This window comes from Astyanax mexicanus, chromosome 4 (assembly GCF_023375975.1).
Source record: "Astyanax mexicanus isolate ESR-SI-001 chromosome 4, AstMex3_surface, whole genome shotgun sequence".
Classification (NCBI taxonomy): domain Eukaryota; kingdom Metazoa; phylum Chordata; class Actinopteri; order Characiformes; family Acestrorhamphidae; genus Astyanax; species Astyanax mexicanus.
Window position 1 is genome coordinate 44,601,260 of NC_064411.1, and position 52,381 is coordinate 44,653,640.

Sequence of the window (52,381 nt, forward strand, 5' to 3'; positions counted from 1 at the left end):
GTCAGCTCCAAGGACAATTTCAGTTTTGTATTTCAGTGAAAGTTATTCCTTTAATTGAATTTATATAAATAATGTATCTGGTAATATACAAAGGCTCTCAGTGTTGTTACACCTTTTTGTTATACTTAAAACCAAAGTGTAATTTTCAACAACTCGCCTCTATGTGATGTTTGACCACTTAGGAATTACACTGACATTACTTCTACAAGTCATGGGATAGTAGGTTTGAGTCTGATCATGAAGTGTTACCTCAATGTATTGGCCAGTAATTTATTATTGAAGGTTATTCATTCAAATTTATTGTGACTGGTGGTCTGCCTACAATTGTCTGTGCAACTCTGAGAAATATCTATATACAACTTTTAAAACGATTAAAGCTTTGGGATTTACATGTGCAAAATTAAGCCCTGCATACAGAAATATACTGATAACTTTCTGATGCTTTAAAAAATAAGAATCAAAGGAATCAAATTCCAAAAGATAAGCATTAGCATTTCAGAAGTACTGTCCGAGGTCAGCATACACACTAGAAAAACAGAGAAAAAAAATCACAGTTCTTCCAGTCTGCTTGTCTTACCAGGTTCCATGAGACACTGCAGTATCCCTTTATTCATCCAATAACATAAATTATACATTAATAAAACATCTATTTTATTAGAAATACTTGTTCAAATTACAAATTAGCACCCACAACTCCACAGAGGTTGGAGGACCATAATTTAATATAATTATATATTTAAGTTACATGATTTTGAGCATATCACTACATTATTTTGCCTTTCAAAAAATGCCAAGTGAGCAAATCAAATCTAAAACTTTTTTTTTTGTTCCCCCTCTGCATGTGATACATAGAGATCAGTAACATCTTTCAGTAAAAATGGTCTGTAAAAACAATATGAAATTTGAAAAGGAAAAAAATACAAGCTACAAAAAATGTAACTTTCAAAATAAATTCATGGTGATCACTTGATTATGACAGAAATGGACACCTGCTAAAACCACATACCTATCCTTTTGGTTTGAGGTAAATCTGTCTACCACAAACCAAAATATACAATTACAGTAGAGGAATCCTGCTTTAAGATATTTGGCCTCAGATGCATCAGTAGCACTTTACAATTAATTTACATTGTTTAACCATACTTATGTTAGAATGCCTCAACTAATTATTATTATGACACTAGTTAAGATATTAATTCCTACAAAATGTTAAAACTGATATCGCAATTCATCTTTATTTACAACATTCTTAAGCATTACAATTTCGAAATGTTAAATAATATTTAGCACTTAATTACCACTTAATGTTTATTTCAGTCGTAAGTACTGTTATTTTTTACAGAGTTACAGATGCATCAGTAGCTGGGTAGAACAATATGAATATGACTGCTGTCTAAATAAATTAAAAAGGCATTTTTTTTACGGCAGCCTCACGCTGACACAGGGTCCCAAGCAGTGATGTTAGTAACGCGTTACTCTAATCTGACTCTTTTTTCAGTAACGAGTAATCTAACGCGTTACTATTTCCAATGCAGTAATCAGATTAAAGTTACTTATCCAAGTCACCGTGCGTTACTCTCGCTCTCTCTCTCTCTCTCTCTCTCTCTCCACCTCACACACACACACACACACACACACCGCGTTCCCTTCCCCATCCCCCTCCGCTCTCCCCCAATCACACGCGTCTCGCTTTCTCCCCTGTCTCTCTCTCGCGCTCGGCGTGTTTTTAGTTTCCGCCCATTCTCGTTTTTCCGCCAGTTCTCGGGCTCCCTATCTCTTTATAAAGGCGGGTTTTCCCGGCCACGTCCCAATTCACTAGCCAGGGCAGCGGTCTGCACAGATCTGATTGGCAGAGGAGAGTGTTTGAAGATTTTACACCACACGTGATTGGTCTGTGAGTTTCCCATGCCGCAGAGTGCGTATACCGTAAAGACAAGAAAAGTTCTGACGCTTTAAATGAACAATGTCAAAATTAAATCCTTCTCAGTAGTTTATCGGTTTGGGTCCGCATTGGACAACGTCTGGGTCCGGACCCGGACCGCAGTCTGCATATATGTGATCCCTGGCCTCGACCATATACACGGTTTTGTTTTATCAAACCACTCCTTGCTGCCCTGCAGAGAACAACAGGTTCAATATTCAGTTTTACAGTGTTAAATATGTCAGGTCAAGAAAGACTTTCTTTATTTTATATTTTTTTTATAAAAACAAGTATTTATGTTAAGTGAAATCAAGAAAGACCATATTTTATTTTTTATAAAAAAAATTATTTATGTTAAGTTAATTCAAGAGAAATGGTCTTTTAATTTTATAAAAATAAATAGTTCAACTTTAAATGTCTAGAGATACATTGATGCTGTTAAAAATGCTTTTTCCAATAAAGGCAGTATTGGCAAAACTGGTTATAATTTTTATGTTAAGGCGGCGGGACGTGGTGTGTGCAGCTGCTTAAAGTAACTAATAAAGTAACTTGTAAAGTAACTTAGTTACTTTTAAAATCAAGTAATCCATAAAGTAACTAAGTTACTTTTTAAAGGAGTAATCAGTAATCGGATTACTTTTTCAAAGTAACTCTACCATCACTGGTCACAAGTGTGCTTACATCTTACAAAAAAAACACATACTGTTCATTCATAATAGAGCATGTTACATAGATAAGAAAATCAGATATTATATGACTGCATGTGTTTAGAATATATTATGTATATACATTGCCCTGCAAAAGTATTCGGCCCCCTTGAATTTTTTTTTACCTTTTGCCATATTTCAGGCTTTAAACATTAAGATATGAAATTGTAATTTTTTGATAAGAATCAACAACAAGTGGGACACAATCGTGAAGAGGAACAAAATTCATTGGATATTTTAAATGTTTTTTTTTTTTTTTAATAAAAAAAAAGTGGTGTGTGCAATATTATTCGGCGTTAATACTTTGTAGCTCCACCTTTTGGTGCAATTACAGCTGCAAGTTGCTTGGGGTATGTCTCTATCAGTCTTGCACATCGAGAGACTGAAATGAACATTCGCATATGACAGTCAGTCACCCCTAGTAGTGATATGAGGGACACTTTTCAAGGTCATTTTTCAGCAGGATAATGCCCACTCATTCACAGCAGGGTTTCCAAAGTATGTCTATGCAAGATTTTAACACTTCCTTGGCCTTCTTTTACTCTAATATTGTAAGCAATATCTTCCATATATTAGTGGCTAATGCTTATGCCGCTCCATCAGCGATAGCCGAAGTTAGCAGCAGGCTACAGGCCAAAAGAGCTAGTGCTTAGTGCAGTTAGCAGATAATGCTAATACTGCTCCAGTCTCGGTATTGGGAAAAACTTCACTGAAACTCCTGTATAATGCTGCACTTCAGCAGAGTGGCTTTACTGCGCCTTACAACCACTTAAAAATGATGAGTTTCTTTGATTTTATGATTTTAACAAATTAAAAACCTCTGGAATATAATCAAGAGGAAGATGGATGATCACAAGACATCAAACCAAGCTGAACTGCTTGGATTTTTGTACCAGGAGTGGCATAAAGTTATCCAAAAGCATTGTGTAAGACTGGTGGAGGAGAACATGGTTCCACCAAATATTGATTTTTGAACACTTAAAACTTTATGAGTATAAACTTTGTTTTCTTTGCATTATTTGAGAGCTTAAAACTCTGCATCTTTTTTGGTATTTCAGTGGTTTCTTATTTTCTGCAAATAAATGCTCTAAATTACAATATTTTTATTTGGAATTTGGGAGAAATGTTGTCCGTAGCTTATAGAATAAAATAAAATAAAATAGATTTTTTTTCCCCAGAGCTGTATATTATTATACATAAGACTAGTTTGGGATATCATATTGTCTAATTCAATAGCTTTATGAAATTAACGATAAAATCAGATGGATTAGCCTTGGGTCCTGTTTATAATACAGAAAGAAATATCATCATCATTTGCATTGTTATGCTTACAGTAATCTAGGAGATATATTACAATATGACTGCTATTCTTTCTCTGCTGTGTTTTCCCATGATTCCCGTGGTGGTTATGAATGTGAGGTGGCGTGTTCAGGCCCGCAGGTGGTGACAGTGGTGATCTCGCTCGTGTCGGGGAAAAAGGCCCGTGATCCCGGCCTCTCTCTCAGGAAGTGACGTACTCCTCTGGCCATCTGTCTACACATTAATCCCTGCAGCGCTTAGTGATATTACCGCCTGGCTTATCGCCATGGCAACAGGCCTTCAATCCCAACCCGCCACTATTCCCACGTGACTGGTGGGGGGGGTGGGAATACGGGGAGATGGAGAGGTGGGTTTGATGTGAGCGAGCACAAAAACACACACACACACACACACACACACACACATAATCATTCACCATTTTTCCTCCAGCCACTATGACTCTTGACTCTGGCTCAACAGCACAAATGAAGGGCAATGCAGTCATTCTGAGATCTGTATCAGTCTTAATCCTCAGCCGAGTCCATTAGTCCTGGACTCTTCATTATTACCCCGCTGATTGCTACTGGCTTCATGCCGTCAATCAGGATTAGTTAAACAAAGGTGTTTAAAATTGTACCTCATTATCAAGAAATAGTTGCATCCAGAAGGAAGTGTGGGATTGCAATTCTATTCAGAGGGTAGATTACTGAAGGTTATCAGAAAAAAATGACAAATGATTGCAAATTTAGAAGTACTGCAATGTGTAATTCATATTGTATAACACTACATAGAAGTTGTAGAGATTCCTAATGATGTCCTGCGATAATCCATCCGATGCAGCTTGGATATTGTAACAGTAGGGGGTGAAATTTTCAATTTGATGTGGCAAGTCCGATGCAAGTCCTGGAATGGCAGCAGTATGTGGATAAGCATCATCCTATTTAAATAGCACACCAGAGTGTGCGTTCAGAAAAGGTGTGTCAACTGGTTGCAGGAGCTTGTTATTGTAAAACTAAGCTGTGAAAGTGACTGTAATGAAGTCTAAATGTGATCTACACACTAAAGAACAGATGTACTATATAAGTACCTCTTGTACTCTTTTGGTACACTTTTAATAATTATACCCTCAAAGGTATAATATTGGTCTTTAGAAGTACAAAGTCTTTCCCAACAGAAGGAAGTACATATTTGTACCATTAAACCAGCCAAAAGGTATATTTGCTATTCTGTATGACTGTACTAATAAACTAATATAATAAAACATTATTTTCTTTTGAATGCCAGACAATTGTGGATCATCAAGTTCTTGACATATATTCAGTTGATGAAAATATTTATAATCTTTACTGGTAGAAAAACATGGGTACAAAAAAAAGACTTTAACGGAAAGGTACTCTATTGGACCTCAATATAAGATACAGCCCCAGCAACAAGATTTGTACTTTTTTAATGCCTTCTAGACCTTTGTTGCATAACAACAAAACATTTATCTTGGCCTTCACCAACAGATTCATTGATAGCCCTCTCTTTGGACCCTGTACAGACCTGTAGTTTAAGTATCAAGATTTTTTCTGGATAAGGCCAAGCCAAATAAAATGTATTTAAAAGTGTAAATGCACATAATATGCATTTAATACAGATTTAATACAGCCACTTGCAATAGTGCATTGAACACCTCCCAGAACAACAGCACAGGTCATTATCACTGGAAATAATGGGCACACAACAAGTGAATTAGCATATTTTAACCCAAATTACAAACATTGCATTACACCGGATATTCCAGATATTACTACTTGTCTATTAACTCATTGCATCTGTGCTACTGCTAAGAGAGGGAAAGTTGCAAGAGAGCTTTTCCTTATCATTGTCTCCTCTTGTTGGCTTGTTGGTGGCATGGTGGTGCCGCAGGTCATGTGAGTCACACAGTTTCAAGGGTGTGGGGTCACTCCAGCCACGGCTTGTGTGGAGCTTGGTGTGTTCTCTCTGTGCCTAGTGATTCTGGGAAGGCTAGAGACCCACTGTGACCATGGCCGGAAAGAAACAAAGAAAATAGATGGATGAAAACCCTTTTTCTGTTAATCTGCTTTGTGTCATCAATAATTAAAAAATTATCATACAAATAACGTTTGAATTAAATTCAATTTGATACAATTATTGGGGACAACTAGCTCTTCAAATCCCATGAAAAATGGTATTGTTTATGGACACATTCTCACCCTTTAGCAAACAAAGCTAAAATTCAACTTGCTTGTTAATTTTAATGGAAAAAAGCAATGTTCAATGTGGAGATCTGCACAAGTGCAGCAGCCCTAGTAATAGCCAAAATCATGTTTATTGAGCGTGAAAAATGGTATAACATTAACTATACAGTTTGCATTTTATCGTCTATTATTAGTAGTTCTGTTGCACAGTATGTAAAGATGTTTAAAGGCATACCCTAAAAATAAAAAAATGCAAAAACATACACACACACAAATCAGTCTGAGCTCATACAACATTCAAGGTGTTTAATTCAGTCATCATGTACAGTACACAAGTCAGAAACATACAGAAACCAAACCTTCAACAAAGATCAGTCAGATATATAAAAAAAATCAATCAGCAGAAACGAGTACATTAAGTTTGAAGAAACCTAGCAAAGACTATCAAAGACAAGTTGTGGTTCTTTCTGAGCTGAATAGGAAGAGTGAGTTCTGCAGACTCGAGGCTTGTTGGATCACTCAGCAAATCTGTCCCTGAATGTTCTTCTATGTGTGACAACAAGCCAAGCGGCGCTACATATTAATTAACCAGTGGAGCAGATGGTGCAAGTTTTGCTGCTGAAACTGAAAATGTTGGGGTTTTATTTCGGTCTGCTAAAGATAGAATCGAGCTTTTTTTAGTGGCACCCGTTCATGCTTGAATAGTCATTATGTGGAAGGCTCTACGAGAAGTGAGTTGTTTGAGGTGAATAGATTGAGGGCTGAATAGATCAAGGTCTGAACATTTGAGGTTTGTACAACTTCACAGGGATATAATGAATGAGGAGGCCAGTCACTGGTTGAAAATTATTGAAAAAAAAGCCATGGTCAATGTGGAGATCTGCACAAGTGCAGCAGCCCTGATAATAATCATGTTTATTGAGCAAAATGCTATAAACTATTTAGAATTTTTTGTCTGATTTTATCAGTTATTTATTTACAATTTTTTTTTTTAATGGAATTTGACCTTTTTTCCCATGCATTTTGTGACTGAATATAACAGCCTAATGGCATTGCACAGATGCCTTCTGACACAAAGTGGCAGTGAATCCTCTCAATAAAAAAAAAAAGGTAAACTAAATACAAATGGATTAAAATAATGTCAAATCCAATACATCCTTGTTTTCCTATCCCATCCTAACAGTTATAATAATTAGATGAAGTAATAACTTTGTGGGATCTATATCAATTGAAATAGCTGATATTACAAAATCATAGATTAAAGAGTTTAAAAGTCTTATGAATGGATCTAATCTGTAATAGGTCCTGGTACAAGCAGTGGACTTTAGTCAGGGTTGCTAGTTTACAACACGTTGTTTTTCCACTTGATATAAAGTACAATACAGTTTTCTTTTTAGAGGGCAGTTTAATGCCAGTGCAATAGTTTGCATATACAAAAAAAAAAAACACTGGATAGCTTCTAAAATATGGCTTTTAGACACAAGTTCATATCCTAGATTCTTCAATAAAATACTGTAAAGATGTTTAATGGAGTATTTTTGCTGCATCTGTGTGAATATAGATGCATTTAATGACTATTATATAACTGAAGTTGGAAGTTGCACTGCTGGGACTAACTTTAGCATAAGACTAGCTTTAGCATTTAGCATTAGCTAAGACTATGTACTTTTAACAGCTTGCTCTGGACCACAAAAGTGACAAATTGAGGTCTAAAAAAGGAAAAATCTGCCGCAGGATTTTGTTTGGACTGCTTGGATGACACTTTATTCCAACATGCATTTGTTTCTTTTGCATTTGTATCAGAATTTTCCATAATTTTTATCAAATGGTTTGTGGTTGTATTGTTTTCAAAGTGAATGCAGTCTGAAGTAGCAACTGCAAGTCGCAATAAAGTAGCTAACTAGCTAGCTTTCTAACTCAACACACCTTACAAAGAAGGTGACCAGCGTCTGTGGTTAAAGAAACAAAATTTAAAACATCCACCCAAACATACATACATCTGCTTTTACTATTTTGTGGAGGGGGGACTCTGTGAGTCTGTCAGGTAAAATGTTAGCATATAAGCTAACCAAACAACCTGACAGGCACTCAACATGTCCATTTCACTGGAGCTTTATAAATAAGCAATTTCTCTGAGTGCAGATGTTCTAGTGTTGGTTTTCTCTCTATAAAATGGTTAAAATTAGTATTTTTAACCACAGACAAAGCTGGAAGGAGGTGGAAATAAACAACACAACACAAAAGCTTAAGCAAAATCCTCATCTTCTTTCTCCAATAGTAGTCTAAAACTACAATCTAAACATATAATACAACTCATTTTCTCATGATTAACAAATCTGTCTCATCCCGGCAGTTGAAACAAATCCCGAGGGGTATTTTTTTTTTTTACTTTTTTTTACCTAAATGTGGCACTATTGCTTTAAAAGAAAAATACAAAAAAAAAGATTATTTCTGAATGTATATAGGTTTTGTTACACTAAAAAAGCTCTACTATCTTTTAATGAATTTCAGCAAGGCAATCCATTACTGGATCAGCAGAAGCCAAACAGAGATCACAGACCCAGTATGAACCCTGCATCAAAATATAAAAATCTGATTTGGATTAATTCAATAATTGTATGGTATTTATGAACTTCATATTTTAACTGTGTATGTACGTTTTTTTTTGGCCCACTTGAACACACTGCAATAGTAATGGCTCAGTTACTACTGTAGATTGCAAAGTGGTGTTATATTACCCTGCTTACGGAAAAGGAAAAAAAAAAAAAAAACATACCCTGACCCTGTTTTCTCTGTGCATAGAAAATATCATTATAATGCTGTTAATAATAAATATAGGCAGTATGATTTACTGAGTTTTACACCATTTGAAAACAACAGCTGTCATTTGCATTCCACAGATATTTCATAATTAATCAATCGTCCAAAAACGACTTGGAAAAATTCTTGCTAACATTAAGTTAATTCAGAGATGTGAGTTTTTTTTTATGATCACAACAGTGACGATGCAAAAGTTTGCAGATCCTGAGTCAACGGCTCATTTGTTGATGTTATTATAGTTCTTCTGGAAGAAAGAATGGGCTGGTTGTTCTTTCGCCTCCGCCAAATTATAAACCAGTGTTTATACAAGCTTTCAGGAGTTACTAGGAGACTGTTCACAGCAGCTAGAGTGGTCTAATGGGGCTAGTGTTGACCACTTCTCTTCTCAGGGTGAAAATAACATGAGAGCATGTTGATAAAAAAGGTTCTAAGATGTTTCTGGTAGATTAGCTTGCTGCTATTTTGATGATGGTGATCTGCAGCCAGTGTTTACACTGGGTTGAGAAATCTGAAGTATGGTCTTGGATCATTTTAAAAGAGCAGATTCTACTCAGAGCTGAAGAGCTGAAGAGATGAGCTCAGGTCAACTCAGTAAAAGTTTAGTAAATTATTCAAAAATGTCTGTTTTTGAGAGTTATTTTCGTGAGTTACTAGGAGATTATTTACAGCAGCTAGAGTGGTCTAATGGGGCTAGTGTTGACCGCTTCTCTTCTCAGGGTGAAAATAACATGAGAGCATGTTGATAAAAAAGGTTCTAAGATGTTTCTGGTAGATTAGCTTGCTGCTTTTTAGATGATGGTGATCTGCAGCCAGTGTTTACACAGGGTTGAGAAATCTGAAATATGGTCTTGGATCGTTTTAAAAGAGCAGATTCAACTCAGAGCTGAAGAGATGAGCTCAGGTCAACTCAGGTAATGTTTATAGTTAGTTGTGACTATTTTACTAGGAAACTGTTTACAGCAACTAGAGTGGTTTAATGCGGCTACTATCAACCATTACTGTATTCTAGGTGAAAAAAAGAGAGGGCATGTTGATAAAGGTTTTATAGAAGTTTCTGGTAGGTTAGCGTGTTGCTTTTTGATGCTGATCTGTTGATAGGTGGGCAGTATTTATATGGGTGGAAATCTGATCCTGAATCATTTTTACCCAGAGCTGAGAGTGTTATTGTGTTATTTTCATACGATACAAGTAAAAAAATGATTAAAAATTCTGAAATTTTGTGAGTTTATTTTGTGAGTTATTAATAGACTGTTCACAATAGCTAATGGATCAGTTTAAAAGAGCAATTTTACCCAAAGCTGAGTAGTTAACCTACAGGTCAGCAAAAGTACAGTAAATGATTAGAAAAGGATATGATTTCATAGTCTTTGCTTGGGTAAAAAAGACAATACTTCAAGTGGAGAGGTATAAAAGGGGCGGGCACTGTCGGGGTTGAATAGACTAGGACCTGGCAGGCACAGAGGGGGCGCATTAAGACACCGCAATGGCTCTTTTAAAGGGATTAATGCGTGGCATTGTAGTTAGTTTTGAGTTCATTTTGAGTGCTGATTAAACACTGTTGTTTCCGTATGTTTAAAAAATAAATAAATAAATAAATAAAGATTTCAAAAATCCATAATCAGTGTTCCTTGGCATTGGTTGAGGAGTACAAGACAAGCACAATAATATTTTCTGTTCACAAAACAGCAGTAACTCCTCTTCAAATATATGAAACTTGTTGCACAACATGAACATTACAAGGTTTACAACTCGTCAGTAACAACTTTCAATTTTATAAAATGTGGGTAGACTCCCAAATGGCTTTTTCAGCTTTTCACTAAGCTTTTCACTACAATTTGAGCATTAATTATAGAAACAGTAGAAACAAGATGACACGATTCGTCCAAATGTCAGATAAAAAAATAAAAAAATTACCTGAGACATTTTTGCATGTGCAGTAGACATAATATCTGGTCTGCTATTCTCTTTCTGAGTTCTCCACTGACAAAACAACCTTCAGAAATATATTTTCATATAAAACCAATCCTCACCTCAAGTGTGACAGATCAGACCAGTGGCAGTGGACAAGGTCAGATTATTGTCAATCGAGAACTCAGAGATGATGCCTACTCACACATATCAGTCATGTCTCCAAAAAGTTTAAAATAAAACAATATAAAAAACATATGCTTGTCAAAAGAACCTCATTTACTGTATTTTCCCTTACAAAATTTAGTGGCAGTGAAGGGCTGTATGCCTGGCGTAGAACCTTTGCACAAAATTTCCCCAAAATTTGCACACTCAAGAAAAGTAAATATAAAATTAAAAAAGAAAAACAGTAGTTCCTTGAGCAACATATAAAGTGGTGCATATATTCAGTAACAAATGCTAACGTAGCTACCACTGCACATTGTGCGTATTCAATTGTACAGATCATTTCAATTAATTTTAATTTCAAATATTCTGTTTTAAATTATTATCACACTTTTGGATAACTAAGAGGCTACGGGTGAACGGTTGCTGTCAAGTACCAACAAGGATCACGTATAAAGGTTTGTTTTGGGAAAAGCCTAGAATTTTCTTCCTTTGCCAGAATTTTTTTTTCTGAATTATACAAAAGTACAAAACATGCTTATTCCAACCACATACCGCAATGCATGCATGAATCCAAGCCTTTAAATGTCTTTGAAAACCCAGTTCACTTATGAACATGTGAAGTTGCATATTACAGTACTTTGGCAAGGGAGCTCTCATAGTTTTGCTCCACAGGCAAGTGACCCTATTTTCTAGAATTGGCAAATTCAGGTTCACAGAGTTAAAATCCACCCCAGGATTTTGTTCCAATTGTCTGGGCAGCTTTTCTAAACCTGACAACACTGCTGCTAAATACTATATAGACAAGACTGGGAAAATTTCAAAAAGCAGATTTTTCTGTCATATGTGTTTAAGAAAAAAACGTTTTTTTTTTTAGAAGTATTGCAGTGTTTAGTTGTTGTTGCAATACTGTATTGATTGGTGTAAAGATTGGTGTCAGACAGTGGTTCATTTTGTGTTGTGTTTAAACACCACCAATAAATGGCAGTGTTGGACTTCATTATTAGATCCCACTGTTCTGATTGGATAAAAAGATCATTTTTATTTTAGACAGATTTTACAAATACTGTATATTTTTTTACTGTGACAGTTTTCTTAAATTTGATTCAAACTTGCTCACAGTGTCACAATATATCGCGATATATTAAATAGTTCATGCCTATTAGCAGCCCTAATAAATTAATTTGCTTCATAATAAATGTATTTTGTTCATATGTACATTTTACAATGATTTTTAAAAGTTTAAGATAGCAATCCAATGCAATTGGAAAAAAAATCCTGGGGCAAATTTTTAGTTTATGGACCTGAATTTTAACCACCGCTACAGTTTTCTCAATGCAAATGCTCAGCACTGTACAAAGAAGCAACACACACAAATACAATCCACAGTGTAAAAGAAAAAACAAAAATAAAACCTTTTGCATAAATTGTGTTGAAAACACTGCGGAAATGTTACAGATTATAGGTGAGACTGGGGAGGAGAGTGGACCCTCACTTTGGCTACGTTCACACAGCAGGTAAAAAAGACCCAAATCTGATTCTTCTCTTTTTGGCCATATTTAAAATCCAAATATGTTATGTGTGATAGTGTGAAGATCAGATTCACATTCAAGGTGACTTTTTTAGTGCCACTTTGGGGCATTTTCTTATGTGATTCTGTAATCTGATACATAGGCTTATTAATATGCGCAATTTATTTTAGCGTATAGATCGTGTAAATATGAAATTAACGTGACTTTTACAGCAGTCCAACTCAATATTCACATTAGGCATTGCTCTTTTGCACATGTGCATCAGTTTAGGAGTGTGAATTGAGATCTGAATCAGATGCAGAGTTCACATTACAAATAATTAAAAATTGAGCTGTGTGAATGAAGCCAACAGGAAGGAAAAGGAATGCTAACTGCTTAGCCTTAGTATTTTTTTTTTTTAAGTTTTATACAATAACCGATTATGACTAAGGAAAGCTGAGGTAAATTCACCATCTCCTGATTAAAGCAAGTGGTTGGAGCTTGCCTAAAAACAGCCCAAAATAAAACAAAGACAGAACAAAAGTTTCAAAGGTGTTTAGAACACTTTGCTAATGCTAGCTGCTTGGTGCTAACCCTGAACCTGCTCTCTCTTTAAGGTCACAGCTTTAGCGCATTCCTCTGAGTTACATAACCCAAGGTAACTTCAGGTACAGAGCAGTAAGCTACACTAACTACTAACTGTGTTTTTTGAGCACTTTAGATCCAATTACTGTAAAAAGTGTTAATGAGCTTAGCTGTTTAGCTAACAGACTTATGACAAACCCTGTTTTTAAAGGATTCAACCATAACACTTCCTACCTGATGAATCTGAGGCAAATTTCACTGATGTACACTGATCAACCATCATTTTAAACACCACCTGCCTCTGAAGATGCCCTGTGTTGTGCTGCACCAAGGCACCAAGATGTGTTAGCAGCAAATCCTTTATGTCTTGGAAGTTGTAAAGTAAAGCCTCCATGAATATTAATGAGAACATTTTCACTGGTTGTTCTTTTTTGGACCATATTTGGTAGGTACTACTGAACACAGCTTATTGGGAATACTTTACATAATCTGCTGATGTTTTGGAGATGTTCTGACCCAGTCTTTTAGTCATGACATTTTGGTTTTGATGGTGCCATTGCATCTATGTCAAGGTTTTTAATGTTATGGCTGACTATGGCTGTTCCTCACTCTCCAAACTCTACAAGAATATTAGGGTCAATCCCATTTCACCCCTTGGCCCTACCCCTTGCCCCTATCCCTCTGTTTTGTGAGTGCACGCTAAGGGGTACGGGTCCCGATTCTCATTAGGCTTGAGGGGTAGGGGGAAGGGATAGGGCTTGTTTGTTTTTCATACAAAGTTTTTTGATCGTACACTTCAAACCGAGGGGTATGAGAATCAGTAGTAAGAAACTCACAAATGTAAATATTTCCCTTGTTTAAAGTGACAATTAGCACTATATTACCATAGTTTATTGTATAGTTTATTAGTTATTGTGCAGTTTATTGTGTTTTATGGCCAAATTCTTATAACAAGCATAAAAAAGGTCACTAGTTTGTCTCAGTAGCTAGCTAGCTAGCTAACTTTCCCGTTCCACCTAAAATGGTGCAACAGATAGCAGGGGATACAGCATTTAAGGCAGAACGGAAAAATAAAATAAAAGCTAGTCAAAGCTAACTTCACCTCCCCTTCACAGATAAATTAAGAAATGGACCATATTAAATTCATTTCTGCACCATCTAAAGTTAACTAGTTAACCAATTCTTAGGGGGAGTATTTTACCCCAGGTTACACTCGAAAACAAGGGGTAGGGGTAAGTGGTAGGGCCTATGGATGAAATGGGATTGGGCCTAACACTTCCATATCTTTGGCTCTAGCTAGCCTCGCCTCATTCTACCTTAGCAATTCAAATAATGGTGTGAGGCTGGAGCTGTGAGAGAGTTACGGCTTGACCACAGCTTGTGTCGTTCCAAACGTAAACAGTTCTCGTTCCTTGAAGGATTTTATGTACTAGGCATGCCAGAGAAAGAACACGTGTCTACGTATTTGAACGCCTCTCTTTCTCTCTCTCTCTCTGTCCATCTTTTTCTTGGCAGCGTTTTCTCCTGCTCTGTGGTTTGTCTGAGGGCCTGTCCACACTAGCTGCACTGGCTTGTCTCTGCACTCTTCCAGTGGTGTCTGTCAGAGTTCTGCACGTGGACATCGAGGTGGAGGAAGTGTGCAGGCTCAAGCACTTACGCTCAAGTGCAGCTAAGGCAGAGCTAATTGTGTCTGAATGGAACATTAACTCCAAGTGTGTGTCTGTGCGTCGAACAGGAGACCTTATTCCCTGCTTTTACATCTGGGGTGAAGCAGAGGGAGGCACAAGCGGGATTGACAACAGATTACACTGACTAAGACACAATGACACCAATACACCTTCTGTCAATGCACTCAACGAGAACACTGGGCCTCATTCACCAATATGTTCCTAAAAAGTTTATTGAGAAACATCAAAACTAAACAAATGCAAACTAATAATATAGCACTGATGGATGTTGATAAAGATTTACTAAAGCAACATTACGCAGCATTTTACCTTAAATAAAATAGCAGCTTTAAACCATGGTGGTAAACCAGGGATAATATTTCTCTATCATTGCCACTCCAGGTTCAAAATGCTGCTAAGTACTCTATGGAACAGCTGACACAATGCTGCAAAGCTTCTTTCATATTCAGTGACTATTCTGTATTTTGTCCCTCAGCTTGTCCAGAAATGCATGTGTAAAGTGTTCCCTTCTTGCCATGTTCACACTACACAATATTCAGTGTCCTCATATCACTGTACTCTTCACACTCTACACAACTTCTTGCCTTTTAGTGCATTATCTGTCTTGTATTTAGGAATCTATTAGTGGTTGTGATTTGCACACTACATCTCAAATTACACAGGATCAAAAATTACATAATTTTTCACCAGGAGAAAACCCTGGAGTCTGTTCTCCAGAATGATGTGTGGTTATGTGAACACACAAGAATTTGAGACTACAGATAGATCTAGACATATGTCAGGAGCTTGCAAGGCATCAATGATCACTTGATTAAACATGTGGATTTTTTTTTTTGAAAGTCAGTGACTGGAAAATTGGGGCTGGAATTGTGTAAAGTGAACCTGACATTATGGATGGCTCAACGTGCAAATCACATTTCCACATTTTCAGTATTGTACACTCTAACATAGGACTGCTCTAAGATTGGTGGGTGATTGAGGCCCTGTAAGCATTTCAGTGGTGCCCTATATTTTGATCTTTGTTTCCATAGTTAAAAAGGCTTAAAAATATGTTTCTTATAAAAGATTGAGGTTGTGTTTGTCAGAGTAACACATATGTTTGCCTCTTTCTCTCTACATTCTCCTTTTCCTGTAAAAGTCTTTTCATTACTGAGTTCCTCCCACTGCGAGTCCCCTCAGCCACTCCCAGTCTCTCTCCTTAACAAGGTGCAATGCGTTCATGCATACATATACATTTCCTATCGCCATCTTTTCTCTTCTCATAAAGGCATGCAGACAAACACAACAAACAAAAGAAAGCAAGCTAATTAAATCTGATCCACATGTGTTCAATTCCTTCTTTTGTTTCTGAAAAAAAAATAAGCCTCAGCAAACAACACGTGTCATCCGATCATCATATCATAGTGCTTTGTAAACATGCCTTCAAATACCTTGATATCGTTTCCTTTTTTTTCTCATAAAATCAGTGTGAATAGAAAGAAACACTTTGAAATAAACGATAGTTATTTGTAAATATGAATTCTCTGAATAAATAATATTCTCAAGCCTTTCCCCATTTCCCAATAAAGATAAATTAATCTACTTATATATAATGATTTAGTAACTAAATATGATATAGAATTGAAAAAAGAACAGTCATTTTTAAAACGATGGCACCAAGTCACAAAAAATAAATGTCAGAATAGTCTCATGAGTTTTTTTTTCTTTTAAAATCATATACTTATCCTTCTCGCTTATTTATCTTTCAACTATATATTTTTTGGACCTCCTCATGTTGGACCCACTCTATCTTTCTCTGTCTGACGTGCTTGCTTTCTCAGCAACACATGATGGAGGTGGAGGGTTGCTATGTTAAAAAAATGAGGACAGGATCTTGTGGAATGGCACTGTCAAGCTGAGGTGGAGTCCTGTGTGCCATCATAAGGCTTACAGTAGAAAGGGAGAAGAAAAAAGAAAGAGAAGAGAGAAGCAAGCATCCGTTAAATCGTGTGTCAAAGACGAGGTGCCTCTGGTGCTGTAGTGTTTAGATCCTTCCTTGTTGTTTTCTTCATTGTGATTCATTGACAGGAGACCAAGCATAAACAGTCATTTTCTTCTGGCACCAGTTCCATGACAGTGATTCATGGACAAAGTGGGGGAGGATGGCTGTTGTGATGCTCTTCGTCCCCCTCATCTCCCTCGTCTCTCTCTCTCTTAGGCGCGATTTCTTTAGCTTTTTCCAGTTAGTAGGAGCTCAAGATGTTAGAAGACAATCCAAGAACTTCTAGCATTGGTGTTGTTTGTTCTTGGACATCCGTCACCTTTTCCCGGCGGCTCTTCCGCTCCTCTGGCCCTCATCTCGGACTTGATCCTTTCCAGAACCAAGAATCCAGGAAAAAATTCTTCTCTTACTTCTTAAATCTCTTTCGCTCCCTCTTTGTCCTCTATCCTCATCCACCAACCCAAGATTTGACTCGCTTCCATCTTATTTATAACACTTGGCAGTCAGAGGGAGGGAGTGGCCTCTGGAAAATTGCTAGAGCCACTCCCTCTCCCTTACTTTAAACAAACATTCATACCAGGACTTTATCGGCCCCGCCCACATTCTTCATCACAGTCTTCAGAGACCGAATTCACCTTTCAAGGGTGAATAAAGGAGGATCAGACATAAGCCGACTCGCTAGACTGGGTCCTGCCCATGTTGGGTGGTTGCGATAGATGTGCCATATCCTTCTTGCGAATCTCGCAGATGGACTTCCGGCGTGCCTGCACGCCCCTGATGGCAGCTTTGATCTTCCTCCAGCCCAGGTGGTTGAGCTCTGCGAGGTTGAGCACCACGCAGATGCCGCTTACGGCGAACATGAACACTAAGAAGACCGTCTTCTCGGTGGGACGCGATACATAACACTCCACTTCTTTCAAGCAGGGGTAGCGATCGCACTCGAAGATGCCCGGAACACTAAAACCGTACAGGAAGTACTGCCCCGCGAGGAAGCCGATCTCCAGGGCGTTACGGAACACCACCTGGATTATGTAGAAGCGGGAGATACCCTCTTGCCTACGTACCTTGGAACTCTTGCTGTGGGTTAGGCCTCGTGGTGCATTGGGGATCTCTTTGATTTCCAGGCAGTCTGGCTCCTCCTTGCCCCCTCCGCCATCCGGGTGCTGCACCAGGATGCCGTTGATGTTGCGCAGCTTCCGAGTGCCCTCACGGGTGTAGTCCCTCTCCAGCATCGGGTACAGGAAGGAGTAACGGCGGTCGCGCTGCTTGGCCGATTGGTGGACAGAGTAGGTGATAAAGCACAGGCTGGGCGTGCACACCAGGATGATCTGGAAGACCCAGTAGCGGATGTGCGAGATGGGGAAGGCCTTGTCATAGCAGGCCTGGTTACAGCCTGGCTGGAGGGTGTTGCAGATGAACATGGTCTGCTCGTCTTCGTAGACTGTCTCGCCCACAATGGCAACGATCAGGATGCGGAAGATCACCACCACTGTCAGGAGGATTCTGGAGAAAGGCAAAGAAAGAGAAAAAGACAGAGTTATGAAAGCAAAAACAGTTTTTTGATAGACTACACAATTTTAGTCCTGATTCTTAGTGTAAGAACTCTGTACTAGTCTGGGCTAGCTGGCTCTAGCCTGCAGATCTTTTGCCAATAGCTGTCAACAGCTAGAGAGCAAATCTATATTTTTTGGGTAATACATCTATATCATTCACAGTTTTTTAGTGACACTGACATGATGGTGGTGCTGGTATTCTCTGTCTATTCTCAGAAGTATTGCCAATAGAATAGGACTCTCTGGATCAGAAAAAGATGATCATATTGCATCCATGACAAAAAAGCACCCCATCAGCATAGAGTTTTGGAGCAGCGGACCTGAAACTGCCTTCCAAAGTGTGGGCTGCATTATAGAAGGTTGTTTTAAGCTGAAGGACCCTTTATATACAGACAAGAAATGCAGCCGATGTTCAGATCAATTTAAAGGATGCAGCTGATGTATCCTTCACACTATCATCGTTATCTATGTCTTTTATTTTTGCTAATGTACAGTATCCTTAAGTTTGTTAAAGGTGCTTTGTAAACAAAACATTGTTTATTAGTAAAAATAATACAAAGAATAGTCCAAAAATAGCTTCTCTGTGGTGGTCTTGTGGGGTCCTATGCAGTGAACAACGGGATGAAAGGAGAATAATAATTTATGGAGTAAAAGAGAAAGAATACTGTCTTTAACTATAAACCTACAATGTGTCCTATATTATTAATTGGAACTGAAAGAATGGATAACAGATGTAGAAACAAGAAGGTGGCCATAACGCTATAGTTGATCCGTGTATCAAATAGATTTTATTAACCCGACGTCACATAGGTGTAAACTTCAAGCATGCTAATTAGCATTCTGAATTTTTTCCTCTGCAAACAAATCTTTTTTTCTCACTCCTTTTTCTACCACCATCTCCGCTCGTCTAATAGAGTGGTCCAATTTGAAAGCGAGAGCTGACGTAGCCACTAGCTCGGGCTCTAATTATAGCAGCTCCTTCCGTGCCATTAAACTCTGTTAACACGGTAACCTTGTCCGCTGATGTTTCACTCATTAGTTTGCTAAGCACATGATCGCAGTCCTACCACACTCTGATTTCTCCCTATAGCAACAGGCCATGACACACACCTGGATTGCTATGCTTGAATTGCTATTTCTGTGCAGATGCTAGATTGAAGGGTGATAGAGCCAGAGAGGGAGTGTGAGTGCATGTTTGATTTGATATTGGTCTTTGAACAAGCAGTGCAGAAAACGGCAAGGGAATGATGCATTACATGTCCAAATGTTTGTGGACGCCCTTTCTAATGAACGCATTCAGCTACTTGCTGACACAGATGTGCAAAAAAAATAAAAAATTCACTATGTAGAAAAGTACTGCCAATAGAATAGGACTCTCTGGATCAGAAAAAAGATGATCTTATTGTAACCATGCCAAAAAAGCAACCCATCAGCATTGAGTATTGGAGCAGTGAACCTGCTGCATTCCAAAGTGTGGGCTGCATCATAGAAGGCTGTTTCAAGCTAAATGACCCTTTATATACAGCTAAGAAATGCAGCCGATGTTCAGATTAATTTAAAGGACGCAGCTAATGTATCCTTCACATTATACTTCCTTGGATAATTTAAGGAGAAGGGGATGAGGTGGGCTGGTGGTTTAGTTGACTGAGTGACTCTATGTCTTTTATTTTTTGCTAATGTAAAGTATCCTTAAGTTTGTTAAAGGTGCTTTGTAAATTAAGCATAGTTTATTATTAAAAATAATATTGAACATTCATAGCAATGTTCAATTATCTAGTTTAAAGTCTTCCTCAAACAATTGGAGCTGTTTCTGCAGTAAACTGGTAGACAAACAAATATTTTTTTTTTCCAACAAATTCATGAACATTCAGCATTTTCTGGACTGCACACTACTCTAAATGAATAGTATTCATTAAAATAAAAAGGTTATTTAGACTAGCATTAAACCCTATCCAGAAGAAAAAAAAAATATTATATATGAAACAATTTTTTTGGTTTGGGACCAAAGGTTTGGGACTTTTGTCACCGTCTGATCTGATTTAATTTATTGCAGGCTGAGTAAAGGCATTCAGCTTGAAACCAAACGATGATGTTAACATTTTTGCTAGCGCTCGCTGTTCAGAACATTTTATTCATTTTTAAAGCGGAAAAAACACGGCCTTTCAGCATGCCACACAGGCCAGGGTCTTGCCTGAAGCGAGATACAGCTCTGAAGTTAAATCAGACACAGACACACACACACAGACACACACACACACACACACACACACAGACACACACACACAGTGGAGCACTTCCTATTGCACATATATGGCACTTCAACTACCATACTTAGCCATCTGTGCAATAGGCCACCTGTTCAAAGCACAGGCAGCATGGTCACCATGAGGGTTTTTACTAACACTGAAATAGAAATATAAGCATAAAATCCAGTTCTAGTTCCGGTTGGTATTTCCCACTACAGACTTTTTCAGTAGATATTACAGATAGAATTCCTATATAATTTTAAATTACAAAATCACATATGTACATAAATTGGAGAACTACATAACTAAACCTCCATAAATTGCATATTTATTTTTCGAACAATATAGTGTTCCAAGCATAATTGGAATAAAAATTGTTAGAAATTTATTGCAGCTGGACCCATCTAAAGTGTAATGAAACTTTGATTACTTAAAGCAAACATTTGAATAAAAGCACTGATATATACAATGCTGGCAGGGCCAATTGATAAACACCAGGGTTAAGTTCTTTTTATGCTCTATTCTTAAATGAATAAATAAATAAATAAATAAATAAACATTTCAGCATCACTTATCACTTTTGGTATCAGTTTACTCCGTTTAAAGATCTCCTTCCACTAAAATCCACTTTTTCTTGTTCTTTGTGAAATACAACAGGTCTCTCAGAGTTGTATATGCATGCTGCACATGACACTGTTCTTCAACAGTCTGCACTAGCTAGTAAAAAAAAATACTCAGAAAAACAAGTTGATAAAAAACATTTTAAAATTAATGAATAAAAAAAAACAATGGAATGAGACCTTTAATACCTTTTCACAATCTGTCTGTTTTCCAGCTGAACAATACAAGCTGAACAGGGCTAGGATAATGACGTTAACTGAGCTAACTTGAGGTAAAATATTATGTGGTGTGTTCAGGAATCGAACAGTGTCAAACTTTTGGACAAAACACAGTGAGTACATTTTGCAACCAGCTTTACATTACATCACAAATATTTTTATCCAAATGTTAAACCTATCTAATCTAATGTTAGCTAATTTAATATACCTTTCTCTCTTCTTTTCTCTCCCTGTCTTCCTAATTTCTCTGTCCCTTATTTTGTTGCTACATAGAGATAAGAAGACTGGTCTGGGCATTATGGCATGTCTTCACTTCTTCAACTGAAAAAAGTTCTCTCTTCAAAGTTTTTCTAATTGCTATTTCAGGACATTTAATACAATTCTGAAGCTGTGTCTGTAATAAATGTGCAGAGAAAAATAAATCTGTTGACATACAAGATAATAATAAGCTTTGATAAGCTCTCGCTAAGTAAACACAATATTACATTATGTTTACTGTAGGGTTGCAGCGGTAACCGGTTTCACGGTATACCATGGTTTTAAAATGCACGGTTATCATACCGTGTGTGTTTGCTTATTACCGGTAAAACGCAAGCCAGCGGAGAAACTCACCCGCGCATGCGCAACTCTGCTCCGCTTCAGCTGCTCAGCACACAGCGGTGAGAACAACAGAAAGTGCATCAGACTAAACAAATCTCCGTCCGCCTAAAAAAAGGCTAAAATCAGCAGTGTGGGACTATTTCAGAGACCCGCCGAACGCACCCGAGGATGGTTATCCGATTTATAATCAATGTGGCCGTAAAGTCACAGCTAAAGGTGGACATACGTCAAACCTGTTCTCCCATCTCCAAGAACACCACCCCGCCGTGCAGCGCAAAGTATGTGTTTAGTTTATAATTTTAATCTGAACATAAATAAAATCTCTTTGTAGTCGTGCACAACCCATGCGGTAAGCGCCCGCAAAAGCGCTGAGTTATCCGAAATTTGGGCACGCAGGTACAGGCGTGAAGTGCGTGCTACGACGGATTCACGTGTCCGTGTAAAGGTCCTGGCCGGACTGGATGTGAAAGACGCCATTCATTTACATGCGTTAATTTTCAAATTCTGACGTGCCTGTTTTTCATGTGTTAAAACCAGACTCAGAAATAAATCCCCTCTATCTGGTTATATACCAACTTGGCAGTAAAACGGACGTTTACAACAGTTGTTGATCAGACACTGACCCAGGCTCAGTTTATCAGATATTAAATCATTTAAACTTAAATAATTGTACTGAATAGTTTAAACACAGGATCTTTACTTCTTAGAGGACATGTAATGTGTGACACGTGTGTGTGTGTGTGTGTGTGTGTGTGTGTGTGTGTGTGTGTGTGTGTGTGTATATATATATATATATATAATTATATACACTCTTAATGACCTTAAGAGTAGTGGAAAAACCTGGTTTCCTTCACCTAATGGTGTACAGTTTATTTTTTTTAAGGAGACATTATCTATATAATTGTTCCAGGTTTCTACAATAAATAGTTAATTGAACAAAAAACCTTTGTTGTAATTTCTTTAAGGGTCAGTTTAATAATATATGTAACAAACTGTGATACCGTGATAACCGTGATACCGCGGTATTTTCTGAGACGGTTATCATACCGTGAAAATCTCATACCGTTGCAACCCTAGTTTACTGTTAGTTTATAATCTTAATATATAATAGTTTAATTCCCATTTCTCCACACATATTATTAAAACACTTAAAATTACAGAGTTAGAGTCAGAGTTTTTTAAATTCTTTAATGTTATTTTACCAATTAATCCGACTGAGAGACGTTAGCGCGCTCTGCGCCTGTGCGAAGTTGTCAGGCAGGATAAATATTTGATGCGTTTGGACAGCTCCCCTCTGCTTTTTCTAATCTAAATCGAAATGGATTTGTGAGCAGGGCTCGTGTTCCAGCTGTTGGGTCAAGGGGGCCGGGTATAATCCGCACCAAATCAGCCACAGTGCCCTGGCACCCCCCAGGCAGTGGCGGGAAAAAAAAACAGAAAGCCACCTGTAATCTGGATTCAATCCAAGCCCAAAAAAATGAAAATGCTTTTTGCCCTTGTGAGGACTCGAGGAATGCGGCTGATGCAATTCACGAGCGGTGCATGTTCTAATGGAAGCGCTGCGTGGTTTGTATAATATTAGAGAATACAAAAGCCATGGTGGGGGATGCTCTGCTGAGAGGGAGTAATATACATGTATATACACACACATGCACACAAACAAGCTCCACACAAATACACTCCAAAAACACACTCAATAAAAATACACTCCAAAAAACTAAAATAAAAAAAAAATAAAACAAAAAAAGCAGGAAGGGAGATTTTCTGTAAATTAAAACAAATGCCAATATGGAAAAAAAGGAATGAAAAAGAAGAAAATCTCATCAGAGAATGAATTATATAATGGCTTCCACATGCAAAACCCTCAACCTTTAATCTGTACTGGGGCCAATAGAGGGATTCTTGCATTAGTACTTTTTTTTAATGCCATCCAATAGCTTTAGATTATCCATGGCACCAACCCCCACCTACTCCTGCTCCTCTTCACAAGCACCACCCATCTCTGTCTCTTTCTCTTTCCATCTTTCTCTCTCTCTTTTCCCCCCTATAGCAGTGTAATAGAGTGTGCACCGAAAAGAGATTATTTAATGGTTTTTTTTTTCTCAGCCCCCTGAGAAAACATGTTTAACACTACATTAAATCTCCTGTCTGACTGTGCAATCTTCCTCCCCTCAGGACTAGTCAGTCTGCCAGACACAATCATAATATATATCTCACTTGTTTATAATTTCTCATGATTAATTTGTTGTTTGTTTTGGTACATGCTTTACTCAGAGGCTGATGACTTCTGGTGAATTCTTTGGACTATAATTCTGCTGCTCTTTACAGTAGATGAGCTGTGCTGAACTATCAAGAACTGTCAAGATGCATTATGAAGTATTATGAGGTGTTACTTCAAGGGACAGTTGGGAATATGCACATCTGTATAGGTTGTGGTATAGATGATATCTTGTCAGTGATTGTGAACACCAGCTTGGCCAGTGTGCTCATGGCAAGGCAATGTAAATTCTTGACGAGAGTTTGACCAATGACTGATAGCTTGTGCCAGAGAAATGAGGCATTCCATTTCCAAATCTGTGCAGGCATTTAACATTAGTTGATCATGTAGATCAGGTAGATTTTCCATGCCATGATTTGATTGGATGAGATTTATGCCAGATTCACCTGAATTCTGTTTGCATTGACAATTCTAGCCAGACACCGCTGGTCATGGAAATTGCCACCCACTGCTCTGCCACTTCTGTGATGTATTCTGGGTATACACAACACTGTTAATCCATGAATGGAACGAATGGAATTCAAAAATGGAATGTCCTATCCATCTGACATCCACTATCAGGCTTTGCACCAGCTCCAAAGATAATTCACAATACCTTTCCATAAGCATGCTGGCCAGTGTTCTGCTTCATTTACAAGAGAACATCCACTACTCAAACAGGTCACGTCTTAAGTAACACAGTAAAACACAGAAGAACACACTTTACACATGCATTTGTGAACAAGCTGAAAGATACAGAAGTGACAAAAGTAATATTACAGGACTTTACACTAATTCATGATTCATATTGTGCAGTGTTATGCAGCTCTGGTAAGCACTGTAGTGCTTGAACCAGCCTTCTTTTCATAGCTCCGGCATGCTTCTGAAGATAATATTTAATGTGCTACATAATGTTCCTTTAAAACAAATAAAGCAGATCTCTATGATATTGGTCTTAATGCACTTATGAGTTATTTTGCATACTGTTTTTATCCTTCAATTCTATGTCTGATACGATTTCATAAAAGATTATTTTCTGAGGTGGAGGAGGGGAGAGTGGAAGAGAGCGAGAGTGAAAAAGGCAGAAATAGGGGGAGAGAGAAAGCATTCCTTTTACCCATAACACCCTCACCCTCCTCCTCATGCCTCACTCTATCTCACTTGCACCCATCTTCCTGCGCCTGTTGCCACGGCAACAGCACAGGGGCAGAAAGAGAGAAAGAGAGAGAAAGAGAGAGAGCAGGAGAAGAAGGGAAGGAGGATGGAGCTGGTGGAGCTGTTAGTGTACGAGATAACGAGCGGCTTCATGAGACCTGCACCTTCTCCATGATAAGCTGCCTTCAGGAAAAATTCACACACCTGAGAACTGCAGATCTACAGGGTATTCATTTCAGTGAAAACACAATGAAAAATACATCAATTAAAAATAAATATAAAAAATACAGCGCTCCAACACCTCTGTGCAGCGGCCCATGAAATGAAATTCTGTTCAGTGAAATGCGCCACCACCTCCTCCTGAATGCAGAAGAGACTGAAGGAAAGCAGGGTATCTGCAGATCCTTACTTTGGCTTAAAAAGATCCTTACTTTGACTTTCGTTAATCGATATAAAAATGCCATATCTATAAAAAGAGACATGTCTACTCTAGCAGGCTCTAACAAAACTGAGAGACAAAACAGAACTTGTTGCTAACATTAGCTTAGACTGGTTTTAGAACTGATGGTTGAGCTGCCACATTTAAGGTGGAATTTAAGGTGGAAGTCAAAACTACTAATGCTAACTTGTTAGCTATAATAATGTATACCCAACTAATCCATTATTACATTTGTTGGCAAGTTGTTGTAGCCCTCATTTAATGTACAAATTGTTTATTTTGGTAATGATATCCTCACCAGCTAAAGAAGGTTCGTCTCTCCATCATTTCTCTCTCCCAGTGCAGTGCAGCTAGCGTTAGCTAGGTAACTAACTAGCAAACTAACTAGATAACTAGGGAGTTAATAAACCCCAAATTAATGTTTAGTAACATAATAAATAAAGCTTTTAATGCCTAAAGCTTTCAACTTAACAGATACAGACTGTTTACCCCTTAAAAGATACTAAAAAGCTGAAAAGGCTAGCTTTACATGAACTAGAGAGCTGAGATAACCAATCGCTAGCATATGTCTGCTAATCTAAAAGACTGGCTGTGGCTGCATTTCTCTGTACATTTTACCTGTTTTTAATCTTGCTATAGTTTTTTGAGTTGTAGATAATGGAAAAGGTACCATTAGCAAACACAGTTTCTTGTGGAAATAAAACTACTCAACATTACATTACAGTGATTCTTAATAGAAAGAGATCACTGCATCAGTCTTGCATCTGCAGTCCTTGGTATGTCCATATTTGGTATTCTTTGTCTAAGATGATTTTTTTAATGGCCAGAATAAATAGGCTTTTCATATTTTTTATTTTTTTTTATTTTATAAGAGTTGTAATGAGAATATAACTACATGGAAGATAATGCTACTGCACACTGAACTGTTGTCACACTACAGCAGCACAATCAGTAGTAGTGGGCTATAGTGGTTGTATTAAACTGACTGTCGAGCTCTGATAGTATCATGTTTTGGTATATTATACTTTTTCAATATAATTTAAAAAATCATAGGTATTTAAATAGGTGAAACAAAGTTCCTTCTTAATCCTGGTTCTGAGGTAGCGCTGCCCGGCAGGTTTTAAAGTTTATATTACTTATAACTAATTAACTAACTAACTGAGCATTTTTTGCTTAGGCAAGCTAGTCGTGCTACAACAGGAAAGCACTAAAGCAGGACAGTGGTATGGGCAAATATGGGCATAAACAACATGGCGGCGACTTCAAAATGACGGCACGACTTCAATGGCCTGTAATGTTTATTGTTAAATTGTTAAACCCTGCACTGAATTTCGACCATGATACTAACCAGATCTACAGTAACAAGCTATAAACAGGTTCTACTGTAAGAATTTCTTCATGATACAGTAGTTAGTATTGCTGTGCTTCCTACAGAAATGTGTTATAGTGTAGGTTTAGTTCTAAACATGGAAATATGCAGCTAAAAAGCTGCCGTCTGGACTCCTACAGAGTCCTACAGTAGAGCTGTAGCCCTTGGCGTTCTCAGCTGCAGCTATTCTGCCAGCTTTTAACCATGACAGCCTGTGGTCTGAGATCCTCATTCATTACACCACGCAAATTAAAAGCCTTTGAGAATCTGGAAAACCTGTGGGGACAGATTCCAGTCCGTGAATAAATTAATTACCCTCACAGCGAATGAATTCACAGTTCTGCTGATTTTGCCTTTCTTTTGCTCTGTGGTTTTTGAATCCACAACACTGTTTTCACCTTATCCTCTTCGAACTGGGATACAAAAACATGGAAATGGAATAGGAACGCCGCCTTTGTGTGTGTGTTCCATTGTGCTGAATTAATAGTAGGACAGTGCATGTGACTTCTACATGCATGTGATTCCTTAGCACATAATGTGCTCCTACTGTAAATGGTACTTCTGATGGGGTATAACGTATAAAACATATACACCATGATTACCATGTCAAAGATTCTGATATTTTACATAACCCTTTACATTATGTGAAGTTTGTTTGCACCTATAAACGATTTTTCACATTTGCAAATAATTTTGTGCAAGAAGGGAATCTTATGGAACCAAAAAGGTCTCACAATAATATCAGAAAAAGATATTTCATATTTTGTCAACATCGTTTTGATGTTTATACATCCAATTCTACATTTCAGCACTTTTAAGAACACATCTCAGGCCTTTTTAAACAAATTTTATCTCTTTTTGAACACATTTCAGGCATTTAACACATTTTAGCCCTTTTTGAACACATTTTAGCTCTTTTTGAATACGTTTCAGCTCTTTTTGAACACTTTTAGCCCTTTTTAATACATTTCAGCTCTATTTGAACACATTTTAGCTGTTTTTGAACACATTTAGCTTTTTAGCGTTTCAGCTTTTTAGAACAAATATCAGGCCTTTTTTGAACACATTTTTGGGCATTTTTAGAACACATTTCAGACCTTTTTTAGAACACATTTCATGCCTTTAAGAACACATTACAGGCCTTTTTAGAACATATTTTAGGCCTTTTTTAGAACACAATCTAAAAATGTCTAAGATAGTTTACCACTTTCTAATGTTGCCATTATTTCTCACATCAGTGTATGAGGTGTTATTGTGTCACACTTTGCAACAATATGGGGTAACTGTCAAATGTATCGTTTAAAGATTCTTCTCAAACTCTTTATTATGCACAGCACAGGTCAGGACTACAGGCAGGACAGTCCATTATTCATACCCTCCTTTTCTGTAGCCATGCCCATGCAACATATGCAGCATGTGGTTTTGCAGGGTCTTGTTAAAAAATGCAGGGATGTCCCTTTAAAAAAAATGTTGTCTTGAAGGCAGTGTATATTGCTAGCTGTAAGTAGTCAGTGTATGTTTCTGCAGTACTGTGGCCATCACAGAAGTGTACTGACACAACCCTGTACCATGACAGGCCCTGGCTTTTGGACTTGGTTTCATATGTTTTCACTGTGTGATGGTCCATCCCAGATGCCTTCAAGCCTAGAGAAGTCAATTCCTATTCTGGACATGGTTAACATAAGAATTATGTTTACACAGTAAAGTTTTAAGGCTTTTTAGACTTGCACCCTTGCCTTTTACACAGTGAAATTTCTCTCAACTCCATGATTGAATCTTTTACTGATTAAATAATTATGCACAACAACAAATTTAACAAATTAAATTACTTTCACCAGCAAAATGTCATGCCTGACTGTAAACAGGCAGAGAGAAAATAAGAGACACTGCTGGGATGTAGAACGAAGCAGTAAAATTTATTGAAATAAACAACAAAATAAACAATATAAAAGAGGACTAGAGCAACACACTAAAGTCGGGCAAAACTGAAAACAAATATAAAACACTGACAAAGTAAACAGGACTGGGCCAAAAGAAACAGGGACTAAGGAATAAGTGGAACGGCCAAAACAATAAAACCAGGAAGTAGTAAGGGGAATGGGGAAAACAAAGGGAGCACTAGACTACAAAATAGCAAACAGAAAACTACTAAGCAGAGCTTAGGAAAATGGCTAGACTAAGAAAGTAAACAGGGCAAACAAACAAAACAAGAAATAAAACAGGGATACTTAGGCCAGGAGGAGTCCAAGGAAAAAACAGGAACTAGGGAAGTCAGGCTTGGGAGAACGCTTTGTAGAGTAGCAAACAGGCTGGAACCACAAGGAACCACAGACCATGAGAGCGACCAATACTCGGCAACAGCAGAGAGGAGCAGCGTGCTTATAAGCAACTCTGCCCAGGTGAAGCTGATCTCTAATCAGGGCTGGATGACTGCATGAGCGTGCCCTGATTAGAGGAAGTCCATATATGGGCATGGAGTGCCTCTCAGAGTGTGTGTGTGTATGTGTGTGTGTGTGTGTGTGTGTGTGTGTGTGTGTGTGTGTGCTCTAATTAGGGGTCCTTATTTGGGCATAGGGTGCTTGGCTTGGCTGGACGGGCCTGACACAAAACATGAAATCTTATCAGTTCATACTGTCTGCAATGAAATACAAGACAGAACAAATGTAAGAAACATTTTTGTAGAAAACACTATTTTTTATATGTGTTATGCATGCCACAAGACCACAGTTAAAAAATTGGTAAATATCTGAATCATATGAACGAGTGTATGATTCCTATCTCAATCAGATAGTTTGTTGAGGGCTGTTTTGCTCTGTGAGTGTGAGTTTAGGGAAAACAGCAGCAAGTCTAGGAGAATGGAAGGGCGCCCGTAATCCAGATTAAAGCTGCTGTTCTGGAAATCCCACTCGCCCGCATCCTACTACAGTCCCGCCAAAATCGCACATGCCAATCCAAGGAGAAGACGGCTCTGTGCTATATGCAGCTACAAACCGTGCTCTTAATCACCCTCCAATCAAATGAAGAAGCAAAGCTGTTATTGCAGTGATGGCTGCTTTAAAACTCCACTAGTAAGTAGGAGCTTGACGAAATTAAACCATTTTTATTTTTAGTTTTGACAATATAATGAATGTTATCTGAATCGTAAACTCTTTAAAACTAATATCAGTACCAAAAAGTTTTAAAAATATTCATAGTACAGTAAATATTCAAACTGAAAGGGTAACCACAAAAATCTCTGAAAAAAGACCACTTACAAATTATGAGTTTCTTTGATTTTGATAAACCTCTGGAATATAATTAAGAGAAAGGAGGATGATCACAAGCCATCAAACCAAGCTGAACTGCTTGAATTTTTGCACCAGGAGTGGCATAAACTTATTCAAAAGCAGTATGTAAGACTGGTGGAGGAGAACATGCCAAGATGCATGAAAAGCAGGGTTATCCCACCAAATATTGATTTCTGAACTCTTAAAAATGATGAATATGAACTTGTTTTCTTTGCATAATTTGAGGTCTGAAAGCTCTGCATCTTTTTTAGCCTTTTTTTATTTTCTGCAAATAAATGCTCTAAATAACAATATTTTTATTTGGAATTTGGGAGAAATGTTGTCCGTAGTTTACAGATTTTATTTAAACATATACCTATAAAAAGCAAAATCAGAGAAACTGATTCAGAAACTGTATGCTGCTATAATTTAATGATTCAGAATTTTCATGCATTGATTCAAGTATAGATTTAAACAGAATAAAGAATAAAGAACATTCAGCTGGCTATGCAGTGGATAACTCTCAGAGCAATAGAATAATAACAGCAAAATCTAAAGCTACAGTTCCCCTAGAGAAGTCACAGTCACAGAGGACTTAAAACATACCGGTATATGAAATTATTACGAAATATACAACCTATAATGGTTGGGCCATCATAGCCACTGTTGTTCCCAGTGCATATCAGTGATAAAAGCTGAAAACTGGGTTTATTGTACAACAATTGCTTGATAACCACTACCACCTTCATGTGAACCCTGTGCTTAGACTCTGAAAATAATGTTACTGACGGACAATGTTGTCCATTCATACAATAATAGCAAACATCCACTGCTTTTAAAGCAGCATTACTGTATGTAGCATTTTATCATAAAGAAACAGCTTCAGAATTATGTTGCTCCACTAACTGTAATAGCATCACATAGCATCACATTTATTGCTTCTCTGCGTTTGCAAGGCTGCTAAATGCACCCTGTAACTCAGACAGAAAGAGAGAACACTGTAATGTTGCGTAAAATCATGTAAAATCTGGTAATATTACTCCACATGCTTCTTACTATCTCTCAGCTTCTCCAGAAATGCATGTGTGAAATGGGGTTTCTCAAATTATGAATTACAAGCAATTAAAAATAAATACTAATTCTCACATAATGCTGTAAATGGCAAAATTGTTATTAGTGTAACATTGTAGAAATTATGACATGCCATAACCATAGCCACAATATACCATAAATATATTAAAAATTAAGTGCATTTTACTCTTTACAGTAGACTACTAGAGGCTGCTTGGCTGTGGGTTGACTGTGCTGATATATGCATTAGTAAATAGCGCCATTGTGTTGGCAGGCATATCCCATCATTTGTGTGTGTGTGTATGTGTGCGCTGAAATGGGATGATAATTGATTAATACAACAAAAAAAAAGTGTGTGTGTGTGTTAGTTTTAGTCTGTGAAGAGTGTGATGAATGCTGGTTTTGGACTTTCTGGTTCTGCTTCCAGCATTGGCAGACTTTAAATGGACTTAAATATGTGTGTGTGTGTGTGTGGCTGGCCATCTGGCTGTTGTGTAGTAGTGATAAACACATGGTTTATCAGCACTGCCCAGTGCATCCACATACAGTATGCCCACACAAGAAGAGCTATACATACGGCTGCATTTGTGTGTAATATGAATCATAATTGTGTGACTATTTCTGTTTCTGTTTGTACAGAGCTGATTGGATGTGTGTGTGTGTGTGTGTGTGTTAACAGTCTGTTTAATCAAATGCTTTGTAACACCATCCCTCTATTTGACTAGCAGCAGCTGCTATTGCGTAGGACTCACAGTCAATCACAGACACACACACACACGCTTGTATAATGCCAGACTAAGATACTCTGGTGCCCTTAACCATTAGGCCTTGGCAAGATCAACCAGGTATACAAAAAAATACAAAATGAAATGTCTTAAGCCCTGTTTGGACGGGATTAGTTTCTCAGGGGGTCCTGGGGTAATTTTCTCTTTTATGGGGGGTCCTCTGTGATTTTATTCCCTTCCGAAACGATCATGTATGTGTTTTTTGATGTCATGTGACCGAACAAGCCAAAAAACTCACTGGTCCTCCTGTTTTTTCAGCTGTGTAAAAAAAATGTATTAATAATTAATAATATTATTTATATATAATAAATAATGTTTTTCACAGATGTCCCCCTGAGAAGCTAATCCCATTCGGATAGGGCTTTAGTAGCTGTCAGTAATATTCCATAATGAATATATTTATGTTCTGAACAATTTTTCAATTTTTACATAGTAAGAATTCATGTGTTCCAGGTATTAATTATCAAAAATGACCCAAAGACAATATATGTACCTTGGTGGTATAGCAAATTATTTTCTGATATTCTGAACAGTAGTGATATCACTTTCCCTAATGTTGGGGTAATTCTAGGTCATTTTCACTGCTGTTAAACATGGTGGTGGGTACTTATTTAAACCATAAGACAAGTAAAAAGTTTAAACACTGGGTAGTCTGAGAGGTAAATTAAATGAGGTGCACCTTAAATGTTGACATAAAGTCATTGTCACTGACATGCCCATGTGCTACTGGGAATATTTCTTCCATAGTTGTTTGTATGTTCCTTTGGACAATTCTAGCCAGAAACTGTAGATCACGATCATTATCACCCACTGCGCTGTCCACTGTGGGTGGTAATGTGAGTCTTCCATGACACATGCGACACTGTGGATTAAGGATAGTTTAATGTCCACACAACTTAAAATGGAAATGGAATGTTCCATCTATCTGAAACCCACTATCAGGCCTTGCTTGCCTTGGAATGAAACCAAACTCACATCATACAGGTGTGGGTGTTCCTAAGCTATCCCCTGAGGTAACATTTCATGACAATTTTATATAATACTATCTCATGACTCATGGCATGTCAGTTCTCTAATATAATACTAATGACCAATGCTCAGCCCTGGAACAGACACACTTAGCGACATATACATTTGTGACACAATGTTCATTCTATGTTTGCTGGTTTTAATCAGCAGAGTGGGTGTACAAGTACATGCATAATTTGCATGTGTGGCAAACCGTGTGTGAAAACATTACAGAAAAGGTAATTAAACCCATATCGGCTAAACTGGGAATTATGTGTCAGACTGGTTCAGGTGTTATTTTTGTGGAGTGGTGTTTGGGTGGTAATCGCTACATTTTAATGAGGGAAAAAGTGGGGTAGCATGGCAGGCAGCAAAAACAAATATGTTAATGAAAGATATTTTTTTCCGGAATGCATGGTTTTCTAATTTTTCTAGCTTTTTTTTTGGATGGAAAATTGTCAGATGTGCACACCTGGGCTGGGTTTCACCAAATCTGCAAAGTCCTTGGTTACTACCAGTTGGTTTTAAACTATCCTTTTTCTAAATCCGGTTGCACCACCAGTCTGTATATCACTTTTACATTATAAAAACAAATATATCGATCAATGAATATGCCTTGTAAACCCGTTTTTCAACCAGATGTGTGTGTGTGTGTTTGCATTATCTTGTCTTTCAAAAGCATCTCAACACCCAGTGTTTTTTTTCATCCAGCTTGAAACGCCATACAAACCATATAATGGCATTCATTGGTTCAGTGTCAACTTATAACTGGTACACACTGGTTAGGTGTAAATATTTAGTAGCTACCAACTCTTAAGTATATACTAGTTTATGTGGTGGAAGTTGTTTTAATTTAATAATGCATTAATCTAGATTTAGTAAACATTTACGTTACAGCTGGCCTATGTTTGAATTTATGCACAGTAGGTTCATCCAGCCCCTGAACTTGTAAACAGTGTGCTACTGCTCAATTACATGTGTTAAGTTAGAGATATAATTGCTGTGCAATACACACAAAACCGCAAAAGTGTTGCTATGTTTGCATTGTTCAAATTCGGAAACCCTTTGCCATGATTTTCAGCCTTAATACTGTATACACAGAGTATCATGTCCCATTGCTTTTAGCATGTTCCATTAAATCTAAAGAACACTGCACTGAACTACTTTGCTCTGTTTGCATGGGAAGTTCTAGCCAGAAGCTGCCAGTCATGATCATTACTAGCAACTGCACGGTCCACTCTGGGTGGTAATGCCATATTTTCTAATTCACACCTACTCACCATGAGCATGCTGGCCAGTGTTCTATCTCTCACAAGGTGGGTGGGTGTTCTCAAGCTATCCCCTCAGATAACACTTCATTATCTTTTGACATACTGTTATCCTATGACTTTTGGCATGTCAGTGTGTTCTCTACCAGCTGAGTTTAAGGAAAATGTGAATGTGATATTAATAGTTATACATGACTTTCACACTGGACACACACACACCTGGGAAGGTTTATTCAAAGACATAGAAAGAGAGGGTGAACTGTTTTTGTTTAAGTTTAAAAAGAATAAGCCCTCAGGCAATCCATGCTAATGGGAAACGAAGCACATTTAGGATGAGGCAATCTTCTGAAATAGCGGTATGTCTCAGAATTCTACCTCATTCACATATTTAAACACTGAAAATACAAGCTGCATTTAAATATGCATTTCAAGACGAATTGGCTAATAGAAAAGTCTAAGATTTCTTGCCAATCATAGTTAAAGCTGATAAAATAAATATCACAATATTTCAGGGTATTATTGTGATAACCATATTCATGGCGATATTATAAAACATTGAATTTTAAAGAAATATTTCTAAAATACACTACTGCAACTACTGTATCGTCATGGGACACGATACTTGTTCTTGGCCCATAATATTTGACATTTTTCTGCTTTTATAAAAATAAACTGTGCTGAAATGCTCACTCGATCAGAGGGAGAGTTTCTGCCGGGAAGCTGAATCGAGCTGTGTGCATTTTTAACCTGGGTAAGCCTGGTTGACTCACAGACTCAGGTCCTATTAAGAGCTTGGCCTCAGTGTGCACTCGAACCGAGGAAACAAACAAGGCCCCCAGTCACTTCAGGGCTAGGCTAATCTCTTTTATGTTCATTCTACTCTCTTCCTCCCTGTATCTCATCTTTTCCTCTCTCTCACCATTGCTGCATTTTTCTACTCAGTGTTTCTATTTATATATGCTTTTAAAACCTTTTAAAACATTTTCCTTAAAGAGGAAGTACGTAACTTTGATTTGGGGGATTTAGTGACCTCTCTGGTGAAAATGTGTAATTGCATAGAGCATATGGAGGAGTATTTTAATAAAAAACACTGGAATACTGGAAAAAATACTGGACTGCAGCTTTAAAAACATTTTACAGCATTACCGGTAGTGCTGTGTGATATGACAATAAATATCGTGGGGACTATAGAAAAGTGTCTATCGTGCTACCTACCTTCTATCGTCCCTATCGTTTCTACAGTAATTTAATCAATTATTCATGCAAATATATAAAGTAGGCTACTATGAAATGTATTGGCGTGGTCACTTTGCATAAACTCTTTTATATAAGTGATAATAAAATAATCTTCGCAAAAAAAAGCTTCATAATGTGGTTTTGGACATGACTCGCGTGTATTTGACAGACACATGCAGACACGCCGGTTTGCGACATGCTTTACGTTATTAAACTCATGAGAGCTGAACAATGGGACGCATTGTTCTTTTAAAAAAATTAGCTACTGCATCTACTTCATCTGTTTTCATTTGATAAATATATATTGCTGCACTAAAAGGTAGTAATTCTCATTTGTGAAAGTTTGGTTTAATGTCACTTTGAAATAAAGTGGTATAATAATGTGGTATATCATGATATATATCGTTATCGTGATTTTTAAAAATTCATATCGTGATATATATGATTTTTCCCATATCGCCCAGCACTAATTACCGGTACTTTATATCTAACCTCTATGTGCTGCATCTGCAACAACTGGTTGATTGCCACACTATAAAATACTATTTATATCTCAATCTAATAGTACACCTTTGGGCCTTCTCGTCCAACATCAGTGTCTGACCTCACAAATGCGTTTCTGAAAGAATGGCCAAAATTCCCATAAACACACTCTTAAACCTTGTGAAATGTCTTCTCAGAAAAGTAGTAATAGCTGTAAAGGGTGGGCTGACATCATATTAAACCCTGTGGATTAAGTATGGGATGTCACTCAAGTTCATATGCATGCAAAAGCAGACAGATGAATACTTTTGGCAGTACAGTGTATAGTCTATCTACTGTCTTTTGGAGCCTCAGTAAAGGATCCTGATTTAGAGAAGCATGCATGGAGAGATGAATGAAATGATTAATCTCTATGTAAGTATGAGCAACTAGTAAGAGCAACCATGTAAGCAGTGGGTCAGTCTGTGGTTGAAAAAGTTAAAACATGAGCAGATTACTCAGTTTATGAATGAATAAAGAGAGGCTCTGAAGGAATGAATGAACGTGCAGCCATTAAAGGAAGTTAATAAATGCCTATAAAGTATGATTTTTCAAATCTCCACATATCTGAATATATAATTACAAAGTGTGTTACAACCTGGACAATGCTGGGCATTTGAATCAAATAAACATAGTTAGACCAAATAATTCCTTAGTAACTGCTGATAGTAGAATAAGGCAAGAATTTGGTTTAATTTATTTTGATTATAAAATACAATTTACAGCAATGCAGCTTCTTTTGTATATCTCTAATTATGAGAGCCGTTTTTGTTTGCTGCCTGTGAAAGTCAGTTTCAGCTGAGTTTTAAAGGTGATTCATCTGAAATATCCATATTCCAAATATAGTTCTTCCAGCTGGAGAAAGAAAAGGCTTTTAACTTTCTTTTATCACGCTTTCTGAAGACATCTTGTAAATCTAACTGTTTTAAGACAACCAGTTTGAGGCTGTAAAGAGAAAGAAGAGAAAACAACATAGGATCTGATTTTATATCTAATCTTTACCTCCCAAAAACAACTGTAGCAGCTACATGTATACACTAGGGGTGTCACGATCTCGATATTTTATCGAAATCGAATCGAAATGAGGTCACGATCTCGAGTATCGAAGTCAAAAAGAGGATCGACGATCCCTCCCGCGCGCGCTACGCAAATGGCGCGGCACCAACACAGCGCATCCTATTCATTTAAATAGAGATAGCCACTGCATGAGCGCAGTCGGCGGGAGTGTGATCACTGTTTTTATCTGTCCAACGGGGGAGGGGGGGCGGGGGTTGGGCGCGCAGGTTTTGTATCTGTATCTGACGGAGGGGTGGGTGCGCGCAGGTGAGAGCGTGTGAACTCGCTGAAATGCGTGTGTCAGTGTGACTTGAGAACACTGACTATAGATCACAGTGAGGTGGATTAAAAATCTTAAACTTATAATTGACTACACCTGTTGCTTTCCATTGAATTAAAAAAACATCTTTCTCTCAGATAAAGTAAACACAAGCGTGTTTCTGACTAAAATAAAAGCTTTTCAGGAGAGATATAAGTTATGTGTAAATATTTATAAGACAATACCCACATCACTTATCTAACCAGCCTGTACTGATTTCTGCCCCCCAATAATGCTTTCAATAACCTCTTGTAACCCCTGGGAGCCAGGGGTTACACTCTAATAGCCTTTAATAGTCTTCAGTAGCCTTTAAAAGACTTACCTGGCGGCCGTGGTGTGTCCACTAAACTCCGTAGTTATAAACATCCTGAGGTTAGCAGCGCGCTAACTGACCTGTTTATAATGTAATCCGAGCAGTGCCTCCGTGTCGGCTGTTCTAACCTGCTGCTGTTAGCTGCTTGGGCTGAAAGATGAACTGTAGTGAGCTGTATTATCCGGTTAGTGGGGTTAAAACCTTTATTTGTTTACAGAAACAGTAAAAACGGACTGGCTGAGCTCTGTAGCCCGTGGCTGGGCTGTACTGAAGTAGTGACTGAGTGAAGAGAGCGGAGCTTGTGCTGCTGCTGCTAGTGGTTGGATGAAGAACTGCAGCTTCATGTAATGAGCAGTTTCACCAGCCATCCACACACAGCTCTGAGAAACTGCTTGTTTTAATAGTGCACACTGTTGCTACCAAAAAAAGTCACTAGATGGCATTACCATATATATCTTAATAAATAATAATAATAATATTTATAATATTTATAATAATAATAATAATAAATATATTATTTAAATTTTATGAGGCATAAAATAATAACAAGAAAAAAAAAAACAAGAAAATCGAGAATCGAATCGAATCGTGACCCTCAAATCGAAAATGAAATCGAATCGAGGATTTAGAGAATCGTGACACCCCTAGTATACACACAAAGGCATAAAACAGTATGTAAAATTTAAACTAAACAATATACTGAGATAGACCATCATCATACAGTGGAAACATGTACTGGAGTCACACCAATCAGTATTCCGAATGTATTCCCTATGTGCTCCTTGTTGGTACAAGTCTAAAAGCCATGTTCTTCTTGTACTTCAGTTTTAGGCTCGAACATGTGCTTACATCTCTCCACACTTCAATAAAAGTTAAAGAATTGGAAATTATACCACAGCTAAAACCGACCTCGCAGTGTGATTGGCTGAGAGGCATTTAATGAGTGCTAATATCTTCTGAAACAATCTCATTAAGTATCAGTGCACACCATTGGCTTAAATGGCATTTCTAAATAACACCCAAGTGTAAACTTTTTGAATGATTTTTTTTAATGATTTCTTCTTAGTAAATTAGTTATTTCTGCTCCAAACTGTTTTTAATGCCTTCTGGTGCTATATATGTGTGTGCAAGTGTTTGTGTGTGTTGGCACTGTCTAACACTGGTATGCAATTTGGTGCCATTGCTGACAATCAGTTTGAAACATATTCTAATGAAAGGTAAAATGTGCCAGCTTTCCTTTCAGACAAAATAAAGAAGCACATGATAGCATTCTGCTAGCATGAGTCATGCTATCAATCATGTCTGACTGTACTACATCATTAAGGTAGGTTAGCTTAGCTAAAGTAGGTTCAGTTAGCTTTCCGGTTTGAAACAGTCTGAAATTCTCCAGAATGACATTGAATATACTTGTGATAAACTGTAATAAACAGTTTTAAAAGACACCAGTAAATCTAAAAATGTGCTTAAAGGCAGCCATTATTCCAGTCAATTCAATATACTTAGATGCTGAATTGCAGGAATTATATACCTTGATTTTGGATCACCAAGAAAGCTATTCATTTATCTTATGGACATACAGTAAAATCATCTAATGGCTTAAGTTTAGACTTAAGTTTGGTCTCTCATTAAATAGAACACAGATATGGAATTATTAGAGATCAATCTTGTTTAATGTAATAAGGAAATGGAATGCCTTTTCATTTTTTTGAGTTGAGTTAAAAATTGAAAACCTGAAGTCTACTCTACTGAGGTTAATTACACTCACATGCCAAAAGTCATGGGGTAGCAGTATAAATCATTAACTGATCATGGAGTATTGCCTCAGGGGACAGTTCTGGAACACTCACAGCTGCATAAGTTGTGAGGTGTTATCTTGTAAATGGGGCTGGACACTACCCAGTCTGCTCATGGCTCAAGACTATGTGAATTCAGTCAGTGCATCAGTGCAGTATTCTTTAGCCTCCATTGGACATGATACTACATCTTGTCTCATGCCATGTGGCACGTCTCTGTATGCTACTGCAGCTAATTCTCATAGGATGGAAATGAAAATGAATTTGCTACCATGCCAACATGCAAACAGTTTGATCAAAAGCCAAAGGAAGAAAAAACTAAACCAAACAGCCATTTTCAAGGCCACGGTTTCTGGGAATCAATGTTATGCTATAAAAAAACACATCTGTGTCCAAAGTATTTATAAGAGTAAAAAAATTCCACATGAAGATCAGAACAGTTCCTGTGTAAAGATAGGGTTACATCTACTTAGATATAGATTAATTCAATATAATTTTATACACCAACTTCTAAATTGCACAGATTTTACTCCAAAATGTCCCTCCTTTGTTTTAGATGAGGCTCTGTTGAAGGAACGTTTCTGCATTGCACCTGGACATGCCCTAAAGTATTTCCTTTCTGTCAAAAAGTCGAAACGAAAATACCTTCTTAGTAGAACCAGAGATTTGTCTTTGAGAAATTTTACTTACGCAGATTTTAGAAATAAATATGCTCTAAAATTTACTGAAATTATGCTAATTACTGCTAAAAAATATGTGTAGCACTTAAATGGAAATCAGAAGCCCCTATACCTGTTTGGATGTGGCTTTCCGAACTTAAGAGTTGTAGACACCTAGAAAAAATAACTTATAAATTAAAGAAGAATACTAAAGTAACACCTGGCAACCATTTATTGAAAGTTATTGATCTCAAGGACATTCCAGTGGACCAGATAGAAACTATACAGGCCTAATTATATATAACTGCTCTCCCTCCTCTTTTTTTCTCTCTTCTTAATGTTTCCTTGCCATGTGTTCTTATTCTTATTTGTATTATGTTTATAAACTTTAAAATCAAAATAAAAAGTTTTTTTTTAATCAATACAGTTTATCTATAAACTATGTTTCATAAATCAAAAAGTAAAAAAAAAAGCAGGAAATCAGATTTAAGTACTTAATCTTATTGTTTAAAGGCTTTAGACAGCAAATGCATTTTGGGAAATAGCCTCTCGAGAAAGCGGCCTGTGAGTGGAAGTGAGCTATTCATTATGTACAGGTGGATATGAAAGGAGTATTGCTTGAAATGTTTGGATCTCATCTGTAATGACTAATGGCTATATTAAGCTCCCTCCAATAAACAAGAAATCATAAAGGCCCCTCTCCATTTTAGGATTCGTAAATGGAGACCTGCTGTAGACTGGACTCCACTACGTAACCGTTCACAAATGAAAACCATGAACCTGTCTGCGTAACATAGAGCGAACGCATAAATCAAACTGATCACGATAAAGCAGCAGATCTGAGCTGTTAGCTTTAAGCAGACCAGACTGTCTCAGACGATTCGGCCCTTAGCAACCGGCATTCCAGCGTCTGAACTCTACTCAATGACTTGGGGCCATGAGAACGAGTGTAGTTCAAGTGTAGTTCCTTCAGAAACTATGAGTATATTGGTAGTTTTGAACAGAGTAGGTGTTGGTTGCTAAAATGTTACTAGGTGGTTGCTAAGGCTAGGTTAACACAACATTTTGAATTGTCACCGAATTGCTTTTTTGAGTTACCAGCTAAAATATAGACATATAGATGGTTGAGGTGTAACAGGTGGAGAAGATGCACCAGGTGCCCCATTGTCTTTTTCGTCTCTGTGGCATTAAGTAGTGGGACAACTACATGCCATGGCGAACACATAGTTTTAGCTTTTCCCATTTTAACTTTAGCTTTAGCTCTCCAGGTTTAGCTTTAGCTCTTCAGTACAAGTCTTTAGCTTTAACTTTAGCTAAACTTTTGCTGAGGTAACATTAACCCACTTTTAGAACTCTACATTCTACATCGAAATGATGGTGATTCTGGTGAAATGAAGCAGATATTTATTACATTTTGGAAAGTTTAGTAAGATATATTTTTATTGTTAGCAATGTAGGCCCTGAGGATTATGATTAACTTAATTAGAAAGAAAAGGCATTTAGGCTCTTAGAGGCTTTAAGAAACACATACCTGTTCCATATGTGTGACCAATAGGCTATTAAAAAGAAGCTCAAACTAAGACACCTTTCTATGTACTTTTCCTATCGGACAGTTTTGGCCACAATAATTTTGTTCAGCCAACTACTACTGTGAATGCAAGATAAATATCAGAATTATATTGGTATCGGCCGATCTGGCCAATCTTTCAAATCGATTCTTGCTGATGTATGCCTGACAAAATAAAAAATAATTCTGGCTATAATTCGCAGACACTGGCTGTGCAACTTTAAAATATATTTTTTAATTTATTTATTTATTTATTTTATTAGGTATAACGTTATAGTAGGGCATCTAGTCGTTCTGCCGAATCTGCAAATTAATACATGTGTAATATCGTATATCGCCATTGGCCCAGAATTCTCACATCAGTGCATTCCTAACACTTACTGCACAAAAACAACACCACTTATTTAAAAGCTGTATGCATGCACAGTATTCCTGCAGTGGCACCAAGAAATATCTGTACAGTTCTTCACTTAGAGTTACTTATAATTCAAGCCGTTTGTGTGTGAATAAAAGGAAGCATGGTTCTGTAAATTCTTGAATGTTTAAAATTTGTATTTCTGAATTCCTCTAGCTGTTTCAAGCTAAAGTCACAGTACACCATGCTTTATTCATAACAAGCTCCTGCACCCTTCAAATGATCCCGAAGCCCAACCTGCCTTATTCTGTGTTATATAAATTTTTCTCCACTTTTCAGGAAGCTGTGCAGATTCATGCTCCCTGCGGAGAAGCCCAATTCCCTTTCACGCACACGAGTTCTGTTCTTGATTGTCCTCCTGGAGCAACACATTGACTCATTCTTGCTCTAAATAAAGCGGTTACACAGAGATTCATTCTCCTAAGGCATGACATAATAGCATGCATGAACATGAAACTGGCCTGAGAACAAATAGAAAGTCGGATAAGTCATATAAAGGATGCTCCTTTCGAGTCAATTTAGCATGTCTTCAGGGCCACGCATGCTTTTTAATATAGTAAAGTGAATCTCACAGTTGCTCTTTGTATTATTTTTACACTGGCTTTCATTTTTAAAATAATATATATTTTATTGTCAGCATTTTGCCATACTGGAGACACAAGGTTTTGAGTTTTTGCACAATGATGATGCAGTTAATGCTTACAGATACATTTCAGAGTGTTATTATGGGATTGCTTTGCCCTCAGTAGTTTTGTTTAAATGCTTACTGTACAAACAGTATTGCCATTATCCACAACCTGGACAACAGAAATGTCTAAAATGACTTGGAATAACATTTTTACTTTTTACACACACCTCTACTACAAGGATAGAAGGTCTCCTGCAAGTTGGCATTTTGGAGATCCATGACAGTTTTAACATTATATGATATTTATAATAGAAGCTAAAAAACATTATGCAGAGGTTCTACACTTACTTCTTTAATCCTTGGGTGTTCTTAAGTGTCAAAAATTACCCACCACCATGTTTAACAGCCGAGAAAATCCAAAAAATGATCTTGTTTTAGCTAGGAATTTAATGCCTTTTCCTAGAGTGACTCCAAAATTAGAGAGAGTGAACATCAACATTATTTATATTTTTATGAACTCCATTAAAGATATACACCACCCACCAGGAAATACATACTGTATTCTGTAGCCTTACATTAACACATGTTCAGAAGCGTTGCTGCTGACTTCTCTGGCCTTTTAGGCATCTAAAATGTGCCTACTATGATGAATTAATATTGGATGTTGAATCCAGTATTCAAACATCTTTGAAGCATAGTAAGAAGAAATGGTAATGTAAAAAAAAAAGTTGAGCAGACAATTCATACTGTCTTCAATTAAACTAAACTCAACTAAAACTTGTATTTTCCATACTGTGCCAATTTTCCCTTATACTTTAGATATGAGTTTAAACATAAATATAAACAGTATCAACAGAAAGAAAGAAACATGCTAAATTACAGCTTTTTTTTTAAATACTGGTTCTTTACAGCACTAATAAACCCTTGCTTATTAGAGTATAGAATTGAAGTAGCTGTTCTTGATTTCCTATTGTCTAATTTCTTCTTTTAAAAATGTAAAACCTCATTATATGATGATTATGTTGTTTCCTAAACTGAGCTTGATGTAGAGGACAGTTGAAATGTTGTAAGGTAGTCCTAGAGGTCAATGCTTATCTAAAGGCATGAGGATTTTCGCTTGGAAGCAACATGTTCTTTGTTTTCTATTGTCTAATCAGATTCTGGTTGAATCCCATTCTGTTGTTCTAAGAATAGATCCAGGGCTGTGATTTATATTTAGCCGAACAATAGATGTCATATTTCTCTGTAAATCTTGCAGTGTATTACAACCTGTAAGAATGATGATATACTGTATATCAGTATCAATATTAAAGATCACTACTATTATTATTATTATTATGCCCTGATGTATCAAATTGTGAAGAAAGGAAAAACATAAAGGGAAATGCAGTAAAAATAAAAATCGGAGGAGGAAAAAAGAAGTAATCTATGTCACATAAGGTCTTGCTCTTGTCCGTGCCATTAAAGCAGGCATGCTGGGTTCGAGCCAAGCCCGGGGGAGCCTGTGTTTGCTTCCCCCAGCATGCGAGATTAACTCAAAGCCCCACCAACATATGATCAGCCAGGAAGTCACTCACTCGGCCATAAGCCACCATAATGGGCCAAAATCTACAATGCAAGCGTGTACTGAGTGGCCTGCGTCAATATGGCTCTTCTGTATTGCAGCTTTCTTGTCATAAAGACTGGATTTATATCATATGGAATGGTGGGAATTTTGATTTACTTTTTCAAATTGATGAAGCTATAGATCCACCACATGATTAAACATTATTTTTGAATTTCTGGTCATAATAGATTTTCTATTTTAGAAGATTTAACTAGTTAAGCAAACTGTATTTGTATCATTTTTAACCCAATTGTCTCCTCAATGTAATTGAGCTGATTTACCAACACAATCACTTCCAACTTTAGGAGAATATGGACAAGGGCAAGCCTTCTCCGATACATGTGAAGTCAACCTGCCACCAGTGCAGCATCAATAGGCAGACAATACTCTCGGAGAAAGCATCAGATCCCCAGCTCTGATACATCAACTAACAGACTCCTGTACCAGCCAGCACCACATTACACCAGGTTCACTAGATGTTAATGGTCCAATGTGATGCTATTAATAATACACTAAAATATATGATTGTTTATAGATATATATCTGTTTCGAATACAAAAAAGTTGTAGCATGCTGCATTTGGTTTATTTGACATTGTAGGTGATTCTATGCACTCTGTGATTATGTAAATAGTACATATTACCTACATTGTGATGGTGACGATACTAAAAATATCTTTCAAAAGATTATCTTTCTATTTTATCTGTTTATCAATTAGGGATGTTCCAATCAGGTCTTTTTTTTTGGTTCCGATTCAACCTGCATCTTTTAAAAATCTAAAATCTCCAAAATAGATTCCGAAACCTCCTTGATATTGGTGGCTTTACAACACAATGGTGTGCTCTAAACACAATGGTTAAAACAAAGACTGCTGATAGCCCATCCTTTTGTCTGGATCAGCCCTGATTTCTAATCAATCAATTGTATTCTTTGCTGTTTGTCTGTTAAACATGGTGGCAGGTCCCTCCTGACCCTTAAAACAATTCATGGGTTTTGTACACATCTTTAAACCACATGCATGACTGTTTATTTTGTAATGAGTAACATAACATAAAATACTCGCTATTGTGTTTCAATCAGATTAAACAGAACAGGTGGTGAATCGGTGTGCATAATAAGCACAATAAGAGTGTCTTCCTTACCTTCCTATCATAGTAGAGTGCTGCTGGACAGCAGCCTCCAGGAGGCGTTCCAAGATGGTCCATTCCCCCATGGTTGGATACAGGAGGCATCCACCAAGCACCAGGTAGTGACTTGAGGGACCACTGGCGTTCTCCTCAGGTTCCTTTGGTTGTCCTCTCCTTGGAGGTAGGGTAGTAGCAGCAGAAGCAGCAGCGGAAGGGAAGGAAAGAGAGACAGAGAGGATACCTGGCTTTACCGGAGGTTCTTAGGGTTTGAGAAGGTTCAAGTGCCCATGTTCATCATCAGGTTCACCAGGTTCATCTTCAGTCAGGGCTGGTTCTTCTCAACCAGGCAGTAGCCGGCAGATAGTGATGCAGTCTGATGAAAGCACGAGGAAGAGAGGGAGGTAGAGGAGGGAAGTGGAGGGATGCTCCACTTGCTTGTCCTGGGATGCCCCTTGGATGCACCCCCTCACCCTGTTTGCCTCATTTGAGTATGCTTGGGGGGGCTTCACCTGCACTACCCCCTGAACTACCCCAGCCTGACCTCGCCCTCACCTGCTTGACCCCTCAACTGTCCACTCAACACATACACACACATATACACACAGAGCAACCTGCAGCACCCTGCCTTTCTTTCTATCTACCATTAACTACACACACACACACAAATACACAAACACACACAAATACACACACACACACACACTCAAACACACACAGTCATCCTCTCTCCTTTATCTGTTATAATCCACCAGGCACGTTTACCAGACAGCACCAGCACTGCATAATCAACCTCATACACACACATACCCACAGCCACACACACTCACACAGGACTCAACCAGCACGCTGTCAATTATGCATCATACACGCATCTATCTGCACGATCACTGACACACACTCACACACACCTTCTCCTTTGATCTTCCTCATCTGACCGTCTTTAAACGCGTCTATCAGACCTGCCTCCTCTCCTCCTCTCCATCACGCGCTTCTCTCTTCTTCCTTTTTCTTTCTTTTTTCCCTACCTGAGTGTCTTCCCTGTCTCCCCTCTTTCTCTCTCTTTTTCTTTCTCTCCTTCCTTCTTTCTCTCTCTCTCTCTCTCTCTCTCTCTCTCTCTCTCTGCCTCCTTCCTTACGATCCGGCTGCACGAGCCTCTCTTTCTCTCCTCGCCACGCTCGCGTGGCCTCGTGCACCCTCCTCCCTCTCTCTCTCCCTCTCTCCCTCAGCCCCTCCTCCTGTCCTCCACTCAGCTCGAGCTCTCTGTCACTGTAGCTTTACACACTCTCTCTCTCTCTCTCTCTCTCTCTCTCTCTCTCTCTCTCCGAGTGTATGTGCGTGTATTACCCTATCTTACATTTTTTATTTAAACTGTGAACCCAAATCCTACACTATATGGACAAAAGTAATGACACCCAGAGCATCACTGTTTTAACTGTTTTGTATTCGTTTTGTTATTTAATGTATTTACTTTTACTTGTTTTGCAGTTACATGGACTAAATATGCTGCAAAATCAAGGTCTTGGTGCGTTACTGTTTACGCAATAGACAAAACAATTTTGTTTCCACTGAATGTATGAATTCTTTTTGTTATTCTTGCAGTAGTATATTCATGAAAATAATTTTTAAAAATGTCAATATTTCGTCATATTGCTAAGAATATACTTATTGCAAAAGTACCCTAAAATATTGTGATATTAATTTAGGGCCATATCACCAACATCTATCTATCTATCTATCTATCTATCTATCTATCTATCTATCTATCTATCTATCTAATCTATGCATATATTATCTATCTAACCTATCTGTGCATATATTATCTATCTATCTAACCTATCTCTCTATGCAAAAATTATCCATCCATCTATCTAACCCATCTAAGCATATATTATCTGTGTATCTAACCTATCTAAGCATATATTATCTGTGTATCTAACCTATCTATCTATCTATGCAAAAAATATCTATCTATCTATCTATCCATCTATCTATGCATATATTATCTATCTATCTGTCTATCTATCTATCTATCTATCTATCTATCTATCTATGCATATATTATCTACCTATCTAACATATCTATCTATGCAAAAATGATCTATCTATCTATCTATCTATCTAGCTAGCTAGCTAGCTAGCTAGCTAGCTAGCTAAAGCTACCTATCCAGCTAAGTTACACTACAAAAATACCTTTGTGACCTCCGACACCTAACCTCTAACCGAGTGTGCAGACAGTATGTTCACTTTGGTGGTGGACTGAGCTGCTGTTAAACCTTGGGAAAGAGCTAGGTTATCTATCTACTAACAACAAACAAACTACCGTTAATAAACAATAAAAAGCGAGTCAGGAATCAAACTCGCGAGCGAGTGGCGGCAAACGAGTCAACGGATTCTTCGCGCCGTATTAAACCCGAGACTCCGCCTCTTTTTGAAACGTCTCTGTGCGTGATTGGCTCTTGGCGGCCAACGGCGTACTTGACGATGATTGACGGCTCACTCCACCAATGGGGACAGAGGTAGGAAGGAGCAACCGAGCAGAGTCAATAGTATTATATTATATATTCTAATATTATATTATATAAAGTACTATATATTAGTATAATTTTTATAAGCATTTATGTATTTATTTATTTATTTACAGGTGTAACAAAAAATACACTAATATATAGTACTTTATATAATATAATATAAAGTTATATCATATGGTTTTGGGTAACTTAATCCACACTGATGGTTCTCAAATTATCAGGCTTTTAACAAACCTGTCTTAAATTCAGATTTTAGCATGTTGAAGTAGGGAAAACAAAATAAAGAGCATGTTGGCCCCTACCTCCCTATTGCTAAAATACCACTAACTAGGCTGCAAAACTAGGCTTGCCTTCCCTGCTGAAAACAATCCAGACAAAAACATTCCCTATGCTGGTAGGCTAGCTTGTTAACTAGTAATTGGCCATATTGACCAGCAAACATTTTTTTTCTGGATGACCAGCTATTTAAAAGGGTTGTTTGTTGTTTTTTCCCCCAGTTTTAGCAGCACCTAAATCTTTGTCTTTAGCACCTGACCTGACTAGAGTTCACTGAGAGATCTGTAGTCTTCCTCTATATTTCTCCTTCCCTTTCTCTTGCAAACACAATCCAAAACACTATGTCTCTCTTTTCATCTGCAATCCCTCTCGTCTTCTATCTGCCTCTCTATCTATTCTGGGCTGTTTGTGAGTGGAGTGTGGTCTCAGAGAACTGTGTATGGTGTTATCTCGTTTGTGCTGATGGATTTGAACATTTGTGGCTTTTATCCCCTCTGGGACGGCTCCACTCTTATCTTCCAACGTTCAAATACGTCCAGAATTTCCAAAGCAAGCTGTACTGGAGACACTGCATGTGTACACAATCAGCATGCATGCACACCCAGAGAAAGAAGCTTTTAACCCTGGATAAAACGTCTGTGTTTTGGAATAGGTAAGAAAGTAGTAGATAAATGGGATTTCAAATATAGTTAAGGGTGAACTTTTACAGTTTTAGAATTGTAAAATGTTGGGTATGTTGCATGGTCAGTATTCAGTAGCTCATATTTGGTGTTGTAAACTTTAGCTTGTAAACTCTTTGTGTGGATTTCTGGTTTTGCGGATTGGCAAAAACCTCAGGTTGCAGTCGAATTGGCTCTGTCTTTGTGTTGCTATGTGTGCACTGTTAAAAGAAACAATCTAAGAGCTCCAAAGATTGCCAATACCAGAAGAAAAGATTTCTGGTGTCTAACGTTCTGGTGAAACTGACTTAGGTCAGTTAACTCTATAGGTGTTGTCTTGAAGGCAGAATTTGTTGCTCTATGATCTCAGAGGACTTTGCTGCATTCATTAATGATGGATGGATATTTTCATCTTTGTTAATATCAATGTTAATATCCTCTAAAAAAGATCTGGAATACTAGTTAATCTGACCACAATACAGGTTTCCACTGTGTGATAGTCCATCCCAGATGCCTCCAAGCCCGGAGAAGTCAATGCCACTTCTTGACACATAACATTAGAGATATTGAAGTGTTCAACAAAGATTTGCTACATAGTTAGCTAATCGTGAATGTCAAGTCTTGATAATAAAAAAAAACACAGGCAATTGTTGACAAAACATGATGTCAATTTCACAGCAGTCTGGAAAGCTGCAGCATTAAATTAAATACAGAAAGATGAGGTGTAAATCTGAAGTGTGCAGAGATATTGGAACACTGTGATCGCTGGAGATTGAGGGATATCGTTTCAGCCTGAACTTTTCAGTTTTCTCCAGCATGCTCTAAGCTGGAATAAAAGCAGGCCAAAAGGAGACCGAGTCACACGGAATGCAGTTTGTGTACATTACGCAAGTCTGTTCATCATCCAATACGACACCAGCACTGACCAACAGCCACCGACATGTTGGAGCCCAGAGGAAACGGCTCCACAGTGGCCTCCATATTTCTCGGGCAGAGTTGAGTGTTTATGGTAGGAAGGCTATTTGTTAGTGTGAACATTGTGAAGTGAAACCTTCGTTTACACTCAAATGAGCAGTGAGGTACTACAGTATGATCATATGATTTTGGGTAATTTAAACCGCACTGATGGTTCTCAAATTAGCAGGTTTTTAACAAACCTGTCTCAAGTTCAGATTTTAGCATGTAGAAGTAGGGAAAACAATAACAAAACTTTAGCAAATTGTTCATGGGACAGGAACTCATACTGTGTTCCATGACTTCTCCCATGCTCAGTGGAATCATTAGAACACTGTACTGCAGGATGTGCATGTGGAGATTCCTGCATTGATTGTGGATGTCTACCATTCGCTTGTCTATTTATATGGACAAATCTGGCCAGATAATACAGGTCACAGCCACTATCTGGCCTCGCTTGAACTTGCTATGAGAATGTTGTCCAGTGTTTAACTTCACCAACACAATTAGGATCGTTTAAGTGCTCGATCCTTGCTTAAACCTGGGTATAGAACCCACAACCATGTCATCAATAACCTGCTGCTCTGACCAATGAGCCACCGCTGGAGTGGGTGGTGCTGGGCGGCCATTGCTGTGGCACCCGGATGGTGTTGAGAATTGAGGACTTTGCTTATGCGAGAAACAGACTGACTTAAACCTTCAATCCTAACCACCTTACACTGAACAATCAAGATGACGTGACCGCAACTTGACTCTAGCAAGACTCATGATTTTATCGAGACACTGATAATTTGTCTGCAACAGTGAAATCACTTGAAAATCGTTTGGAGTAAAGTCGGCATTAGGAAGTCAACAACTGCAGCTCATTGGACCTAGGCATTGAAAAATAAACTAGTTACATAAGTAGCGGGACTACATTTACAGTGCAGTTAGTGGTAATGATCGTGATCATTGGCTTCTAGCTAGAATTGTCCATGCAAACAGACAACTCTGGCAAAAATCACCTCCACTTTTAATAATGGACCCCACACTCATATTCCAATTTGCTGTCCGATGGCATGTCAGTGTATTTGCTTAAAAACAACTAATAACACTTTTCACTCATTCTAAATAGCTCAATAACAGTGTTTCTGGCAGTGTGCCATAGACGTGCATTATCAGACTCAGTTAAGATTTCCGGATGATGGTGGGGAGTAATGGACTGACAGGCACTCTCTTTAGGTAAAAGATTAAATCCCTCCCTGTGTCCCACCCCGATTACAGGATAATCAGCTTTGCCTACTCTCACTGTCAGAGCTCACACACTGGCAGAGGTAATTAAAGCTTAAGCTAATGGCCTGGAATCAATTTCCCATTTTACTACTCAATAAAAGCACTCATGCTGGGTGGTAGGGGACCCAAGACGCAAAGGTTAAAGCTAAATTTGTATTAGTGAAGTCATGTTTTCTGCCATGTTCCATTTTATTTTAGATGTCCAAATTTTTAATTGGAACGCCCCACAAGCTGGGGGACCTCTCAAGCCTTGAGGTCAAAATTGGGTACATTCTCACTGAAGGCATCAAAACTATGAATATACTCGTGTGGAGTTATGTACTTAAAAATGACCTGGCCCACAGAGTGAAGGCAAAGGGGCCAATAAGTGCTAAACACCTCAGGGAACTCGTTCAAGACTGTTGGAAAATCATTTTGGGTGACTACCTCTTGAAGCTCATTGAGAGAATGTCAAGAGTGTGCAAAGCAGTAATCCGAGCCAAGGGTGGCTATTTTTTTAATTGTTTTTTAGCTATTTCACTTTTTTTTGTTCAGTACATAACTCCACATGTTCATTAACAGTTTTGATGCCTTCAGTGAGAATCTACAATGTAAATAGTCATGAAAAAAGCTGTGTAAAATTCCTTACAGCACTCTGTCCTTTACTTTACCTAATAAAGTGCATAAGTATCACATAATGAACATACTAACAGCATCACAGGACAGTGTCAGAATCTGTAATCATTCATCTGACTTTATTTGCAGAGTGTAGGGGTGCTGGGTTTGTGCAGGAGTAGCTCCTTTTAAAAGTGTATTTTTATTTCTAC

General features: G+C 37.8%; 1 protein-coding gene across 1 annotated transcript; it reads right to left on the reverse strand.

The window, feature by feature from the left end:
• Window positions 1–6,422: 6,422 nt before the first annotated feature.
• On the reverse strand, window positions 6,423–48,244 carry LOC103038690 (gap junction delta-2 protein). The gene is made up of 2 exons (XM_007232299.4): window positions 45,902–48,244; window positions 6,423–18,292 (listed from the first exon to the last, which is right to left on the reverse strand). The coding sequence occupies exons 1-2, from the start codon at window positions 45,970–45,972 to the stop codon at window positions 17,449–17,451; spliced, it is 915 nt and encodes a 304-aa protein (XP_007232361.1). The 5' UTR covers window positions 45,973–48,244; the 3' UTR covers window positions 6,423–17,448.
• Window positions 48,245–52,381: the final 4,137 nt, after the last annotated feature.

Bases quoted from the DNA above. Each gene is read 5' to 3' on its own strand.
- LOC103038690 (XM_007232299.4), bottom strand. From the start codon at position 45,972: ATGGGGGAATGGACCATCTTGGAACGCCTCCTGGAGGCTGCTGTCCAG. The intron at 18,293-45,901 runs GTAAGGAAGACA...GCCTTTCTCCAG, and splicing joins CACTCTACTATGATAGGAAG to AATCCTCCTGACAGTGGTGG.